This window comes from Rhopalosiphum maidis, chromosome 3, assembly GCF_003676215.2.
Source record: "Rhopalosiphum maidis isolate BTI-1 chromosome 3, ASM367621v3, whole genome shotgun sequence".
Lineage (NCBI taxonomy): Eukaryota > Metazoa > Arthropoda > Insecta > Hemiptera > Aphididae > Rhopalosiphum > Rhopalosiphum maidis.
This window is the reverse complement of record NC_040879.1, coordinates 65,139,289-65,211,377: the sequence shown is the minus strand read 5'-3', so window position 1 is coordinate 65,211,377 and position 72,089 is coordinate 65,139,289. Positions and strand designations below refer to the sequence as shown.

The 72,089-nt window shown below is 32.7% G+C and overlaps 1 protein-coding gene across 2 annotated transcripts; it reads right to left on the bottom strand.

Moving 5' to 3' along the window:
• Positions 1–22,470: 22,470 nt before the first annotated feature.
• On the bottom strand, positions 22,471–56,649 carry LOC113555851 (SLIT and NTRK-like protein 5). Of its 2 annotated transcripts, XM_026960415.1 has the most exons (3): positions 56,214–56,649; positions 46,354–46,429; positions 22,471–25,481 (listed from the first exon to the last, which is right to left on the bottom strand). In XM_026960415.1, the coding sequence occupies exon 3, from the start codon at positions 25,439–25,441 to the stop codon at positions 23,555–23,557; it is 1,887 nt and encodes a 628-aa protein (XP_026816216.1). In that variant the 5' UTR covers positions 25,442–25,481; positions 46,354–46,429; positions 56,214–56,649; the 3' UTR covers positions 22,471–23,554. The 2 variants fall into 2 exon arrangements, with proteins under 2 accessions (XP_026816216.1, XP_026816215.1); XM_026960414.1 differs by lacking the exon at positions 46,354–46,429 and having other exon boundaries at positions 22,472–25,481.
• Positions 56,650–72,089: the final 15,440 nt, after the last annotated feature.

Here is a 72,089-nt window from a genome sequence, read left to right as displayed (position 1 = left end):
TTAAATTTTATAGTGAATTGCTGTGTGAAAAAAAAAAACGGGAAGCAGATGTGAATATTGTTTTGCAAGACCGTAAATGAAACACCTAAAAACTTCATAATAAATACTGAGGTTAATGTCAGATAATATATTTATATTGCACGGGCGGAGGAAAAAATTGATTTTACAATTACATACATACATGTATATTATAAACATCGTTGGTAGACCGAGAACGAAATGATAATATTTATTTGTTCAAATATGTAAATTTTAGATGTTTTTTTTTATTTTATTTCGTTTAGGTCCATGTATATATATATATATATGTGTGTATGTATTTTACCTCGGGGCTAGCATAGATAAACAAATACGTTATTTTCTCAACGTGGAACAGCAACACCATTTTTATCTGTCAGAATTTATCTCGCGAACATCGTTTGTGTTCTGAATGTATAAAATTCTGGTTAAAGTCCAAACCACCGTCGCCGGTTCTTGCTAATAATATAATATAATATAATATACGTATATATTCACTAGAGCATCGCAAAGTTTTCTCTTCTCGGTATCGTCTTCAGCCATAACTTGCGTATACATACATACATACATACATATATATATATATATATATAAACTACTGACGTCCTAACTTTTGCCAATTACACACACACATACACCCATCCGTAAGTACATAGTTATGTCGTTATGTGTGTGTATGACCATAATATTGTATATTATACGCACCTACATCGACACCACGTGCATGCGACGCGTACGCGCATACGTTTATGTGCGTTTTATTATTAATTATTATTAAGCTCTGATTAAGCTCGCGCGTCGTGTTAATAGTAAACAAAAAAATACATTCAGAGTTTAATTGCTATCTCGACGGCCGGTTTTGGAGGTTTTAAAAATGTTTTTTTTTAAATTTAAATTTTTAGATTTTTAATGTTTTTTTTTTTTTTTTTATGTTGTACACAACGCGTATATAGGTACACAATATGTACTGGGTTTTGATTTATTTTTACCCAGTCAAGCTTCCTTGGATTTTGGCGTTGACACCGATATTTATGATATTTATATGCATTATGATTTTTTTTTTTTATTTTGCTGCGAATTGTTTTCCCAGCTTGGAAACGTTGAACTGCAGTGAGCTTAGCTCAGTACGCGCATTGTATATAATATAAAATATACGTGTATAGGAATAGGATGTGAGCAATGTTGAGGTTTTGCTTTAGATTTTGCAAAAAGGTCTAATACGAGCACAATGGTCATTAATGTGACCGACGAGTGTGTGCGTAGACGGTAGATATACCTACCTCTTTACACATATATATACGTACTGCAGCAATGCGCGTACTTTTTTATGGCACCGCCTATATTATGTTGACAATGTTTTTCATGTATTTTCTCTGCGGTGAGCGCTGAATGGCCTGCACGACAATATAAATATCATTATTGTAATCAAGACTTGACATTTTCATCAGGTATAATTCAAATTGTATTTTATTTCTAAAAAAAAAAAAAAAAAAAAAAAAAAAAATTGAAAACATTAATGCTTTTATTTATCCTTATAGCATATAGTTACCTACATAACTGCCTTTAAAAATGTATATTCCACATTTATTTTTATTGAAACAACTCGAATGACTTATAAAAGTTGATTAATTTTTAAAGCTCCAATTTAAATGTTGAAAACGTATTTTCAACAAATATTTGTATACATATATGCATGCCGTGTAATATGTATCGATTACTGTAAGATATTATGTTTATATCGGGTGCGAGTTAATCAAAATTCGGTTTCAAGAATAATTATTTGAATATTCGTTTACTAGAGAAATTTTATTGTAAAAGACGTCGGTAATAATTTGAAAATGGAATTCTCGCAGCTACTTATATAGAAAGTAATTTAATTGGGGATGTATTTTTTTAAGAAAATTTTGGTACTAGAAAACTTTTTAATAAGTATAAGTACAAATCAAACGATTTTTACATGTACAATTCGTATTATGTGTTCTTAATAATAATGTAAATGGTGAAATATTGTATTCAATAAATAAATTATTTAACATTTTTTCCAGACCTAGACATTATATTACTGTGGAAACACTTTGAACACGTTTCTGTAGATTTAATGAGCTATGAGTGGGCGTTTGTACAGTGTACTCTGGTCTCAATGTTGTTTTTTATCCTCAGACCGTCTCGTCTGTACATTAAGCGATGAAATTAGATTGGCTATTAAAAGTATTCAAATGTTACTAAAATACATTTTTAATATCTTCGAGGTTGATCATTTCACAATAGTATAAACTTTAAATATACTGCAGCTTTGAAGTTATAATAACGTTTGACTTAGTATAATATTATGCAAAGGTAGGTACAATAGTTAATAAGAAGTAAACAAATTGTAAAAAACGAAATTAAACTTGATGTGATTACTTCAATACATCCGATCTTAATAAATAATTTTGATATAAAAACGAAAATAAAACTAATAGACGTAAATTAAGAATAATTGTGTATTTGTAAATGTTTGAATGGCGGTTGAACAGTTTTTTTTCTCAGTTATTCGTTTTGCAGTTTTTGGTTATCTTTAATTACGGTGCAAACGGTACGCAGCATAAAAAGTTAATTTTTAGCGATGGTTGAATAATTGTATGGTTACGTAATATATGGTTTGGAAAAAATAACGTTTAAATTTCAAAATTACAGCTAGTGATTCAGAACGAAAATGTTTTTTTAAAAATATATACGTCTAATATATTAAATATTATGGTATCAATAATAATTAAATAATTAAATATATATATATATATTTATACGAAAACGTTAAAAACTGACAGGGATAATACGTTTTTGAGCTATAAATATCATATACTCTGTTTAATATTATATTCCGTGTATATATGATATATACTCTATATATTATTACACACACACACACGCACGCACACACGCACACACACACAATACATATATTATGTGCATATAAAGCGTGTCGTGTCTTATATTATGTTTTTAGCTGCAGTCGTTGCATGCTTTACAATGTTGTGTGTACCGCTGAAATTTATCGGATCCATACATTTTATAGTGGAAACACGGGACTGTTTGAAAAATAACTGTGTGAAAAAATAGCGTTTTGAGAAATGGCTTTTAAGAACAAGTACGACCTAAAGTAATCGGTTTCACATTTTATATAATAATAATATGGCGCATGTGGTGCAATACTTACCTATATAACTGTACAAATATACGGCAAGGGGGGAAAATAGAATAGAACAACTCGTGAACGACGGCTGTTTTTTCCCCATTAGTTTTTAAAACAAAGTACTCGTAGGACCATTTATCGAACGATTTTACCCCAGACAAAACTACGAAACCTTGAAAAATATAGCAATATTTAAAGTCCGTTTGATATACAGCGCAAAACAAGTATTTGGACACTGAATACTAGTACACTGAGTTCTACTTATAGAACTCGTATATAATACTATACATTATTAGTTGTTTGATAAAAGAATATTATTATTATTTTTTATTAGATGTAAAGTCTCGGCAACTAAGGTCATTGGCAGAATTAAATCACATATTATTGTGTTTACACGTCTTAAATTACATCGTGTACGTATCAATTTATTACGATTGATTAATTAGCTTACACACAATACTCGCGATAAAGATTATCGTGTATTTTGAGTTGTCCGGGTGTTGAGCTTCAGAAAGAATGTTACCGCTCGTTTCCCTGTTTCAAATACATGACATTCGGTTATGTTGAGCTTAATTGTACACCACAATTTTGGCGTAAATAGGGGAGTGGGCGAGGGTCTTCCCTTTTCAATGGGTACCGGTGAGTTATCGAAGTGCTTCCTATCCGTAATCTATTGACGGATGTTTCTATTTTTCTTGATATATCCGAAGTATATTATTAGATTGCCAATGACTTTGTAAAATCCTATTTTATAGTATCCTTTATGAAATATAGTTGTAGCATTGTTAAGAGAAGATAGTATAGATACCATCATATTGTTTTGACCTTGTCAAAACTAAAATGTATAATTGAATAGCAACGTCGATAGAAATATGTTACTGTAAAAATCCGCTGAACAGTTTGCTCAAAAATAACCTGAAATATTATCTAGGAACCTATATAGTTAAACGATTTTTAGGGGCATGGAGCCTCAAACCTCTCGAAGTAGGTTTTGAGATTAAAGTCATCGCAAGCCTGTATAGTCGTTAGTTGGCAGTTTGTAACGTTCGCCTGATATAGTATAGGTGGTGTACGGCGAGACGTATTATATTTTAAAGAGGATTTTTAAAATACAAAAGACTACAGTTCGTGTTTGCACATTATTGTCGATATTACGTTTATTGTAGAAAATAAGTATTATGTATTATGTAATGATAGGCCGCTAACTTGTTAGTTTATGTTATTAGGTATTATACGGGTCTGACATTAAATTAAATCAATAATAAATTAATGTATTGTGTTGCATAATAAAATATATACTATATATTTGCATGTAACACGGGTATAATGTAATAAAATGTAATAAACATACGTCGATTATATCTGATAATTAATGGGTACTTTATTGGATGAAACGAAATAGCAGTTGATAGATAAAATGTTAAAATATATCAAAAAAAAATAGTCTAACTTGGTAAGGTATATTAGTGGTTTGGGATTCATGCAAATAACATACCTACATGCATATTATGTTACAAAAAATAAACCCTTTGTTCTGTCAACAAAACCCGATAAAATAGAAGGCAGTTAATTTTTTTTTTTTTTTTGTTTAATAATATGTGCTTAGTTTTATTTAATTTTTTTTTATTCTTCTGACGTCGAAATGGCATTTTAAAATATGACAACTGCATCCGTTACAGGATTCATTATAAAAACTAAGTTTAGAATTATGACAGTCGACATTTCTTAGTAAGTGTCAACACAAAGTGTGAAGTCCGCAATTGAAATCGTAATACCATGGAACTGAGAAGTATTAATTATTGTTTACTAGTAAGTAATATTAAGTTTATTTTGGTAATTGAGTAGGTGTATATATATATATATATATATAAATTAGATATTATTTCACTATTATTTTGTCTTAAAACAATAAACTTGTGATAGCGTTTTTCTGAATAAAGACAAAATAAGTAGGATAATAAAATTATGAGTGAGTTATTGAATCGATTAATTTTTTTAACAAATATCAAACGTACAATCATGTATCTGTTTTAATAGTTTTAAGTTAATAAGATAAAATTTAATTAATTTCATCAAAATCCTCGTAATAAAATATTGTGAATATTTTATGTTTTCAATATCTTATAATTCGTACATGGACAACTTAGGAGAAATCTTATGTTAAATATTCCGACTTTCTTGTTCTAAAAATATTCATTACATATACATTGAAAAAATGTATATTAAAGTCAACAGTTAAAATGCTTATAGTAGTTATCATAGAAAGAATCACCATAATTTGAATATGATTTAATGTCTTGTAATGACTAATGAGTAATATGAATATTCTGTCAACATTTTAAATCTTCAGTCATTTATTTTTATTCGGTTTCATCACTAAGAAAAAAAAAAAAGAAGTTTTGTCAAAAACTTATTTTGCGTAAATATTACGTGTTTACCTTTATTTATTTGTTTGAAAAGTTCTAGTATTAGTATTTTTTTATTTGTGAACCCTCGAAGCATCAACTACATCCAATTTGCTACCAGACACCATATTCAAAGTAACGTATTTACATTTATCCAAAAGGTAGCAACAGACACATACAAAAAAAAAAAAAAAGAAAGCGTATATAAAATATAAAATTGTAAAATCAATAGGTTCATCACTCAAAATTTAAAATAAATGTCTTATTGCTTAAAAAATGTAAGCAGTTTTTTCTCCATTATAATGATATAGGAGTGGCATAAATACGAGTCTTGAGTGTGTAAAGCAATCCTTCTCTCCACGTATCTATATAATCTTAGTAAAATATAAACATATTTAATATATATTTTAAAAAGAGCGTGAGTTGTGATATCCTTAAAATGAATACAATATTATTCAGATCGGATGATAGTTAGATTAGTATAGGTAGTTTTAAGATAATTTTATTGGCAACAATTTGAACGAGATAAAAAAATGTAAAAGGCAAATGTTTATAACTCGAGTTGATTACACTACTTTACTGTACCATGATTGATGTTGCAATAATTATAAGAAAATGATTATTTTGTTTATTTGATTCGTTTTTTACTCGCAATTATTTTCTGCATTATAGAGATGATGAGCAATTTTTAATTTCTTTTAGTATTAAAAAAAAAAAAAAATGTTCAACAAAGAGTAACCGGACGCGCGCTCTATATATCAACAATATGGTACGATAATTAAGTTTTTTAATTTTTGTAATGGCAGTTAAAATTTTTATATCTTTCGGAATAGTTTTCCAATAAAGAACGCATTAGATCTATCATCAAACGCAGTTTTCATAAAAACCGAAAAAGTGTGTACATGCTGCCAATATAGGTAAAATGTTATATTTATAGGTATATATTGTGATAATATAATACAGTCTATTTTCAGTATCAAAAACAAGCTATATTAGATTGACCATAAAATATAAAACGGATTTAGAGCCAAAACATTTTACTATCAAAATAAAATCCCCCTCATTATTATCAATGTGGATTTTCATTTAAAAGAAATAATTTATAAGTATAGGTTCTAGACTAAAGTCGTTTAAAATAACTTAAAAAAATAATATAAATCTATATTTATTATTTATAAAGGTTATTAATGTATTGATCGTTTAATGAAATGGTAATTAATTACAAATTATATTTTAAATCATGAAGTGTGTAAAATAAATGTCGTTAAATAAAATTGTCATTAAAGTCTATGGGAAATAGTAAGCTAGTTCAATAAAAGGTAATGATCACATTATGCTATGATTTTTAGTCCATGTTCTTTACGCGTATACGTTAATTGCGTCCGACAGAAAATCCATCAGAAAAAAAATTAAAAACAATTAGTTATGATCTACCTAATATAAATTGATAAACAAGTCTTAGTAACATTATTAAGTTATATTATGGTTTTTTGTCAATTACTGTTCCATTGAATGAACGAAAATGTCAGTGAATTGGTATTTATATTATATCATATAAAAATGACGTGTAATAATAAATAAAAAAAAAATATATATATAAAAATTAAAATTAAAATAAAATTGAAAAATTACAACTGGTTAGCGATAAAAATATCGCTTTCGTACATTACAAAAAAATAGATACTGCACGTTGATGTTGATACTGTAAAATATCGCAATTGAACAAATAATTTTCCATAAGGTGGCGGGTTTTATGACAACTATATTTTAATCCAATTAAAAATTAAGTGTACACTATCTGTACAAATACAAAATAGTTTTAAATAAAAAACAAATTTTCGACTTACGATTTGGATAGAACTAACTTTTGCTATTGATGCTTATTCATAATATTTTTAGGTATGACATATAAATTACCTACTTAAATTCGGAATGTAATGCATAATAGTATTTGCACTTTCATATATTTTTTATATTTATAAAAACGTATACGTTTCTCGATGAAAAACTACAAAAATGCTTGATCAGGCCTGCACTGCAGACGCAACTGCATTTTTAGAATCAACTAATAAGTAATAATAATAAATCAGATTCTTTATTAAAATAAAAAAATAGATTACTTACCAGGAAAGTCGAAATCAACGATAATCATAATGACAAAACAATATTTACAAAAGATTAAATGTAAAGTATCTCTTTTTTCCGGACATTGGTCACCAGATATGACTATAATTGGGGCTTTACTATTTGTATTTAAACTGTTATTGTGTGCCAAAGCGATTGGTAACTATTATAATGTAATATTTACTGTGTTCCGAAGTAAAACAATAACTTAACATACTATCGAGTTCTGTTTATATTAATTATTTATAAATAATAGTCTAGGGCATATAACCGTGCCATTAGTATATAATATTATGATAACTTTTTTTTGCGAAGAGGTACTTATTATTAAAACATTGATATAATATTTTTTAACAGAATTCAAGGGAATATACCGGATATAATACACAATAATAATTATATTTTAAGATAGGTATTAAAAAATTAACCTACGCGGTGGTGTAGCTAAATTGCCTATACTAAAAGCCGTATTAACTATAATAATTGTATTACTAAAACCCATATACATTATTTGAGAAACGTTTTATCATATTTATAAGATACGAAACACTAAGATAACGGGCAACACGTGCACATACTTACTTAATGCCGTATAATCATATTAGATTCTGAGCAGAGCAATGTATGTACTGAGTTATAACAGTGATGTGTTTATTTTTTGTGACGAGACGCTTTTTTTAGTCGAAAAATTATTTGAACATTAACCTGCTAGAATGTTGTTTTTGGTAGAAAATTGGACCTCATTGCTATTTTTAAGGGGATGTGGTTTGGTAAGTAAAATAAGCTTTGCTTTTTTTTCGTTGCTGTTGTGATAAAACGGGACTATATAAGCGTTAACACCTTTTTTTGTTGATAAAACCTGTTTTATTAATTTATTGTAGTTCAAAAACGAATAACTGCAGAAACTTTAAATAATTGTTATACAATATTTGTGTAAACATTTTCTAGTTATATTGCGATTTTCATTATATACAGTTGAGACTGTTCATTATTTTTTGTAAATGTTTATAACAATTTTTATACTTGCCAATAAACCTTTAAAAAGTACTATAAAATAATTAATATTATTGGATGCTTTAAAAATTATATAAAAAAATAAACTTAAATTAATTTACATAATTTATTATAAGTATTTGAAGTTAAAATTTTGATGAAATCAATAAAATCGTGAACATTTACCAAATATTGTAGTTAAAATTTATTTTTATAAATTAAAAATGTATAAAATTTTAATTTTAATTCCTAAGATTAAAAAATAAAATACAAGATTCAATTTAAATTATCCTGACTAAAATAGAATAAGCATTCAGTTACATTTATTTTTTTATGAGCGTTTTTAAGTTTAAAGTTCAAATTATAAAAATTTATAAATTATTGTATAGTTAAAAACGCACAGTTTTCAATTTTTACACAATCTCTTCAAAATATAAAACATAGTTCCTTAAAAGTTGTTTATATAGCAAAATTCAATTATCGAAAATTCATACACACACTTTATAAATATTTCAATGTTAAAATTTGTAATTTAATTGAAAAATAATGATTTTAGTTATTTTGTTTTAATTACAAAAGTATTATTCGTTGGAATTTGTAACTTTTTGCTGCTACGTATTTTATAATTTACTTTAAACAATGAAATTCTTTGAACTCATTTTAAGCTACTTATACCACAAACCCATTCACCACACAGTGTTACGGATCTCGCTATTGACTCGTAAGTTATTAGTAGCTAATATAAAATATTATTTTAATATAAGGTTGTAATTTGTTTTTAATTAATAACGATTAAACTTCTGGCATCGCTTATTTAAATATCAATATAAAATACAATATCCATAGACACGTAGGCAGACAGTAATTTTACGTTCAGAGTTCGTATGCAACGATTCATCATTGAATTCAAATTAAATACATCCATCACATTGACCTACTCAATGACGAGAACTTTTCGATACTGCTCATACAACATAGAGACTTCCACAGTTGTTTGTTGTTTTATTAAAAAATGTAACAAAAATCATTTTTTTTATAGGTAAGTTAATAATTTTATTATTAGCGTTAGCCTTTCATTGTTTTTATGTGTATTTTGCGTTACCGTTAAATTTCAAAACGTGGCGTATATGCATATTGACTGGATTACGTGTATATTAGCCATATTACTTGGATAAGGCACATAATCAATAACTAAAATATTAGTTGTTTACATTAACTGGCTATTAAAATTATTGGCTATTAGTAGTTTAATAAAATAACTATCAAGAGGAAAATAAAATATAAAATCACTTTAGACCCTGCAGGGGCGTGTAAAACCCATGAAGATAAGATGGGCTTTTTAAGTTTTAAAATACAGTTTTAATAAATAATAAATAATAACCCATAACTCAAAAATATTTATTTAACGTAACCAACTACCTGAACTACCACATTCCCATATTAATATTAATTTACTTAACAAAACAAGTAATATTATAATAACATCGCCTAATAATAAAATACAATTCGTATAATTTGATGCAAATTTTATTTATTTATATTATTTGTTTCAAATAAACAAACAAATATTTTATCACGAGATATCATAAAATGGCGCCTGAAGTTATATACATTATCTACCTATTTTATTATAATTTTTTTCATCATTAAATTCTGAAATTGGCTAATGTTCACGGTATCTGATCTCGAACTTTGTCATACCATATTATACAGTAGTATAGTTATTGTATAATTATTTAAAACGTTAAGTCTGAGAAAAAATTAAAAAGAATAGCCGTGAGTATAACTGTAAGCACTTTGTCTATAAACATATTAAATGGTGACTTAGAGAGATAGAACAGATCTTCAGACAACAGATATTGTATAATATGATATCATTGTTAAGAGTGTATGTTAATATTATCAATTTATTATTAAAACACTCGTAATATAATAGAACATAAAATATTATAATTAAATGGGTATTACGTAAAAAGAGATGTGTAATATTTTAAACATTACCTATCTTCGTTTATAGTGATATATTATGTATATTATTATCATAGCGACATGTAAGTACCTTTTTTGAAGTGCTTTTTTGAAACATTTTTTTAAAGGAAGAAAAAGGTTCGAAAATGCTTCCGACGTGGATTGCAAAATTGTATTAAAGTAATATTTTTTTTTTTTTGCAAATTAATAATGATAATTGCTTTTATAAATGTCGATAAAAACTTTTTAGGCAGCCAATGTATATTAATATAATCAAACGAAATACTCCGGGCGGTGGTATAGGGGAGAATAAGGGGCCGACTCTCGTAGCAACTATAATAATAATAATAATAATAATAATAATAATATTCTGTTAAGTGTACCGTCCATAAAAACTTGAGCCACTGTAATAAGTTCATGGGCTTTGGTTGTGTAATGCAATTGATTAAAAACGCGTTATTCCAAAGGATTGAAACTCAAAAGCGTATAATGTATTCGTATACTCGTTACGTTTTATGCACGATTCTGCGTAAATCTACGGCGAAGCCCCGGAGGCGTCTCTGTATAGCGTTGGAACTGAAAGGTCTTTGCAACCGAACCCGCGCGAGCACTCTGAATTTCCATTAGGCATATTACTCAACGGAAAATTGCTTTGTGCTATACAGGTTAGATCACATCATTAGAAACCGGCGCGGGACGTTCCACATTTTTTCGTATCGTTTTCGGAATAATACGGTCCTATTGTCTTCGGGTTTTTTCTTGGTACATGTCTACCGCAGTGGAGGCGGAACGTCGTCGCAGCGGTAGGTTCATTGGCAACACGCGTTTCGGCGTAATATTATTATTTACTGCAGCATCGCCGCCGTCGGCCTCTCGCAAATCGGTCAATCGGCGATAAGCAGGATATCGGTAGTTTTAATAATAAAAATATATTATGCAATAGGAAATTTAGAGTTCGCATTGTAGTATCACTGAGCACCGAGCATCACGGTTCGTCGTAATTAGTTTCATCCGGTAATAAATGGAAATCCTATGGAAATTTCAGTCGTACAAGTTTTGATAAATACACCTTGTATATTACATACATACATTTATCTTAGATGTCTAACTCGGCGCGTTTCTCAAATTATTTTATCCGTGGAAGTCTTTTTGATATCCATTTTTATTACCATTTCTGTGTAATCACTAAAAATGTTGAAAAAAAATTACTTCGCGGGATCCCGAAGTGATCTTCGCGGTACCCTAAACACGGTTTGAGAAACGCTAACTGTTTGGCTTGTCCGTATAGCAATGATTTTTTATGTAAAACTTTCGTTCTATGATACAGTAATAATTTAATATCATCTTTAACTGTGTTACCTAGTTCTTTAATATTTTAAACATTAAAAAGAGTTAATAAAATAAAAATGAAGAGGTAAAAGCATTTCAAACTCTTTCATGCATTTTGTATAATATCTTTTTTTCGATTAAAAAAATAATATTTTAATGGAATCGTTTTATGTTTGATTACTATATTACAACGTTTATTTCAAATATTTTTTACATACAACTATTATATATTTATTTAGAAAAGTTAAAAATGTTCTTATAAATTATTTATTTTTCTAAATGTTTAAATAATGCATGAGTAACCTATGTAATTATGTAATTATCTATAAATATTAAATAACGAATTAATTGTTATAATTATTTATAAAATATAATTAATAGTTAAACACTCAAATTTTATAGTCTCGAACAATAGACTATAATTGTTTTGTTCTCATAATTATACAATATTAGGATAGTAATAACAGTTACATAAGAATATACCAAAATATAATAGACATCACGAATCTATATGTTACCGTCACCTATCATTATAAATCAATAAGACACTCAAATACATTTTTTATATGATAATAATTATACTCTTATCTATATTATATCAATACATTTAAAAGACATTAAGTAGAGAAAACTTCTTTTTTTTTTTTTTAAAGATTCAATATAAGTAGGTATATCAACTGATATAACAAAAAGTGTGTTTAAATTAATATATTACTTAACATTTTTATTTTACTGTAATAAATATTTAATTATATAAACATACAATTCATAAATTATATCATTTGCATCAATGTTATGCATCTCATATAGGTAAAAAATATAATTATAATACTTACTAAATTGGTTCAAAAAAATGCATTTCGGTGGTTTGTTTTATTTGAACTTACATTTTATTATTAATCAATTAATGACAATAGTTTTTCGTCACAATATATTTCACGTTAAGTATAAGATGTTGATAAAACGTTATAAATGTTTTTAAAATTAGAGAGGCTCTATGATAAAAAATGTTAAGTTAAATTTTTAATTTTCGTGTATCATGTTGCATTAAGCCACAAGATTATAAATACATAGAGTTATGAATTTTTAACTAAGCTTCTACGTTATTCAGTGTTTGAATAGATACTCTCTCGACTATTATAGTTATGAGAATTATAAATTTATAAGTTTATCTTAAATTAAAACAAAAAAATATAAAGTAAAATATAACTATTATACAACAGTTTTTTCTCATGCTAAAATGAAATGAAAATTATTTCGTAATTAATAAAATATTCTATTTAATGGGCATTGATAAATACCATCGCGGTGGAAATTATTGTTATTTACTATCTCGAAAATATGAACCGCAGGCTATATCTAATAACACAATGGTTAATCATAAACAAATAACAACTATTATATGAATTAATAATGATGTACTATAATTATTAACTTAAATGAATAATTTTATATCTGAATAATTATTTAAAAGGTCAGCTATAGTTAACAGACGTAGTAAAATATGTCATGTTTCACAATCAAAAAATATTTATTATACACAATTACACATACCTACAATAGTTTAAGAACAGAGCCCATCAGACAAAATAAATACGCTCAAATTTCAGTTATCTTATATAAACGGTGTAGACGTGTAGTAGGTATTTTATACATCATTCCAAAATAGCTCTAACTTGTAATGGGTTCTCAGTGATCACGTATCACTACCATTCTTCAATTAATTGACGTTCCAATAAAGTAGTTTCCCCTTTTACTTTGATGTTGTACTTGTGTTTTAATAAGCCCTTCCTTCAATCATTAGGGCGCGTACTTTGGCTTTAAGGCCGACAGTCGACTATTGATTATTCGATAATGAATTGAATCTAAATATTCATAGCATTTCACTTGCTAGAATGTCATCAATATTAATCTTTTATCCTATTCATATATTTTTTAATCGCGGACACTGACGAGTATATGATTACAGTCCGTTTCGTTTTTATTAATATCATCATACCATGATATCATTGTACGCGGTTTGAACGCAGTCCTGTAATGCAGTGCTTCTCAAATTTTTTTGTCTTGGCCCCCCTCCCCTTAAATTTGATGTAAAACTGTCAGGGCTCCCTAAATCAAAATCATTAACTATTTTTTCTTAACTATATGTATACTAAAATTACATGCATCATTCCACACAAATAAATTATTAAAATGTATAGTAAATAAATGTTTTTAATATATTTTTGAAACCATTTTACAATAGTATTAGACTTTAAACATAAAATTATACTAACAAAAAGTGAATAAAAAAAAATTTTAAATATGAATTGGTAAAAACCATTAAACAATACATAAATATTCAGTAATAATGACAATGGTCGTATGGTCGGTTATTTAATAACTAAATAACCGAAGATATTTTAAACAAAATAAATATTTCACGGCCCACCAGTCGTGTACGTAGTACCGGCCCCCTAGGAGGCCCCAGCCCACAGTTTGTGAAGCACTGCTGTAATGTGTAGATTGCTGAAAAGTACGAGGCCGAAGTGAAATGAGCCCGTACCGCATAAAAAATAAGTCGAAGCTCAATATGATAACGATGAACGACTGACGGTAAATTTACCATTGTCTTTATACTCTGGTTTTCGTGCACGTGGTAAACTTTAATGCAAAGTGACGTGTGAAGAAATCGAATTTAGCTTCCACAATACATTTTATGAATGCGTTCTCAAATAATGATTTGCTCGATAAAAATATTTTAGGTACTAAAAAAGCAAAAATCTCAGGTCGTCGGCCGACGGCATTTGTGGCCGAGTGGCGGAACGACAGCAGTGGGCGTTCGCGCGAAATGCATTGGTATGTACTAAAACGTTGAAAATGTTTAAACACATTTAACGCGTTAAAATCTCGTGTTATAAATCATATTCGCGTGTCGTGAAATATTATTATTATTATTCAAAGGTCTTCAAATGCGCGATAGTGCTAATCTAAATGGAAAAACGTCGACGTCGAGTTTTCCCGACGTCATACTTCTTTTATGATAGCGAAATAAAATATTAGGTCGTTTTACTTAATTTTAATGTTCTCGGCGGACGTCACACAAAGCGAGGACAACGAAAATCTATTGTTATAAATCCAGAACGATTATCCTCTTGGCGTTTACACTTTTAGAGTAATGTTCATCCCGTTTAACGCGAAACGTGTGACTTTTGAACACTTATTGTATTAGGTACGTCGGGCTTATAACTCGCGGCGCGTCGGATACATTGCGACGTCTGGTACACTCGCACAATGGAATACGATAAAAAGAAAAGGTGTACAATCGCGTGTTAGATGGAATAGAAAAAAAAAAAATTAAATAAATAAATAAATAAAAAATAAAGCACCGCGCGCGCCCAGTATCGTTACCGAACGTTTAAAACATCCATTTTCGTTAGTCGTCGCGCGCACACCATATACCGCGTGCGCCGGTAAGACGACACGCGACAATAAAACCTCCTCCGCCGTTAAATTCGACGACACGAGTGTGTCGACAGAGCAGCTGATTATTTTTCCGACGGAACGCCAACAGACGGGGGGGGGGGGGGTTTCGCGTACCTTTATCGTACACCGCGTGCGCGATGCGCCGTGTATACTTATTTATGTACGCGCGACCCAATAATACGTCCTGCTGCTGCAATAACACTAATGCATAATTCAATAAAATGTTCACGAATCCCGGAATTCGTATTATTTCGCACTTCCTGCGATTCATAATGTCGCGCAGACGTCATCATAAATGGTAAAACGCCATTATATATACGCGTGCGAGTCGTCTCTTATTCACGCCCAGTTGATTTTCTAACTTCAAAACGACTACGTGTATATATTTATATTATAATATCGTATATGTGTGTGTGTGTGTGTGTGTGTGTGTGTGTATTGCGCTCGAAGTGTGTATAAAACCTTTTTGCAAACAAAAACGTCGCCGGTAGGTATATAGTCGATAATAATATTTGAATTTTCATCCGTTTATGTGTTTGTTTCTTTCGGTTGTTTGTTCGCGGTAAGTGTTGTATAACTTACGGTTTACACTGTTTCGCCGATTTGAGGCCCTCTCCACGGCGGTGCGCCCGATTTTCTCTTATATCTGCAGTTAGCTCGGAGACGACGTCACGAGAACGCCCGACAAGAGTTGTCCACCGCCTCGCGATCGCCGCGATCATAATGTTTTTGAGTAGAATTTAGAAATCACGGAATTCAACCGCCGTGCGGTACGCCGTCGTCTGACTTGCGATACGTTAATAAGTAGACATCGCACACGCGCAGAATATAGATATACGCACAGCACTCGTCGACCTGACCACAGAATAGTAGTGTCTATATGCCCGAGCGCTTGACGAACAACTTTATATGGTGTGTAGACTGCACTCTAATGTACACTTGTATAATGGTTTTCTGCTCCGTCTGTTTCCATTGTTTCCGTTCTATACACATGGCGAGAAGTACATAGGAAAACTTAGCTAGCTTGCCGCCGCCGCCGCCGCCGTGTGGCTGATAAACCCTACGAAAATCGATTAATTACACGCGAAATAATAACAATGTTTGTATTGCATTTATTCGTTTTAAAGTAAAAATACACAGGAAAACAGCTGGTACACGAACGAGCGTCGTTAATTTCTCTCTTTACGATCATACAGTATGTACGTCGAGTGAATCTATTCTAATATTAGATTACACCGACTGCGATGGAGATACGAAGCAGTATTTTATTTGTTTTTCTATTCCGCCCCGTTAACGAGACGGTGACAGTTAATGTCGGGGCAGCCGCGCACCGTTGGTTTAATGAAATGTATAAATACTCGCGTAAGAGTATTGTATATCTGTGATTGCGAATGAAAATCTGGAAGTACTATACTGTTATTATAGTAACCGTTCGTGGACGCGCGTGTGTGTTTAATTTGTTGTTGTTTTATGGTCTTTACTCGACTCCAAAGCGACACGTCGTGATAATGTCACAGTGAAAACGGATTTGGGTGAGGTAATTTGTGGTGTATACTTATTAGTTCTTATTAGTAATTACTCATATAGTGAAGTACGGTTATAATTATCTATTGGGTAGGTATATTGAAATGATATTGACGCATGAATCATATTCACAGATAGGAAGCTCAAAGTAAAAGTATGTCATGAAGAAAAAACTTATTTTGTTTTAAAATATTGTTTGGACGATTTCTTTGGAAAACGTTTTGGATGTAATTCAAATCATATCACAAACTTCGCAGAAACAGGCACGTAATTAGGGAAGGGGGCGATATGAGCGATCGCCCACTCCCAAACGTCGTATTTCAGTAACTATAATAATTAATAAAAAAAACATTTTTTAAGCCTCGACCATTCTGAAAAAGGTTAATCCCTCCCCCCCCAATAAGCACTTATTTACGTGTCTGCGCAGAAAGGCCATATAGTTCAATACCTATCACTATTCAATCACTATCACTCATTTATCTTAGACTTAATTAATGAAATATATTACTGTACATACATCGACACGAATATGCTATTTACGTATCGAAGTACTACGTTAATTTGTCATCACACGTGTTGTATTCGGCGCTCAATCCGTCTGGGTTTTTAAGACTTAATTGGGACACACTACTCGCGTATAAGTGCTACTGATTTATGGTAAGAAAATTAATATATTATAAACGAGAAATTTATAATAAAAATTATACAAGCAGTTATAAAATAAATAGGTACATAATATATATCGGTAAAGTACCTACTGAAGTCTATATTCATTAATTTGAATACCAAATACGTATATTTTTAGTTGCTTTAGCAACGTTCACTGTAGGTCTTAATACGAAAAGGTCGGTCAACTTTTACTACTTCAAAAAATATATTCAAATCCATATACACCTAACGATTTAAAAATTCAAATCGCCGTAAGATCAATACCTCTACTTAAACATTTCCGTTCTTTTCGGAATTTAAAATATACGATTATTCAGTTTTCGTTAGCTTTTGGTGATTTTTAATTGTTTTTGAAACTATAATAATTATTATCAATAACCATTTTTGCTTATCGAAATTGAAACATTACGTAATGTTGTCTACTTAATACTTAGTATTGAATAGTTTTTACGAATGACCGATGGGTAATTATTATGTTGTTCAATACCGTTTGATATTCATTAAAGTTCAATAACTGCTTTGATGCGTAGATAATGTGTTGCGTCTATACGTGTTTCCGAAAAATAAAGCTCTGTTGATTCGGTTATTCAATAATAATAAAAAAAAATGATATTTTTATCGAGTCTAAATCGTCGGGAATACCTTCATCGGTTGGCTCGATTACGTCAACAACATAATAATGTGATTCCGTAGTTCGTTTTTTAATTGTTTTTTTTTTTTTTAATCTTTATCTCACCTGGTCCTCATTTTTTCCCGACGGAATAGCACAGCGTTTATCATATTATCTTGTTTACAATCTAATTTTTTTTCTTTTTCTAATCGATGATAAGCTACTTAACTGACTTAACCGACGACGCGCGCTTAATATGCTTGTTGTATACATTAATTTACTGTGGTAACAATGTAATTCTATTATTTTCTATTTGTTTTCATGCTTTTTTGTTTTATTCACATAATTTCAGACACACGGAAAATGTGTATATTATACTGTTGTTACAGTACAGAAAGTTATAACTTATCGTGTTGCAATATTTGTAATAAGTAGTTACTAACCCGGTAGGATTATACGCGTATCTGGTTGTTGTTATTGTAAACTATTTTACTTAATGCGGGCAATACCGTCTTTAGGGTTATTACTTAATAGACTGCTATCTATTACAATAATCCTTTATGGTTTGTGTTGTTGTTTTTGTCGGTAATTTTAATTATTGTACTATGTTATCGTGAATAATTTACTACAGTACCCAAATCGTTATCTAAAAAAGGTTGGACGGAAATCATAAAATTTAAATTAAAAAAAAAAAAAAAAATTAAAACAATAATAATAATAACAACAAAGGGGTAGTCTAATTTAAAGAAAAAAAAAACGATCGTTATCAATCATTTTTTTAATATTTTACTTTATATAATATCATAATATATAAGTGGTGATAAATGATACGAAAAAAAAAAAAAAAAACCATTTATACTTTTATTTACGATTGTTATTGTTTATTATATTCTCCTGCCGTTTTTTCGTTATCGATTCATTCTTTTATAACAATAACTCAACGTAAAAAACGAACCGGAACCTTTGGTCTGCATGGGATATATTATTGTACACTACGTACATGTATGATCGCAGTCCCGAGTATCTGTTATTATATAGTGCGCGTATAGTCACCCGTATACGATCAAATAAAATGTACGTTTTCGTACGATATTCTTTGAGAATCGTCTGTTGATCTGTTTAGGTGTGGTTGTCCGGCCCGCACTGACCGAGCGAGGGGCTCTCTGCCGGTATTTAAATGGTTGTTGCACCAATGTGTGCACAACACTATATTGTAATATTACAGGGACTATGATGTGGGCGTCATATATATATATATAAAAAAAAAAATGATGAACATTTGTATTTTTATGAGCATCAAATATAATTAACATTCTGTACAGTACACAATTATACATTTTTATACACTATAATATTATATATAAGTACAAAATAATACAACGTTATAACTCGAATAATAATTCGAGCAATCGCGCTCGCAACTATAGCCTAATCAAATACAAATGATATGCATTTTACATAATATATATTATACACATAATAATTAATAATAATAATAATAATAATAATAATAATATAGGTAATAATGTTATGTATATATATATATATATATAATACGAAACAAACACGGAAATCAAGATTTTCACTTATAATGTAAAAATAATACATTATTATAATATATTATAAGAATATTGTATTATATTATACAGTATTAAAAGAAGATAGGTTTGAAAAAAAATACTAATTTTTTACACGACCGTCCGTTCGCCTGTCGGTACGTGTTGTACGATTGCTTGAATGATAATATCATATAATATTATTATTACCGTCATACAATAAACAAATATATTATCGTAGTAATGCACAGTGGCCTGATACGGTATAGGTATAAACCAATAAATCAGTAAATAAAGATAACTGACACAATCAAGCAATGTGGTCGTTCTTATTTTCACACTTACAATAATAAATATATATATATATATCAATGTAGTACATAGTTTACACGTGCCGGTATATATGTATGTATATTTGACCTATTTATTTATGGCCGATAGATAAAAGATAAGGCGCTATTATTCTCCGTAATAATGATTATGTTAATTTTAAATTAAGAAAAATAATTACACCAACGAATGATTATTTAGTTACTGTTATAGGTAAAAAAAAAAAAATACATATATATATTTATTTTAGTAATACTTTTTAAAATATCTCAAGCTGTTCGTTTATTTTCACTTTCCAACAGTGTGTTACGTATATATTAACATCCCAATTGACTAGTTAAAAATTAAAATACATAATTAAGCTTTGTCGTGTGGCCATATTGTATTTGAATACCGGACAAACGGATTGTTCATAACCGTTACTTTTGTAAACCTTTTGCTCGAAAAATGCTATTGTCATTTATGTGTTGTGTTAACCGAATATGAGCGTCAACTTTTAATTGTGTTTGTAAACTTCAAAATAGACAGGGCAATGCGTTGAAACGACGTAAATTCCTTATAAATTAATTGTACCTAATCCAAATAATACGATGTTTCGACGAATAAAAGAGGTTTTTGTAGAGCTTTACGAAAAAAAAATAAAAAAAAAAAAATGATAACGACAAATAATGAAGTTCATACGGCCATGAATAATAGAGCGCCTTTGTGGTTAAATATTTCGCCGAAGGCTGTGAGTAGTTGAAAAAAAAATTGCGTGAAGAGAAACGCGTCAGAAGGAGGGTCGTTGTTAATTATTTTTGCGAGTAAAAAAAAAAAAAAAAAAAAAATAATAATCAAAATTAATTCAAATTTACGTGTAATTAATTCAAGTTAAAAGTAAGTGACAATTCTGCAGAGGTCAGATGTACGCGCGCGCCAACACAATATTACGTACTGGGTAGGAATTGAATGCGTTTTCGCCGGGAGTGGGGGCACGTAGAGATGATTAATCAAAACGATCGTCGTTATTATATACTGTTGAAATGACAAGCACACGCAAAAATATCGTTATCACAGAGGCTTTGCAGTCGATTACGACGTTTTCATTTTTATTTTTATTTTTTGTTTTTAACTGCACCAAGCCGCGGTTAAACCGTAACGCTACGCGACCCATTCGTTTACATAACATTATTTTGTTTTATCGTGTGTTGCATCGGCTGTTTTGAATCGTTAAACGCGCTTTAATAAATACCGACCGAAAAATCGATGCAAGACGGCATCTAATAACCGTCACAACCACTATTACAGTACTACAACACAATATACCTGTGCGGTTGTCGTGTTTCGTTTAAAACCGTTGTACGAAGCAGCCGTCGATGAATGTTGATCGACAAATAACTACGGTCGAGTGGGGGCCATTTAAACATTTTCAAACGCGCCGGCGGAGGGTACACGATTTTTGAACACCGTCCTCAGAGTGTTGCTCGACGTCGCCGCGCGTGTGTGTAAAAGCACTCAAGTGAGGACAGATCTAAGTACTCGACAGATTGTCGCTCGGAAAAGGTCAGGCGTATATAATAATTAAATAGGAGGTTGTTATAAGCGTGGAGCGATGGGCGGCAAATGGGTGGAAAAATAACACTGATATCGTTGTGTATAAATATCGATTGCTATCGAGTTATAATAAGTAAAAAAAAAAAAAAAAAAAATTAAAAATTAATAGAAAGCGAGACCGTGGAAATGGGATCGCTTTGACATCGAATGGCCGTTGAGCCTCTATTGGAAAGCGATTGATAAAAAAATAATAATTTAATTTACCAATAAACAGTGAAAGATCGTTTTAAACAGTTATTTTTTCATTTATTCAACGGCGACAATAGACAGCAGTGAGAATAATATTATATATCCGGCGGATAGTGTGGTGTGTGTCACTACTCCACGGGAATCTGGCCGTGTGATATGTGGGGAAATACATAATGTATATCGACACAGTGCATGCGACACCGATGTTTAGTGGTCGGCCATGCATTTCGTTACGGGTAAATGCAACAGATTTTCATTAGATAACATTGTTATGTGCATTTATTTTTCTAAGGCTACTTAATTGAAAACATTCTGTATAAGCACAAAGACGAATTATAATAGTTGCATAATAATATTTTTTTTCAACCCTAACAACACTACTAATGATCAAAATGAATTTTCTTTATTTCATTTTTTTTAACTTTTTTTTTTTTTAGAAAAATACCATTATAACATTATGACGTATAATACACTATGAAACCGTATTGAATAGTATAATATTATATAAAAAAAGAGAATAATTATTATGTTAAGTAAGTTATTTTAAATATTAATGTATAACATACATATTATGATAGTAATAATAATTTTATAAAAAGTAGAGAGCTACACATAATATAATGACGATTTCTAAAATTGATCATTATTAGCACAAAAAAATCGTCGGGTTTGGATTACAACAGCAATACTTTTATTAATTTATAGAAGAACGCCTGACTCGTACAATGGATCACATAAATATTCGAACAGAATACAACAAGGAAAATGATTAATTTATCTTTTTTTACAAAATTAAAATTTTTTTTTTGCAAATTAATCTTCTATACTAATATTCTACGACTAGATCTAGATCTGTGTGTGAGTGTGTGTGTGTGTGAGTGTCCAACGTTCTCCAAACACACGTACATTGTTGATGTGTTGGTAGCGGCGGCCGCGACGGCATTGGTTTTCCTATATTGAATATTTTTTCGGACTCGATCGTGAACGTATCCCATAAAACACAACGACTGCAGTCTTTACTCTTTCGAATTTCTTATCAAACGGTATATATTATTATATATATATATATTACTATATATATACCGACACGTGCCTACAACGAGGCGTAGCGCGTGCTTTGCGTGTTACGCGATCGTTGAGACGCATAACTGGTTTACAAAGGCCACTTGGCCTCTCCTCCTCTCCACAGCCACCGGCACGGTCGAGACGACAACACGACGTCCGAGTAGCACTCGAGCCGGAGATCGGGTTATCAGTGGATGACGTGACGGGTGGTGGAAGGTGGCGAGGGGATCGTGCGCAAGTAGGATTTTTTGTCGGTGCGATTGGGGTCGTCAGGGGCAGAGGGACAAGTATAACGGGGTTGTCGGCAAGTGTGTATTGTTTGTGGCTGGGTTTAAGAGTCGCAGAAACGGCGGAGAGAGTGCGGGTGGTAGACGCGGTAACCGGGCGGTGGCAGAGATCGGTTGTTCAGCGTTTGGCCGCCGCCTCCGTATTTGCTTATTTCGCCGGAAATGTACGAAAAACCAGTGACATTAGTTGTACCGTCGGACGTGCCGGCGGTCTGGTATCGCCTCTCGCCCGTCGGCGTCGAGGCGAAAAGCTCTAGCTACAGCTCCGTGACCGGTATCGGCTTGTCGTTGCGGTGCGGCATCGTGTTCTGGTGTCGCGGCTGTTGCGGCTGGTACAGGTGTTGGTTGTGATGGCTGTACGTGCCGTGGTGCGGCGGCGGCGGTGGTGGGGGCGGCGGTGCCGGCGACATCATCATCATCATGTGATGGTCGTTGCCGTGATGCTGGTGTTGTTGCTGCTGGATGTGCTGCTGAAAGTTTTGGAGGTGGTGGTGCTGCTGTTTGTGCTGCTGCTGCTGGCCGTGATGCTGTACGCCACTGTGGTACTGGTTGTGCTGCTGCGGGGTGTGGTGTTGGGGCTGGTGGTGGTGGTGGTATTGCTGCTGCTGCTGCTGTTGCTGTTGCGTTTGGTTGCCGTGAGGACCGGTGTGGTGTTGCGTGTTAGAGTTCCGGACGATGAACTCGTCGTCCGAGAACGTCTTCTGGTACTCGAGGTCCTTGCGGTTCACCGTCTCCTTGTTCCAGAACGTCTTCTTCAGTGAATGGTGCAGACGCTTCCGGAACCGGTACGCCAACAGCAACATGAGCGCTATGAACGCTACCGTGCACCCGAACACCGCGCCCACGATGGCCTGTTGTCTGGTGTAGTATTTGGCACATGACAGGTCGTCGGAACCGAGAGAGTTGAGCGGTTTATCCTTGAGCGGTGCCGGGCTGGCGCAGTTTACGTGGCTGGTGTTGCGGCGGGCCAGCAGCTCTTTGAGCCACAGTACCGAACACTCGCACACCAGCGGGTTTTCGGTCAGGTCGATCTGCTGCAATTCTTGCCATGTGACCATCCCCTCGGCGAACGACGTGAACGCGTTGTTGCGCATGATCAGATTCCGGAGGTTGGGCAGCCCCATGAAAGCACCGTTTTCGATGGTCGCCAGCTGTTTGTTGCTACTGAAGTTGATCGTTTCCAGGTTGAGGTTGTCGTTGAACACGCCCTTTTTGATGACGGACAGCTGAGACGCGCCGGACACGTCGATCGATCGTAAGTTTGCCAGTCCTTTGAACGCGTTCGGTTCGATCGTCACAAAGTCGTTCTGTCCCACGCACAGGTCTTCCAACCTGTTCAGATCGGACAGCTGTTTGGTGGGTATGGCTGACAGTCGGTTGTCCGTCAGCACCAGCCGCCTGAGCACGGTCAGTCCCTTGAACGCGTTGCTGCTGATGTTGATCAACGCCGCTCCGGTAAGCTCAAGCACGGACAGACGGCCGAGCCCCGCAAAACAATCGTCGTCCAGTGTAGTGAACGCGTTCAGGCCAATGCGCATCTCGGCCAAGTTTCCTAGGAACTTGAATGCGGGCGTGGGTACAGCCCGGAGCTGGTTGTCGTCCAAGTACAGCACCCGGAGTCGAGTCAGGCCCTGAAACGAAGCCGGATCGATGCGGGTGATGCGATTGGCGCCCAAGTCGAGTTCCTCGAGCTTGGGCATCGCGGCGAACAGCCGGTCGGGCAAGTCTTCCAGATAGTTGCCGCGCAGGTTTAGTATGGTGAGCGACGTTAGCCCGATGAACGTCTTGTTGTTCATCGACGAGATCTTGTTGTGGTTCAGGTGGAGCTCGACGAGCTTATCCTGGGCCTCGAAGCCCTTGTTGGGTATGTTCACCAGGTGGTTGTGTGATATGTCCACGTACTGCAGGGCGCCGTAAAACTGGAACGACGCGTCCACGATCTTGATGCGGTTGTACATGAGCATCAGTCTTTGAATGGACGGGTTCAGCGTGATCGGGATCACGTCTAGGTTGCCTTCTTTGCACAGCACCACTAGCGTGTCATCGTCACACGAGCAGTTGGACGGGCAGTGGGCCCGTATCATCGCGGTCACGGCCAATATGGTGAAGGCCCACGTGACCGAGACGCGGTTGGTCGCAAACATTTTGATTTGGCGTGGCTTACACGGTCCGCGCGCGAAACATCTGCAACACAACAAAAAAAAAAAAACCGTTACACGTGATCGACAACAGATTATATAGAGTAAGATTAAAATTATAATACAATGTTTATTTTAGTTTTCATGATAGTGTTCAATTATCTCGACACGGACCTTTTACAATACAACTGTTTATACTTATATTAAAATATATCGTTGTATTATGAATTCGCGGCCAATTTTAAATGAATAGAATTAATGTTATAATATGTATCTATTATCAACTAATGGTACATATAGTTTTTAATATGATTTTATGACCGTTGCGTTCTATAAAAGTGTATATTAATATGTATTTGTTCGTATAGCCATATAGGCGACGTTAATTTACATAAAATGTGTACATTATCTGAAGCGCAATCACAGCCGTTGTATCCGCAAGTATTAACGATTTTACCAAATACATTATGTTTTAAAATGCATTAAGGTCAGAGTATAGCGCCGTGATTTCTCTGTTGCGATGACGTTTTATAAAAGGTTTTCCTTTGTTACTGGTAATGTCAGCAATTGCATGTCATATAAAACGAAAAAGAAATCTAATGAGTAGAAAAATATTCCAAGGCGTATACGCCACAAATCAATAATGTACGCATTTCTACCTATTTTTTTTCGTACCAAGAATCGTTCTATATATAATGCATAATATTGAAAGAACGCGTTGATAAATAATTATTATGAACCGTCGGACTTTAGCACGGTGTCTTTAACCTTTCGTGGTTGAACTAAATCACTTATCGAACAGCCAAAGTCAAATTCACGAGTGTTTCGGCGAAATGCTAGTTAAATAATTATTGTTTACACGTGTGTTTTTCCTTTTTTTTTTTTCCTATATCGATTCGTTTGCATGTTAAACTGCAAAATATTGAAAATGATAGACACTATACGGATGATTTATTACGAGACCCCTAAACGTTTATGATTGATATATTATTAAATTATGTATTGACGCACACAATCTGCAGTGTGCGCGAGATGAAGTGAGCCATGAGTAAATTGGTACAGTAAAAAGCTATTTACATTTTTGTATTTCAAATTTTATGGAATTTCATACACGAATGCGTCGCTTAAGAAGCAACAAAGGCGATTAGTATATTATTATTATTATACATGACTCACGTAGGGGAAAGAACCCGAGATATAGTAATATTTTTTTTATCGATCATCTGCAGAGTGTGTAGAGAGTATACAATATAAATTGTTATTAAAACACGTATACGATGCACTTAATAATAATAATAATAATAATAGTAATAATAACTACAATAAAAAAAAAAAAAAAAAAATACGTTATATTATTATGTGTTGACAAAACAGGGATTTGGTTAAGTCAGGCTATAGGCGGTGGATGCGAAACGATCGGGTTAAACCATCATAATATTTTGCACACGCGTAAAATATAAACGTGTCTGGCCTAGGCGCAAAGCAGGCGTTATATTATACTGGCTATTGGAACCGAAACTATTCAGACGCGCGTGAAACTGTCCGCCGCGCCGTTGTTGATTTATTACTATTATGGTTTAATTATTTTTTAAACACGTTTTTATTATTCTTTGTGTTTTTTTTTTTCAACTCGTAAGCGAAACGATTGTATTTGAAATGTTTTGGTTAAAACACACATCGCAATATGTGTGAGGACAGTGCTGTTTAGTTTTTTTTTTTTAAGGATTTTTTTTTTTTTATATATATATATTTCACACGTTCGCACGTTATAAATTGACCCAGACACGACAATATAATATTATTAAAATGCTTAACCGTGGTTTTTACTCTTCGTTGATGAGGCGTAACCGCACGATAGGTACGCATTGCACCGGGGAAACGGGTTTCTATCCGTATAGAAAGAACCTCGTGTGGACGACGACCGACCAACAAAGAGAGGAATACGAATGGAACAAAACATTATAGTCCGATGATCAGTGATATTATTTTGTTAATGCCCGTCGCCGAGATATTAATTACGATAGCGTCCGTCGATAGATGTTTTTTTAGATTTATACTGTCCATTACATCACTATAATAGGACATATGTATATTTTTTTTGCTCGGCCGTGTCGCAAGGTATATTATAATATGATGCACGCTCGAGCACTAAACATAATTTATTTTCTAACATCGTAAACACGAATATTTGCATAATATTCTTGGGGTAGGTACGTTTCCCTGAAAGTAGAAATTATTTTGTTTCTATTAAGTGCGTATTTCGAAGCGTTGCTCGTTATACATTTTTATTCACAAAGGGATATGCCATTTGCCGACTTATTTTTTACGGCCGACAGAAGCTTTTATTTGTTAATATTTTAAAGTACATAGTATAATAATTGTTTTATTTAAATGTGTAAAAGTTATTTTAATTTTGTTGAACAATAAAGTAGTTGCGTATACGGAATTTTATCAGCCACTTCTCTCTCTACAAAAAATAAAATGAGGACGTTTTTCAAAGGTATTTGAATTTCGTTTCAACAATATATATTAATATATTAAAAAAAAATTATAACATGCGTAGTTACCACGTTAATAGTTATAGACTGCACGTAAATCGTGTTGTACTATAAAGTGGGTTAATAAAGGATCAGGTAAACTGCTTGAACTATTTTTTTTAGTGTTTTGTGGAGTTCTTTTTGAGAAAATAAATTGAGTAGCTGCATACAACCGTCAGTTTTTTTTATACGGATTTTAATTGATATAAAAAAAATGTCGTTTCCATCGCCGTCGGGCAATGATAAAAATATAAAATTATTCCACTTGCCGGCGGTGTACGTGTCGCGCAAAAAACCATAATCATATCGAATATTCAGTTCGGTCTGCGCGCAGCCGTCGCCTTAGAGTATAATATACGAAATGGGTCGAGTGGTAATACAATATATTATCAATAAAAACTTGCACAAAACCGACGGTTGAACCGACTATTTTTACTTTTTTTTTTTTTTTTTAATTATGCCGCTGCATCGAGACGTGTTTTAGGTTTTCGGTAATTGTTTTTCTCCGTACGAACGTGAACGGCGAGCACATTACACTGTTTAATCGAATTCGAAATTATTCAAAAGTACCTCTAACAGTCTTATATCGCCTCTCGAGCGTATAACGGGAGGGGTAATCGCCCACCCATCAGCGGTTCGCCTCATCCGGCGCCGGTGTACGCGTTATATAATATACATGAACGTAATAGTTTTTAACTACGAAACGTAAGGTATAAGTACCCATACATTATGTGAATGTCGAGCGCGTGGATCTCGCAAATGATTTCTATTCAATTTTGATACAAAGCCGACCCCGGCTCGTGCGTTCATCAAAACTTTTCTCCCGTATAGTATTCGGGAAATTCTGCGCTTAATCCATTTTTTTTTTTTTTTTTTTTTTGACTCGTGACGTTCCCGGGAATCTAACGTTTATAAAGTTTAAACTTTAAAGTTTCTCCGTCTGTCTTCGTCTATCTCTCTCTCTATCTCTCTCGTCGTGCATTGTAGTGTGCCACTTCAACGAAGTACGCGCGTACACACTGCACGTACCTACAACTGCGGAATCGTACGCCCGGATCAGCTGTAGCAATAGTCTACACACACACACACACACACACCGGCAAGACATAATAATTAACAAGTTTACCGCGTCTCGTTGCGTCTCGCGCATATACATATACGATTTGCATACCTACGGTGTATTCGCGTGAACGAGTCGGCCCTCGGCAGAGTATTCAAAAAATGCACACTGCAGCAGTACCTATACGTAAACGTATAACGGACACCACGTTCGCGAATTTATATTATTTAAACGGTTCACCTGTACACAATAATGGGTGCGGTCTTTTTTTTCCGTCTCGTCGGTGTACTGCACAGATCGTATTTTATGTGCACACCGCGTTATATCGTTATAATATCTGCACTTTTTATAATAGAAAACCGATCGTTCCGCGAACACGGTGAGTGTACGACCTGAACACAGTCGTGGTCGCTTATACTATCAAAGCGCTTACTTTCGTGGCATTTATAAGTATTACATTATTACAATCTACGGCGACACACCGTCTTAATTGGTTTTTTATTTTACATGTTTTTTTACGACGTCGATTCAAAACAATGTATAGCAATAGTTGAACTGTCCTCTAAAAATTGTCTCAGTCGCTATATAATGGAGAAAAGCGATCGTGCGCACCTATATAAGTAAGTCGTTATCGTTCCGCGTGACCGAGAAAACGAGGCAGGTCGTACCGGGCGGCGGTGTCGTTGTATTATAATAGAGAGATGACGGTAGACGGATTTAGACAGAATCCCGTGAGACGAACACCTTTAAGACTCTGTTTTTAGGGAGCCGGAATTAAAAGCTATAGTGTGAAACGTACGAAAATAAAATATATTATATACTATTTCCTTCCACCAGCGCCGCCGCCCGCAAGTATAAACATTGACCCGTTCTGTGTTCGCTCTGCACCGCCTCGCTAACGCCACCGCAGCAACCGCGCGTGACGTGTAGCGGTCGTATAAGTTTATTCAAGTCGTCTACTATTATATTATTTATATTATAATACTTTCGCGTTCGAGATTTTTACGTGCTCGTTGTGCGTTACAAGTTTCCTCGTCGGCGGCTAAGTTATTCATCACGGCCCAGACGAATATACAACATACTTAATTATATTATGTAAGCACCAAATAATAAAACTACGTTAAATATATAAACGCATATTTCGTTATGTTTAATCACAGAGCGTAAAATGCAAACGATACACCGTCGTGTGGGTGGAAAACGGACAAACAAATACTCTCTGTAGATCATATTATATTGTAAATCCTACGCGGCGCATCGGAGTATATTAATTAAAAAAAAAAAAAATAAAAAAACCCGCGTGCAATAAATTTCAATATAATATTCTACCGTTTTTATTTTTCGGCCATCGTCGCTTCTGTTGTCGTTGATCAAACTGCCAGTGATTCGTTCGTTTAGTTTAATAATAATTATTATGCGTATAACCGCCATTGCCACTCGCCACACGGCCGGCCGGCACGTATTATAATATTTAAGCATGCGGTTGCGGCGAAAGTTCTGTGCATTGGTAGAGAGGTCGGGAATGTGTACCCGACAACGGATCTCAGTTTAATATATTACAGATAAATAAATAATAATAGCTCATAAGGTATACGCGTGAAATTAATGTACATTAATATTATTACTGTTATTGTTGTGTTTATAATACGCGGGCGGTTCGTTCACCTTTTCCCCCTAATGACCCGGCAGTGATCGAGATGGTAATATTACTAATTGCGCGTATCATAATATTATATAATGTACATTTACTAGACGTTCGTATAACTGCAAATGATAACGTCGTAATAGTGTTATTTATAAATATATACATTTTTTTTTAAAACGTTACGTGTTTGTCATCGAATATATATATATATATATATTACATCGTAATATTTTGGAGTTTTCATTTAGATAACACAAAATAATACGTTTCGTTTATTTTTATTGTTATTTATATTTTTCCTTTTTATCAACATTTTTTTTTAGTAACTTATTGTTTTATCTTGAAAATATTTTCTGGTTTATTTTTTAAATGTATAAAAATCGTTTAGCTTATTCGGGTGATCTGTAAAAATACATTAGAAAGTTAGAAAACTCAGTCGAGTAGATAACGTTTTTATATTAATTCTATACGATAGTATTTTTGTAAGGGATTTTTCGAGTTGATTACACAATACAAATCGGTATTAGTCAGCTTCATCAATATTTATTTATTTATTTATCTTTAATTCTTCGTATAATCTCTCTTTTTTTCTCTTTCATCCATTTAATCCTAACCGAGGGGAGGAGTTGTTCATCAGATGATGCTATTATTATATTATTTTAAGGGTAGCAATTCCATTGTCGTAGAGAATTTGTGTCAAATAGGATTTGAATAAGGATCATACAAACGGAGGGATTTCGCAATACAAAATACAACCTCTCTGTGTTTATTTGTTTAATATAATGTCATTATTTATTCTAGGGAGTATTTTTTTTTATCACTGCTCTAACAGTCTTCGTCTTTGTCATATTTTATTCTAATTTATGTTACAAAATATATTTTTACAGTAGGTAAATTTCTGAAGAGAATTTGGACAAGCACGCATTTTTCGCATAATACAGGCAAATTAATATTGCCTGTACATATAACAATACACATTTCTGCGGTATATTCAGAAACTCGGGCCTTGGTAGTATGTCATAGTTAATAAAATATATTAGTTATAGTATAATTGCTTGTAAGCGCGTGTTTAATTTTATGCGAAAAACTGAATAGACCTTAATGATTGCGTTTTAATTAAGTGTTGACACATATTATATTATCTGCGACGACTACGAAGTGTTTGGTTACGACGAGACACAGTTTTACGATAATATTATTGTTGTTTTCATTACTTGAACGTAATATTTGGGATACCTATATATATCTAATTGGAAACATTTCCGCAATAACGTCGGAATTGAACGCATGAATACACACAGCCCAGAGCACGATGTTATAATATTAGTATATTACACATGTACATATATTGTTATACAATGATAGTACGCAATCAATAATCAGCAATGGAAATGTTGTATGCACAATAGTAAACGGTTGTCTATCGTGTTGACGATGCGGCGCAGCCTACAGCATTAATGACGAATAAAAGAGGAAGGACCGAAGAGGAATGAAAAGAAAAAAGACGTAGGTAAATAAATAAACAAAAATCCGTCAAAATCCATTCGTCAGTCGATTTATTATTCAACAGACGTTCGATTTATATATACGACATACACACATAACATACACAAACAAACATACATCCGCACAGTAACACACTGACGCACGCTGTGTTTCACTGTTGGTCCGATGATTTTGTTTTGTTTGGTCTCGACGGAGGCCCAACCGGCAGGTGGAGATCGCACTCCTTGTTGGATAAGTGAATTGTCCTGTTTCTTTGAACCGTTATCTCGAGCATGTTCAAGTATACCTACAGAATCCGATGCGGTCATAGCCGTTGTGTATATACAAAGTATTATGCATATATTAGATCGTATATATATATATATATATATATATATACAACTAGAAACTTAAAAAAAAAGTAAAAGAACCTTTTTCCGCGAGTTTTGCAAGTTTAATCATTATTTGCCTACCGGTCAAGAAGCCCGTGAAACGTACGTCAAATACACGCATTAGTCTTTATCTCTTTCTTTCTCGCCCTCTCTTTCTTTATATATACGTCTATTATATATATATATTATGTATATCATATTCTTATGTACAGGTACTCGCTATTAACTACTCCGCAAAAACGTATATTCGACGCGTATGGATGATAAACCGCCTCGGAATATAAATTTCTCCAGTAAAATAGTCGCAGAAATATTTTATTTATTTTTTTCAACAATTCTGTGCGCGACCGGATAAAAACGTGAAACGAGTACGTGTACTTACTACGTTTTAGTAAACCGGCATATAATATACAGCTACGTACTATATTACAGGGTGTAAATGTTATTCACACATACACACATAGGTGTATATATGTTTGGTAAGTATGTGTGTATATAGATATATAAGAGACCACCATAACCACGGTTGTCGGTTCTCCTTAACGTGGTTAATAGGTATCAAAAGAGGAACGCGATTCGACTAATCTCCGGATACGATAAAGTTGACCTACTTTTTTCAAAGATCGTGAAGCACACAGAATAACGCTCAAACGAACGAATTTTATACGGTTATATAGATTTATTTATGATCTCAGACGGGTAATTGCTCGGCGACATTTTGTTTTCGCCAATTACATATTGTTCTTAGGACAAATTGCTTTTGCTAGACATATTTTTGCAGCGAACGATTCACAAAGCAATTCATATATAAATATATAGGTATATTGAATAGGTACTTTAATACAATATATATTTTTATTTTATATATATATACATACGCGTTCGGTGCTAAAACAACAAATCTTTTTCGGCTTTTGTCGTTTGGGGAGTTTTCGAATTACACGCCCAGCCGTCAGACGAATTCCTTCGAATAGTAATTTTTCTGAAAACCCTCCGCTTAAACAGGAATACAAACAATAAAACTTATAACGACAAACAAAAAACCTTTGCTTCCACTGATTTTTGAATTCGCATGCAGGGTGCGACTTTATTTTATAAGTAATGCAAAACTTTATGTCTTTAAGTTTGTCATTTAATTATCATAATTGTATAATAATAATTATTACAATAACAATATACTCGGAGACTAATCTTCTAGTCAGCTGCAGCTAAGACTACTTTTTATCCTATATTCCGAGATGTACCTACTTTTATTATATATTATTAAATAAATGTTACATGTTTTCAGTTTCTTTAATTATTATTCTAATTCAGAAATGTTTATGAATGCCGGATTACGGCTACGCTATGTATAGTTTATTCAATTCACCCGAAAAGGGTTTTAAATTAGTACCTAGCAAAAACATCGCACAAACTGCGAGAGAAAATAATATAAACACATCTCGTCTCTGTTAATGGTATAGGTTATATATAGAAAAAGGCATCGTATACCGCGGGATGCCTGATGCTATTATACATGACCGTTGGTCGAAAAATGCATATATATATATATATGTTACTCATACGCATGGGCCAACCACACAGGACTATATGGTCCGTGAATAAATCGATTGTCGTCCGCATACGAGTGGAATGCTGCACGTCGTTTAAAGAGGAAAAAAAATTAAACGAAAAAGAAAAATCTATATTATATATATATATATATATACACATTATACATGTAATAATAATAATAATAATAATAATAATAAAAATAATATATACGCCGGGGCAACGGTTGCCCCCGTATTATACATATAATCTATAGACTACGTGTATAAAATGAGCGTTCGAAACCGAGGTAAAATTCAATTCGGTTTTGCGGACCTCAAACGCAAGACGGCTGAAGGGGAACCCCGTATCGGGGCTGTATACCCATTACAAATACACCTATATAAATACACACACACACACACACACACACACATTGCCGACGACAATACACACGGTTTGGCGTGGTCCCAAGTCTGCGCCATACAGCTATATTATTATATAGTGCATAAGACACGCGCTGCGTTTCGGTCCTCGACGACGGGGTCGTAATACGTATATATATTATAATTGCGTTATATCCGCACCGGAGGCGCCGTCCAAGTCTGTTTGTCATAATATAATATGTATATACATATAGCCATATAGGTATATATATTATATACCTTTTTTAATTTATTCCATTTTCGTTTATATAATATAATATACACGTGTTATGTGTGTGCGTATTTTACGGGTCGGGCAAAAAAAGCTCTCGGTCGGTCGTCGTAACCCAAAGTTTTTATTAATTTTACTCGCGCCAGCGGCGATTCGCAGTTTGATTTCGTATACACACTATAATATAGGTACCTAATAAACTGGTACACTGGTATATTGCGCCTGTGCTATATGGGTATTATATAATATAATATATAAGACACAGACGGAAAATGCATACACGCGTAACATTCGTCGAGGGACAATAGAGTATATTTTTGGCCGTACTGTAGGTCGTTGACACATTTACAATTTAATTTTTCTAAAAGATTTCGTGGTTCAATAATGATTCAACCATTCGATTTGAAATTAATAGATCTGTATGAAGCCACTGTGTATCAATCGTTTGAAAGCGCGCAGAGTCAAGAACCGGAACACCGACATAATAATAATATAGGTGCATTACATTGTAGCTGTGTGTCGCGAAAAAGACGAGTAAATTATAAAATATAATATTATGATTACCAGTCGACCGGAAGAGTCTGTCTCGGTGTGGGACAATATCGTCGAAACGATCGAACAACGTAACAAATAACATTATACTTGTGGCATATTATACGGACGATACACGACAAACGGCTGGCCGCGGTTGCATATTATTACACTCGCCAATACATATACATGCGTATAACAATGCGTATACTTTGTATACATACATTATACACGTGTAAGAATAAGAAGGATTTTATTGCGCTCGCAACCCGACCATATATATTATCGAGTGCATATACGTGTTGCAGTGGCTGCAATTTCTCGCGTACATATAATATGCGTAAAAACGTCATGAAAATATGATTAGTGGCGATGAAGGGGGTGGGGTGGCCCATAAAAACCATGTTTGTATGCACGTTTTAATAAGCGTACCGTATTTCGTTTATAATATGTACATAGATATTGTTGTGCATGCGGTGTGTGTATTATAAATAATATCACGCGCTTTATCGGAGAAAAACAAGAAACCGAAACACGGTTTTCGTGTGCACGAGAGTCGATACTAAAATATAATATATATTATATTTATGAATAAATAATATGTATAATGTATACTGTACGGCGATATTGCGAAATATTATGTGGAGCGTACATTATACCGGGTCACGGGACGATTACCGCCTTTACAATTTTACATTCCCCCGACGAGTATATACGCGAGATACCCGTGATTATGTGCACCAATATGTAGGTATAATATACATTATTAAAAATATTGTGCTCCGCAATAGACTCGAGAGGTCAATGTCGCTCGCGTCTCGATGAATGTCGGTGGTGTACGATAGCGTTTTTTACAAAAAAACATAAAAAAAAAACTTGGTCTATATATATAGTTGGGACGACAACGCGACGTCACGTGCAAAAAGCGCATGTGCAACTGCATGCATATATTGTACTTATATATTATAATATACCCGTTTTGTCGCTGTATTGCATTATACATTAGATAATATCGATGCTGACTGACCGGTGGCGGGGTTGCCGCGTCATGAGGAGGGGTGTCAGAGAATATAATATCGAGAAAGTATAATAATATATTATATAAATACTATACAATTCGGGTCTCGCCGCCGTATATATTATGTTCGTATACACACACACACACACACACACACACACACACACATAGACTATTTTATACGATCATAGTATGGGCGATATCATGGGTTATGGCGTGGCAGGGCCGGAAGGAGGGAGAGGCGTGACCAGATCCGCGCAAACGGCCGCGGCGGAATCGCGGTTAATGCCGAGCATCGTTTGTGCGCGAGTTTCGCCGCAGAGTCGCAAACCCGCCCGCTCGCCCATCGTCGTGGCCGCCGAGTTTTATTTTTCTCCGACTCCTTTTCTTTCTCTCTCTCTCTCTCTCTCTTTCTCTCTCTCTCTCGCTCCATAGGAAGTGCGTTCGAGCGCCGACGCGACCGGCCGGCGGACGGCAGCTGCATTATTATTAAATTCAGGGTAATACGTTCGCGTCCGAGAGCTCCAAACGACGACGAAAGAACACAGAAATATATATTTATTGTATTCGAGTATATTGCTACTGGAATAATAGTATTCACAATACACAATATGATTATTATTATTATTATTGTTATTGTGATGTGTGTGCACACGGACACAGTGTAGTTCGGAGTGTTTAGCCATATCGCGTCGACCGAAGCATGTTTAAAATGCAGTTTATACACGACGGATGTATTACAATATATGGGTACTGTGTACAATAATAATAATAATATGTAGGTGTCACGTGTTTTGATCGGTTTTTATTGTGGACAAAAAATAAATAAATCCGTCTCACGCGGTTATTGGAATTCTTTTGCGATTATAATATCACATCCAGTCGTCGTGGATCGTTTCCCGTTCATAATATTATAATATTTTCGAAATATTATACAATGCGCAATAGGTCTGACAATGGAAATATATATATATAACAACAATAATACCAACACACATACACATAATATACACAGTATAGTCACTACTGGGATAATAATAATATGTCATTGGCATTAAAATATACAATGCGTTATCGTGCATTATTTATATTTTGGTTGTTAAACGACGCCAGAAATCGGAATAATCAGGAAATTCGCGCAGAGTTTTACGACCACACGGACCACGTCAGCCACACCGAGTAGGATGACGGCAAAGTGGGAGTGGGCATTATGTGCCTTTTTTTTCAAATGCCACTGCAGCAGTAAATTTGTCGACAATGAAATATGCTCTTCGAGCTTTTTGAAATCCCTCCGGTACAACAAACCAAAATGGATGTAACCACGGGGGATTTGGGTTGGGGGGTAGGTGGTCGGGCGTAGCTTTGGATAAACGCACAACTAATAAACGACGATTGAACTATCGATGTATACAATAACAATATAATGTGTACACATAACATATTACGTGCTTATGTAATTTTACGATTATCGTTATGTGTTGCGTAAAATGGAAAAAAGCGCTAAGGTGACTTATAAATTATTGTTGTTTTACAAGTGATCCTAAATTTATTTTACTGTCTTGCAGATAGTTCTATGTGATTTTAAGTTGACGAAATAGCTTATAATATGCTTTCTTGTTGATTTATGATAGCTATATCGTGTATTAATATGAACACATACACACACCATCGCGCGCGCGAGCGCGAGATAACGTAACGAGCTTAAAGAGAAAAATGATAGGGCCAAAGTGAATCGACCTTGACGGTGCGTTGAAGTCGGTCAACCTCGAAATCGGTTATCGTAGGTGAGAGGAAAAAGTGAACATTGAAGACTATACATAAAAATAATAATAATAATCGTCCCGTCGTGTAATATGATATTACAATAATAGTGTTTGACGAATAAACGATGACATTATATCGGACATATATATATATATATATATATATATATATAACTAATTTTTGTTTACTAAATAACTCTATCCGATAATAATAAAAATATTTAAATAATATGTTAATGTCGGTTAACAATTTATCGAGACGATTCAACAACTGACTACTTATTATACAAATACGCGTTGTAAAATGTATGCATAACGCGGAGTCATATAATATTGTAATATCATTGAGTATATTATATTTTATCTGTATAATATATGCTCAATGGTATTATCCATTTATGAGTTTATGGAAAAATTGTTATATTTTTTTTTATTATTTTTAATGACTGGTTCCACAACGCATAATTTTCATGAAAACATCATGCTTACTGGGAAAGTTTTCTTTTCGGTTCACGGCGGTGGCAGGAAGCGTCGACGACAACTACGGCGAGAGCAAGAAAAAAACAATCGAGATTACTACGGTTTTATAACAGGATGAATAATGGTTTTTAATTGTTATTTAATAGTTTGAGCGGCGTAAATGTTTTGTTAAGCCGTTTGTTATTTATTTTTCGTCCCACTCGAGAATAATAATAATAATAATATGATGATGATGATGATGATGATAATATATCAATGTAATAAAAGAATATTATATCCATCATCGTACCACAACGCCATTATTATATTAATGTATTTAACGTCATTTTTTTTAGAGTCGTCTACGTCAAGTAGATTTTGCATAGGCGTTTTTCAGAAAGGACATTAGGTAGGTTTCGCCCTTCAAAAGATGTCGATGTTAGTTATGTTTGAAAAAAAAAAATATTTATATTTCGTTCCACGACGTTTTAATTAAATACTTTTTAATCATCTAGTTGTTGTGATTACGGAACGGTGTATTACACTGTGTTACGTTTATACATTTTGAATAATAACAATATTTCCTAAGAATTTTGATTGGTTTTAATTTAAACACATCGAATAAATTCTAATAAATATGTAAATATTAAAATGTTTTATTAATTTTTTTTTTTACTCAATAGCTATATACGCCCATGTTAATGACGTATTTAAACGTATAAAAATTCCACAACACAACCGTGCGCATTGCAGTGTATTCAGTTATTGGTACAATAATTAAATTATTTTAATTAACTACCTACACGACGTAAATAAAATAGCGAGCTGAATGATGCATACAGATTTTCAAGGGAAAAACAAATGCTAAATCACTACAAAGAACACGCCTGCGGGAATACAATACAATTTCACGCGCAATTTGAAGTAAAATATTGACAAAATTAGTTTAATTTTTATTTCTTGTCGACAGCGCAAAAAACGAGTAGACAATCGAAAAGAATGTACCGAAGAATGCGGTTATTAAAACCTAATGGAATTTTACGGTTCACGACTTTTGCGGCGTTTATAAGCGTTTGTCCAAATTGATCTATAGAACTGCTAGCTCGCAAAAACTTTGGCAAGTTTGCTTCTTTTGACTGGTATTAGTTTTAAAACTTTCCGCCCAGAAATTCGAGAGGAGATTACCACTTTTAGAAAACTGTCGTTTATCCAATAATTGTGTTATATTGACGGAGCTTTAGCCGCCGATCGAGCTATATATTTTTAAATAACGCGAATATATAAATACACAGGGTGGGCTCTACCCGGGCACTGTGTTTGCACGTTTTCTTGCGTTAGGTTCATGAAAAAAAAAATAAATAAAATAAAATAGAAAAAACACAATGGCCATTCTGTATACACGCATGTCTTATATTATGTTGGGCGAACGACGTCGTTATCGCTCTTTGCGGAATACGTGTCAAACGACCAAAAGTAGTAGGTAGTTGCTGCGAGTCGAAGTAATTTTTCGGTTTATTTTTTTCTTTAGTCTCAATGATTTTTTTTCTCTCAAGCTCTCGGAACAGTTGAAACGTTTCGACACGAAACAAAATCCATCCAAGGCGCACTGCTGTTGGACGTTTACCAAATGTTCGATCCCCTCGTGGTTTTTTTTTCACCGGTCCGAATTAACGCCCAAACAAAAAGACTCTTCCTTTTGTGTGTACGACACCTTTACTAGTGAAATTAAATTTAGACCTGTCAATTATATTTATATATATATATATATTTATAACATGTGTACACATATATACATACTCGCACACATATTATTACACATTTCGAGCATTGTTGCCCAATGCCAAGTAGGCGTTTGTATGGGAATATAAAAACCTATAGAAAAAACCAGCCAAACACCAGCTGCAGGATTTTGCAGACATAATTTTTTTTCTTCACAATCGCGTATTGTTGTTATTATTTTTATTATTGTGCTATATACTCATATTATATATATATATGTATATACGTATATACGTATACGACGCGTTTGGGATAAATGCATAATTTTATCGACATACCGCTGCGTTGATCCATATTATACTCGTATATATTTATAATATGATATGATTATTACTGTTATTACTATCGTTATTATTTTTTTATCGTAATGTATACAAATATGCATGATAGGTGCATAAAACAATGGTGTTACAGCGCGTTAGTGGTAAAAACTCAAGTGCGCTCTTCAAATTTAGATACGAAATATGGAAATATGTGTATACGATAAAAAATATTATCTAATTTAAATAGAGAGTGTTTAAATGGGTAGCATCAAACGTTTAGAAACAGCTAACTTTATTCTCCTATACCCAATTAACATAGGTGAAGTACACATATAGTGACTAGTAAGTAAAATTATAACAGCTACATTTATAACACCTACATTTTATAATATCGGTGCATAGAATATTTTTTTTTTATAGAAAACGGTTTTATTAAATTGATTATATAGGTTATAGATAGATATTATAACATAATATTATGTCGTGTACACCGCCCATATAAATCAATGATACAATACTATAATATGTAATATTATACGTGTTTAGTGTATTTTAAAACGTCGTACCTAAACGTAATTTATTTATAAAAATAGTGGTGCATATAGGTATATTCTCGTCGTACGTCGTCGTCGCGCGAAGCCTACCGGCGACGCATAATAAATCCCAGACATTGTAATTCAACGTGACACGAGCGTGATGATACGATCGTCTCGCGCCGCAATGTCAATATTTCCCTAGATCGCATAAAAACTTCCGCCGATTAAAATGCCGCCGCTAGTACCCATTACACCACGGCCACGAGTATTATTATTATTATAGTCGTCGAAGTGTCGCCGACACATAATAAAATACAAGTTCAAAATCCTTGTAAAAATATAATATACCTAATATAACATATAAGAGTAATAATATGCGCGATTAATGTTTATAAAACCAGGGTATGTATATTTTATGTTTATTATAATACGTAGGTACGCGAGCGTACACACACGCATCGTGATTGATGTATTATTATCTCTAATTAATATGTTAATTTTATTGAAATATACCACTTTCCCAATTAATTGAATACAAACAAATTCCAGAGCAGTGTAGAAAAACAACTAAAAAGTATATATATATAGTAATATATATATATCTGTATTTATAGGTACTATTCCATAAAATTAAAAAATAGCAAAATCGCATTCAAACTCAAAGCTCAAAACTGCAAAAAATGCATTTATTCGCTGTATAAAGAAGAATTATATTTTGATTTCTAGTTTAATGAAATACATCTGTACCGAAATAGTTGGGTTAACAGACAGTAATTAATCACCACAATATATTTTAATAATACAATTGTTTTTTGAGTATATAATATATATTAATATATTTAATATAAACACTCATAAGTACCTTCTTTATCACTATTTTACCAGTGAACGAATATTTTAAATTCGAATAATGTTCGCGGAACACCCTGTTTGGAAAAATATTGGCTTTATACAAACAAATATTATATTTTATTATACACACTCCATATTTATACATGGTTATGTTATTTTGTAGACATTACAACGCTATTATTGCTTTTTACATAATATAGGTACTTAGTAGTAATATTATACGATGATAATAATATTCCAGATAATAATACCTAGGTACGTACCTACTTTAATATAGTGATGTACTGCGAGAAAATATGCTCGCAATGTAGACGTATTATAATAATCGTCCGATGATCCGAATCAAACTCAACGATCGTGATCAGTTTTACAGAACACGATTTTTCTACGCTTTCAGTCAACGGTGTTCACTATAACGTATTCAATTACTACGGAATGCATATACCGAATGCGGATATATATAATATAATATCTATACTTGGACCGTTTTCAATCATTGCGGATCGGTATCGCCGTACATAAGGTACCTTATTCACTGAATATATTATAGGTAGGTATACAAGAATAAATAATTATAATACCTGACTGCGCACGAGGAATTCGAAGAAATCGCGCTTAAACCATATAATACCTAGCAGCAGTTAACCGTTTACGCGGTGCCACAACATAAACGATGATTAATAATAAATGGGCACGAAAAGATGTAATAATTTAACTATTAAAAAGCTCATTAAAAAAAAAAAAAAAAAATACTAATAATAATAAATTGTCGTTATGCCCACTCCACGGCTACATATATACTGCGTACGGATTAAAATCCAATTGAGTGTGCACTTTATGATATTATTCTATGCATTATGTAAATAATAATTATGGCGGAACAGTTTTTAAAACTAGTGCGTATTGTTATATTACAAATACGTGCTATATACAATAACAATATATATATATATATTATTATTATTATTAACGTGGTCGCAAATGTCGCAGCAAAACCGATAAATCGTCCGAAACGGGTCTTGGTGATACATATAATATGCGCGGCCGTATATCATTACGTATAGAAAAAAAATGATATCGAAAATAATATAATAGATATCTGTATTAAATATATATATATATATATATATATTATATTCTGTACCTCCGCCGTCGCGTTGTGGTTGTAAGTCGTGACGTAGTTTCAATTGTACTAAGCACTCGTACAACATATTGTAATACTGCACTGCAACTCATAACATCGCTCAACTCTGTCTAGAGTCGAAAACGGGTTGTGCGCACTCATGGATCGGTGTACACGAAGTGATATTACACGTCTCGTATTATAATATATCGTAAAATTATTACTTTGACCGTGCAGTTGTTGTACCACGAGGAAAAAAAATCACGTATATTATATAATATACAGTGTAATGATATTCGATCGTAATAAAAAATAACAATAATAATAATAATAATAGTAGTAGAAGGACGAGAACACAAAATATATAATATAACGCCACGTTGACGATCTGTGGCGAATTATATTATTATGATTTCGGTGCAAGGACCGAACTCGGCTCGAGCGGCATGCGAACGCCGTCGCAGTTACCACGCACACCCGCCCGTGTGGTGGTTTCGTGCGCGCCCTGCAGATCGATATTGTACGGTGTTATTATTATTATATACATATATGTGGCACAGAGAAGACGTCCTCGTATATTTTATATTTACATGACATACACACGCGTACATAATATATTATTATATTACACATACACACACACACACGACACACACGCAAACAAATGCACACACACTACACACGCATATCCCACGTCGGCCGTGTACCGTGGTCTGGGTTATAAGCTCGGAAAATATACCTATAACCTGGTGATTACCCGGCGAATTTGTGCGGTACGGTTACAGAAATCCGGCGAACGGTTATACACGGAGCCTGTGTAATAATAATCATAACGCGTATCATATTATACCGGTGTACGTGTATATGTAGAGAACATTGCCGATACCTGCAGCAGCCATTGGCCCGAAACGAAGACGACGAAGATTTGACAAAATCGAATAATTCGATTTTTCACCGGCGCGACGCATCGTAATAATAATAATAATAACAACAATACGATGCGTTGGAATATTAATATTGTACAAATATTCGTGATAAAACCCAAGTTTATGACGGCGGACAGGCAGTGTTCTGTGCCGCATTGAAAATCGCGCACGAAAAGCGAAATTTTTATTATACTTCGGCCGACACTTTTCACGGCCAACCGCCGTGCGAAAGCCAACAATGCCGGACAGAAAGTATTATTTTCACTCTCGTCCGAAATGGCGACGCGGTGGTAGGTTTCCCGAGACGGGGAACGCTCGGTTGGTGGTATAGGTCTTAAACATATGACAGATATAAAGTGACATCCGTACATGGTATATAGTATAGTATTGTATTCTCGTTTACCCGCATACAATACGCACACGGACACTACAGAAAAGCTCGTACTTAGATTGAATATAATATATGTATTATAATACGTGTTTACCCGCCGCAGAAGCGAAGGGTTTAGCGTTAACCCTTTGTGAGCGATATTTCTGGCTATATTATTATTAGGGGGTGTAGGGTTTAATTTTTATCCGTTCCGAATTCTCGTCCTCTGCTACCTCTATAGCTGTGCTTTTCCATGTCAAAACGAGCGCCATACAGGCCCTATACTATGCCGCTATATATGTATATAACAATATTATGTACACAACATGATGCGCACACTACGATGCACGCCATAACTATATATACATATAGGTGTGACGGGCGAGCCGAGCACGCGATTTTATTTATAATATTAACCCTACGTGGAGGGGTGTCTCGAAAATCCTTCATGTCAAAATATAAAAGCCACTTTTTATCTGTAAATACGCATCACACGACGTGTAATAGGCATATTATATAGTATAATATTATAATATAGCGAAATTCGTGACGCCGGCGATCGGCACAGTATATAATATATATAGTATTACATATAACATACTATGTAATAATATATTATTTATACGACGTACACCACACTATGTACACACACGCGAGAGAATATAATATCGCCGTACTTGTATCGTAAGCACTGTTCGCGTGTATCTTCTACCAATATTACCGGTGTCATATCTAATGGACCATACAAAACGACTGGGTACTAAGGTTGCGTGGGCGTATGCGGAAATCGTGAGAGCGCGGGCCGCACGTATTCATCGAGACGTTTAAGCGATGATTTTCACGCGTAATACCTAATTATTAACATTATAGAGATAATCATACGACACGGCGTAGGTACCTACATACATTAGCGGCGTATTGATGCAAATATACATAGGTATAATGCACGAACAATATGCGCCGGGAATTCGATTATTTGTATTATACATACGTATTACATGTCGATAATGACGGGTTTACGTCGAATATCATAACTGCTGCGGTGTATTGTCGCCGTCTCCGTGATGTGCAGGGAGTGGCGATTTTCGATAAACGCTGTTCATTCTATGCAATGATTGACATCACAATATTATCATAATAATATACGCGTATAATTGTATTATATAATACACACATTATAATATTATGTGCACATGAGCCACGATGTATACTTAAATCGATAGCGTTTACGACAAACGTAGTTACTGTACTATAATACACGTGGGTCCATATTTTAGTGGATAGGTAGCGGGGTTGGGGATAACAAGTCAAATTGATAATTCCTATCAGCGGCGCCTCTTGGGGAGCGGCAATTTTTTTTTACAATTTGATAAAATATTATAAATCTATACATCTATAATAATAGTATATCAAATAATAATTAATCGATATACTTAATACGGATTATTATAGAAAATAATTACTGTGAAGAGAAACAAATTAAGAAAACAAAAAAATCCTAAATAAGTATAGTCACTAATAAAATTTAAAACCACTTTTATTGGCAATCTGTTTATTGCTCCGACGTCAATTTTTTAAATCTGGCCTAATTACACTGAGCGCGGTAAATCCACGTGCCACTCCGACCGCTTTTATTACCAACACAGCTATAGTGATGGTAATATAATATCTGGTGTGTGTGTTTTTGTCATATCATCCACTAGCGAATTATGAATGAAAAGACTTACTGACAATGGTGGTGATTTTAAAAACTCCGGCGTGGACGCATTGATGATTTACGGTAAAAATAATATTGTAACAGGCCTGTATAGTCCGTGAATTAGGAGTGTAAAACGAAAAAATCTTATCCGCTGATAAGATTTAATTGTATCGGAGTTTTGTAGGTCAATACACTTAAAATTGCCCTATACTAGAATTACGTTACGGGTTACGTAGGTTTATATTATATATATACTTGGTTTTTAGTGTACTAAAATAATATTATAAACTTACATTGTTATACATTTTCGATGTTGTTAGGTAATCACTTTGTATTATTCACTTTTTCGAAGGAAAAAAGTTTATCGACCTGTTGCAAAAGATAAAACAATGATATTACGTCTATGTATAATATGAGTTAATTAATTTATTATATTTAACTGTAAAAATTACAATTTTAGAAAAATCGTTGAATTCGTTTTAAACTTTACTCAAATCCTATGTAGAGTTTTAAAATGTTAAAGTACAAACAATTTAGAATTATATTGAATATTATTCGATGTTAAGTAGATTAAAGTTAGTAGGGGATATAATTGAAAACCATTAAAATCAGGATAACTCGCGAGGGTAGTCGACGACTCATTTTAAATGCAATTGGTAAGTTCAATATTTTTTTTTCTCAGCAAAGAGAGTATTGGCACAAGAAAAGGTTAATTAGAGAAGCAGCTGGACTACACCCGATTTATCTGGAGGTGGTCTTAAGAGACTAAACAAAGATGACAATAACAATAAATAATGGTTAATAACCGGGCGACTAGGTATGAAAAAGTACAACGTTTTAATAATAAAATATATGAAATATATAAAATATATATACATAGTATATACACTGGCCGTCGAGTGTCGACACGACCACATCAACAATAAGCAATATAAACCCGATTATAACTTCATGGTTGGTGTGAACGGGGGAGTGGAACGGTTGGTCTTTAATTATATTTATATCCCGCAAAGCAGGTTATTATTAATTATTATACGGTATTATATTAACTGCGGAAAAAAATTAAACGCTAATTCGGAACGATGTTTCATCGTGAAAAGCGACTAAGTGTACACAATTAATTATCTCGGCGAAACCGTTAACCGAAATAATAATAATTTAACGTCACATCGGTAAAATATCATAGAAAATTACAATAAATGAATAAGCAATATACAAACGTATTACAGAATATCAATATCATGTACAATTTTTAGATATTATTATATAAATTTATATATATTTTTTTTTCACTGTGGGCGGAGTGACTGGGATGGTAGCGTTTTCGCTGGTGGTGGCGTCGACGGCGTACCTTTTGGTATTTAATCAACAATCAATTTAGACAGCGCGGGGCGGATACACTCGTGAAAACAGACGACGTTGTCCCAACAAATTTGATTTACTTGAAACGCGCCCGCGTTCGTCGTCGCTGATTAAAAGCGATATTTATTTTAGCCTGCAGAGTGCAATGGGTGGGTGGGCAATCGGGTGAGCGGTGGCGAATTAATTCAATTATAGTTACACCTACCCGACCATACGTGCGGTTAAAAGTTTTATTTTTTTTTTGATATATTTTTGTTGAAACATTTATTTTGTGAAATAAAGAAATGTCGCCCTTATAGAGCCAGGGTCTTGTACAGTCCAATTATTATTACATCCAAGGCTCCTCGGTACACACTCAGTGGCCGATCGTGTATACACTTCATAATCTCGTGTATACATGCACACACGCGCACAATTATCAAGTTGTTGATTACTATATATATATATGTGTGTGTGTGTGTGTGTGTGTGTTTATGTGCAGTGTACGAGGGGGATTTAAGCAGCTGCAGCAGGGAATGACAAAGAGGCGGTGTAGGAGTAGACGTTGTGTATATAATTATTTGTTCCTTGTGCGCACACATTTTTGTGGAACATTAGACGCGACGTCATAAAGGCTTCCCGTATAGAACCGAGTTTATTTCATCCGCCGTTTTTAAGTCGTTCACCTCTCTATCACCGTTCCTTTCATTCCGTGTCCTAACATCAGCAGCACGTGACATTTTTCACTATTTTAATATGATATATATATATGTATGTATGTATGTAGTATGTATATCATGATATTATTTTATTCTATACTCGCTGTATGCGTATCTATGTGTTTATACCGAACAATGGTATGCAAAATAATTATAAAACAAATATGTGTAGTACATAAAATAATATAATAATATAATAACATAAAATGTGTAGTTGTGTCGCGTAATCCGAACAGAATTGTTCGCATAGATTCCATGGTTCTTGCGGCATGTCGTACGTATTGTGCGATAGCGAAATAAAAGTGAAGGTGCACTACGGTGACTATATACTTCCACGAAACGCTTTTAATATTCGTCAAATTCGTATTTATACGCACAGGGTCAACTGCGTGGAGTAAACGACCCGAAATGTGATTAAAAAAATTTAAGTTAAATGAGGTGCAACGGCGACGACAACGCAGTAGTCTAAAAGTTTTAGTGAAAAGAAAAATCAAAAAAAAAACAACTACCCAAAGCCATAAAGCGGTGGTCTAACTTTTTAAGCGCCAACTCAAAGGTTTTGCATTACTTATGTACATTATAATGCACCCTATCCAGCGGATTACGACAGTATTTCGTTTAAAACAAAGAGCGTATCATATTATTGTCGTTGACGACGTCATTCGCGGCTTTTCGTATAAACCTACGCAAGAAAATGTCGATAGTAAACGAACTAACGATTGGTGACAAGGATTAGCATCAATGGTGGTAAGTTTATTACGTATACACCTACGATCTGCATCTACTCGGACCATGCGGGTATTGTGTGGGATGATTGCCGCACCCAAGTCAATAACTTTCCTGCAGGATTTTCTAAAGGATTAGACGAGGGGTTGGTGGGGTCTGCCCCGGAGCCGTAACTACATATAATATCGTTTACCGAAATGTGAAAATAATTTTTTACCAAACTCCATGTTCACCGAATGGGATTCACGGACATGGTTATAAGAACACGGCAGAGAGTGATAGAGAGCCGGTCCGGCGGCGGCGTTATGGTTGGTCCCTCGGGTGTCGTTCAGCACTAGCCCAGAGTCACTAAAGCGGCCATCTTTTTATTTTTTAATGGACTTTATACATTTTTCATCGGTATATACGTACTTACGCAATTACATATGTTTTTTTTATACCGGACGACGGTTGCATACTTGCGTGTGATGCCGAAATATTTTCGATTGGTCTATGCAATTTATGCAGGTAAGACACAATACGTGATTATATTCGTCTTACATATTATTATCACTAGTTAGAATATTATTTTAAATATTTAGTTTAAAAATGAAAATTATTAGATTATTTGATTTAATAAGATTAACCAGTATTTTTTGTACATACATGAATAATTATTTAAATTAATTATTAAAATATATATATAGGTACTTATATATATATTTATTATTCTGTCAAAAAAAAATAACAATTAAATGAATACTTTTTTAAAAATAGCACTCTGAATGGATAATTTTAACATTATTTTGTAGTCAGAACGTCGACAAAATGAGTTATAGATTAATTGAATTCATATTTTAAAACAAAATTTTCTATTTTGTCAATTCATTTTCTAGTATTATATTATGTTAAACACATACCACACTCTAATTTATTTAAACAATTTTGGGTGTTATTATGAATCATTCATATAATTTCTCAAAATTATGTACATGAGTTAACGTTTTATTGTGGTTGATATAATAAAGCACGCAGCTGAATTAACTAATACATATTTAACATCGTAAATTTCGAGTTAAATGGACTAGGTCCTTAATTTTTGTGTGTGATAACAGAACGAACATCGTTACAAAATAACGCAAAATAATCACATCCGAAATATAATAATCATTATCAATATGAGTGTTGATATTTCACTAATTTTAACTATTCACATTACTTATAGTTTTATGTGGTTTTGAAATACAAAAATGTATTCGAGTGTATATTATACACGTCAATACTGTTTAATAATGTGTATTATGAAATGGAAAACACCCGTATGAATTGTATTTTTCTTAGCATAATATTTTGAAGATTTTTGTTTTAATACTCAAAAGTTATCTCTGTTCAGCTTAAATTTTTTCTACATTCCTGGTAAAATGTTTATTCGGTCAAATACTTTTAAAACTCAATAACGTCTAAGCTGGGTTCGAAAGTTTAGAGCTAACCGCTGTCACACACATCCTTTGCAGTAAGCTCGTGCTGCACAACCTTTTCTCTGATATATACGGGCGTTAAACTTCAAAACATATTCTATTTCAGACATGCACATTTGTATTATATATAAATTAAATGTATTTATGTGAAATTAAATTAAAAGCATTTTTTTTTCACTAAAAGTTATATATGATATTATTTTAACTTATGTGACCAAACATATAAAATATATTAGATATCATAAAATCGACGTTACGATTTTTGACAGTGCATATTATGAACAGTGTAAAATATGAAAATAAATCCATCGATAACGTCAAATCATGCAAAATCCAAGAGCATATTAATAATAAACAGAAGGTTTTGTTAAACGGACCATTAACCAATGACCGAAAAATGGCATTGTCCAATTTAAATTCACAATATATTTAAAATATAATAATCGAGAGGGATTAGTCGACCCTAAATCACATTAATTATTATATTTACGCCCTCATAACTAAAAAAAACCACACTACTCACACACATACATATATATAAATGCACAATTCACATATTTATAATTATTATAATGATATATATTTTATCATGGTATCGAATTCACGTTTATTATACACAGCATATATATTTATATTTATATATTATACATTACAAGTAGTCTTTCTAAAAATATCTATTGTGAAAAAGTAGCAGTAAAATATAAGTTTTCATAGCTTTTTCCGGAAATTTTTTTCACATTTTTTTGTTATATTAATTACCTTTCGCGCGCAGCGTTCAAAGCGAGACCTTCTTTTGTATATATTATAATTTCTAAGTAAAGGAAAGCAAGTGTAATTTTTTAGTTTTTTTTTTCGTTGTGCACTTAACGCATTCTCTGTAGAATGACGGTAAACGATGGTGTGCGTAGTTGTCATTGTATATAGTCATCGTTAAATTTTACGGTAATTATAAAATATTTACATAATTCAAGAGTGCTGCTCAGCTATACACACACCCACATACACACAAAATTTAACATGTGATGTTCCTTTTTAAAATGTTTAATAATACATCACATTTTTTTGTTATTATATAATTAATGAGTTTTAATTATTCTTTCTATATTTCCGCACCGAGGGGGGCGAATGGTAGATTTTCGACATCCTCGGAAATTTTCTAGAACACCCGCGTTTCACTGCACGCAACAGACATAATTTATATTTCAGGTTGCCATTGGATACTATACATGGATACGTTACACAGCAGTTTAAGATTTTCAGCAAACCCCTATTTCGGACACTGAATTCAACGAGTCTATTGGATTCTATATTGCGGGTGAGTTGTATATGCTCTTTGCTATCCGATCAGCCAAGCTCCATTAATACCAACGCGCAAAACGTCACCCAAAGGCTACGAGGCTACTTTCAATGGCCATTTTTCAAAATAAAGAAAGAAATAGTGAAAAAAAATCAATGAGGATAATATAAAGTACGCTATACCTAAAAATACAAAAAGATACCAAGTTTTGCACTATATTTTGTAAATATCACGTTTTCGTTTACAAATATTAGCATATACCGGGGCATATACAAGTAAGTTAAATCATAACTTTAATCAAAACTTAGAACTTTTATCATGTATTTCTTTTTTTTTATATTATAGAATACACAGCCGTTATATAATATGTAAGACTTTCATTAATGCTCATTGTAGCGATTAAATTTATGAAAATAAATAAAAATCGTGACTATCGTTATATTATGGCTAATAATAAAATATAATAAAATAATACCATTTAAAAGTACTCAGGTTTTAACACGTAATACTACATTTTGTATGCTTATTTTAAACTCCAATCACACTGGCATTGAGTATACCTATACGAGTATATCGTCTGTCAAATACAGAGTCAAACATATAGTTCGAGAGTAGGAAGTATTGTTTTTATACGTCAAGAATAATTTAATTTTGAACGCGTGAAAGGGGAAGTTTAAAGTTTCGATATAAACAAGTTTAAGTGACGAGTAATTTAGTAAGCACGTAAACATATTGTTGGTAAACTTGTAATCCCTATAGTAGGTATAGTAAAAACCATACGTCCTGTCTTTTAGATAAAAGAGAGGAAATGTACATTTTGAATCAAATTTGTTATTAAAGAATCTTAAGAATGATTAACAATTTTTAAAGAAGATACAATAATAATCATAAAAATGACTTTTTTTTTTAATGAAACTATATATATTTTGTATACAGCTATTAATATTCAACAGTTAATAGCCTACGATTGACGATACTAGTATAATGTTACTTGAACCAATTTGATTTATTATGTTAAAACATCGAATTACTGAATAATAGGAAACTTGCGTATGTGTACGATAATTGTATCTGTCAGATGGAAATGGCTCGATAACCAAAATGTTATTAAATTACGAGTTTATGATGTTGGGAATGACAGTATTAATGGATTATGTACTGGCTATGACCATAAACCGAATATCGATGTAATTAATTTCTCAGATTATGTTTAATATTGAACTTGCCGTTGCTGCATATGCAAATTGAATAATTGCATTGTGCCCTAATAAAAGAAAATACATTTACTTTGTTTTGGTATTTTACAACGTCCATCTTTGGTACAGCAGTCAGTAACAATGTTTCCAAATATAAAAAAATGTCCTTTATTTACAAAAATCGAATTCCTGGTTGACATATTATCGAATAATGATTTAATTTTAAAACATAAATATTGTAAATATTATATTATACTAATATAACAATATATTATTATAACTCATGTTATATGTATATTAACATGACAAAAAGACTATATAATATGTACCCGATGGAATAATAAACATTTATAAATACAAACTGTGAATTATTTTAATGGAAATTAGATACCCTCAAATTATTAGCGCAACAATGTCATCAGTAACAATATATAATAATATATATACTTATCTTACATAAGAATACACTTGAGATCACTGCGCCGGGCCGCAGTTGTATATATATCGAGATGACACTATATTAGTTTTACGCAAAAATGGACCATACACATTTCGCAACAAAGTATATCTAACAAAAAGGTATTTAAAGTCCAACGAATCCTTTATATATACCATCAGTACTGCAGGTTCCTCGTGGGATCTGGGTCACTATATTATGAGCTACATTCTAAAGTCCACTATGGTATATACGCACAACAAAACCTAATATGTTCGACCGTTGTACAAAATATATATACCTAACCTATACTGCATTAATGACTCTGCCTCTAGTGTATTCCCAGCTGATAGCTGTATACGTGCTTTTTATTTTGTTTGTTAATACCGTTTTAGCTTTATATACGTATACAGTCCCAGGGAACACACTACGCCATAGTCGGATAGTCGGTGCTAAAGGGAGTTTTTCTCAACATAGATATCAACATCGACTTGTTATAGAATACAATATATTTAATATTGCACGATCAAAATTCAAAACAGTAATAATAATTATAATAATAAAAATAATAAAATATTATCGATTTTTTGTTGTTTAATGTGTATATGTTTTTAATTTTGTTTTTAATTGGATATGAATATTTTTTTTTAGTTACAGTTTGTGGTCAATCGCTTGGATTATAACCGGATTTCCAAGATATCGGACGTGACGAACCAAAGTGAACTCTCCTCTCAACTACTATAATATCATCTAATAATTTCACACACTGGACCAAACCTTAAGCAATAATACTTAATAACTTTGAATAGAACGAAAAAAAAACTTTGTGCCTACTACAGGTTTTTTATAATATATTATAGTATACATATGTATAAGTATAAGTATATACACGATAATATTATTATACGTAGAGTCAATTTCGGAAAACCACAAAACTATATTACCTATCGATTTCCTGAACACAAAGCATCATCTTCTGGCTGTTATGTGGAACGACATGAAGTTTATAGATTAAAAAAAAATAATAGTATTATTGTACTTACACTTAGCTAGGGAGTGGAGAAATTTTTTGAAAGGAATCGGTTTCGTAAAACTATTTTAGAACGTTTTCAATAAATAAAAATAATAATAATAAATAAGTAGAAAAAAATATACGGGTAGGTAAACCACTATATTCTCGTAGTTTATATGCATTTTACGCACCCCCGGGACATAGGGATACCCAATTTTCTGTTCGTTCTCGCAGATATTTTAGTAAAATATAAAAATCGGTTTAGCCAAACAAAATGTATGTGATGGTTTTATACAAAGTACATATTATATAATAAACAAATATAATTTTCTTTTCCTCATAAAATAAAATAAATACATTTTGTGTTAGTTGGTGATAATAAAACAAATATACAAAACACCGTTGACGCAATAAATCGTGGTAATCAGGAAATACAATATGTACGAGAACAATACAAAAAAGATACTCCTACTAGACATGACATTGAACTGAAAACAATCGAATTTTAATTGATTACAAAATATATGATCCAATGTGGAAAGTACGAAACAATTAATTAATCTTGCAAAATGTTCATATATTTATTGTTAAAGGTATTAGCAAAACGAGTTTTGATGAAAGCCGATGAAGTTCGTAACACATTTTGTAAATTATTAATCAAGTATTTGGTAACTGAAAACTGTTTAAATTCGACTAATTCAATTTATATCCCTAGTGTTGAACCTTACTTGCAATAATAAAATTAGGAATAAAAGTTTGTGTAACTATAAATACGAAGAACAACTTATTTGTATTGCGCTTCTATGTTATTTAATTTTGTAACAAACGCGGAAACATTTTTTTAGTTGAAAATTATAGAATACATAATTTTTCTAACAACTTATTAATAAAAATTTAATTTTATGAAAGTAAAGTCGTTTTTATCGAAACAAATAAAACTTTTCATGACTTGGTTCTTAACAAATTGTTTAATATACTGATGAAGTTAAACAATGTTTACATTTTTCTTTATAACTGTTTTGAGTATGTTATACAATATATATTACAATTTATTATTTTTTTTTATTTTATATACATTAAATAAAAGTTTTACCTTATAATAAAATGTTTTATGTACAAAAACATATTTTTATATAAGTTTTTAAATATTAATTAGATTGAATTTGTTATTAAAATTGATCTTTTAGAAAAGTAAATTTATTTTTATTTTTTATCACATTTTGGATCCAACATTTTAAAAGTTATTCATTTTTCAAAAAATATTATCCGTTTATTTTACTTGGCATTTTCTTATTAAATTTTACCTACTTCTAATTGATTGGTTCATGGTTGATTACAAATTACTTAAGTGCCAAACTATAAACTTACATTCTCAGAAAAAAATACTTTTTTGAGAATAAAATGTATTTTTTACACCATTGATTTTTAGATTTTTATTTTATTAAAGTTTATTTTTTCGAAATATCAACATATTCATTCATCAAATCACATAAAATTAAAAATCAATGATAATTGATATCGTTACAATTTCTTTGTGTATGTACTTTAAAAGCTCGTAAAAAACGGTTTAAGCAAAAAATATCATATTTAAAAAAAAATCATGATATTATGTTTTGAATGGTTTATGTGGAGACTATTCATTGTTTTTCAAAATATTTTTAAACTTTTAATATTAATTAATTTTTTCAAAATGTATTCAACATTTTCATAAAAAAAATAATATTTTTATACCAAGAAAAATATCCAGAAGGCTTATTAATATAATATTATTACGGATTAATTATTTTCTAAATTATATTATTAAGTAAAAATAAATGTTGTATACTGAATTATAATCGTATCAACACAATATAGGATTATAATATTTATTAACTAGATATATTATATTATTATATACAATAAATTTAAAAATATTCCTAGTTTTCTCATAACGATAACAAATAATAGCAATAATCGTAGTCGTCCTTACCGTGGTCACAGTGAAGATGCCAACCAAGAGGCCAATATGTCTCTGGTCCCGCGATCCTTGTGATATGTTTTCGCAGCTTCTCCCGTGACAAATATTTTCTGATAACGGTATCGACGACGGTAACAATTAAGGTAAGTAAATATTAATATATACCGTGCGGATAGTGTTATGGAATAATGTGGAGACAAACGTCGGAAAACGCATGTGAAGCGAATCTCACGTGCTGGTCTGTCGCGAACGAGAAGAAAAAAATCACATCGAATTCGCGGTTGAATCGATGTTTTTCGTCGAGTGGAGGCGAAAAATAAATCAAAACACCGGTCGACGAAAAAGACTACGACGACGACTGCGCCGACAGACGCGGAAGTGACGACGTGTTTGTGCGGCCGAGCTGACTGAACTGATCGTCGAGCGTACCGTAGCGGTAATGCGCGAGGCGCTCGCGAGAGAGTACGACGGCGGCGGCTACCGACAACAACGACGCGCACACTATCGCGGCGGCGGTGGCGGTGTAGGGCAGATGGACGGTCGGGCGGGCGGTGCAGCGGCAGCAGCTGCCTCGCAACGACGACGACGACGACGACGACGACGGTGGTGGCGGCGGTAACGACGGCGGTTGAAGACGACGGCCGCCGCCGCCTCCTTTCTCCTGGGCTCGTGTCGTCGTCGTCGTCGTCGTCGTCGTTACCAGTACACCGTCGAAGCTGTACGGAAAAAAACGCGCGTTCTCCGGGGGGGCATCGTACACCCGCCGCCCGTCAGTGTTGCCACGACGGGAGCGCGTTGTCGTCGGCGGTCGTCGGCCCCCGTCGACCGTGATATAATACATTATTACGACTCTCCGGCGGCGCAGCATCCGGACCCCGCGAGATCGGCGGTTGAGGTTGGACGGGGCCACGGGGGGGGGAAAGACCTTAAAGCGGCTAAGCCATCAAAACTCGCGAACCCCTCGAGAGCACCAACGCCACCCCTCATCATCACTTTGCCAACCGTGTATATAGAGCTCTGCGCGCGACTCGCAGTCCTTATCATTATCATGTTATTCTATATACACATACATACGTATGATTGTACGCGGTGGCGTAACTTTGGCATTTTGGCCCGCGAGCGACAATTTCAAAGGCTCGAGCGTTGGGCGACCGCTGCACAACCGACGAAATCGGAGTGAACTGCAATTCTTGTTCCCTTTGATTCTAACTAAGACGTATAGTGTCAGTATACTGAACATTTTTTAACTTCGGAACACATATATACGAGTAGAATGGTTTAATAGAAATGTCGTAGAGTGGGCGACGGTTTAAGACACATTTTTTTGTTCAATTAAAAATATTGTATTCGTCCAGAATACAAAACAACAACAAAGAAAAATCAATAACTAGCCATAATATAAATATTTCAATACACAATATCAATAATGGTGTCCCTAATCTAATATAAGTGTTGGAAACCGGGTGCCGCTGAACTCCCCTTTGATCCGTCTCCCGTACTTCCTATTATAGTTACGCCACTGCACAGATCATCATAATGTATTATGTATGGCGGCCGAATGCTGGCTGATGGTAGTCGATATTATTGCGTTATTATTGTTCCCATTATCCGGCGGAATATCGCAGCAGCGAATAACAATTTATTACGCACGTGCATGTATACGATGTATACGATAATATTATCCGAACGTCGTCGTGACATCGTATAACAATATTCCCAGCCCGTTCCGTGTAATGCGTCTGCAGGGTATATATTCCTCTGTATATATTATATAGGTGTACAACACTGCGCATAGGTGTACTCCTCTACTTACGAGACAGTCGGACGGCTATTTCGCCCTTGAATATTCGTATGTCGTAGCCGGTAAAATCGGTGTGAAAATATCGTGTAGAACACTCGGTCCCGCGCCGCAATGTAAATTGCTCGTTTACGAATCAACTCGTCGTCGTCACACGCATCTGTGAAATATACAATATTAATACAAACGTATGTACTGTGATGTATTAGAGTATTATAATAATATAGATGTATGTATTTAAATAATTATAATGAATAATAATAATAATCAATTATTTTATAATGTCGTGATAGTTGGTCGACGGAAGACTTCTCGGCGACGATACGTTTAAGAGCCTACGAGTTAGGTACGGCACGCGTTACGCTACGCGCTTTGGTTTAATCGCGTTCGTCCGCCATCTGTGCCATCACACCGCGCCGTTCAAAAGCAAAAAAAAAATTACCAATCAAACTTCCGCACGACGCGGATTCCGTACGACCGCAATCAATCGATTCCCTGCCCACGACCACCGGTCGCCGGTAACGTCCCGGCAAAAAAATTTCCCATAAAACATGTACGAATGGGATTAGGTTAAGTCAAGTATATGTATACTTATATATTATAGGTACCCACCGGTAAATATACTTGTAGCGATTTGAGGGGATTTTAATTTTCGATCAGAAACATCTGATCGGATTATTTATAAGTTTAGTTAAGTTTGGATTCAGATTATTTTTTAGCATGGTTCGATGAAGTTCGTAGCGGAATTTGGTTTAACCCCTATTGACAAGTTGATTTGACAGGTGAGTTGTTGGAAAACACCGAGGGAATTTCTTTAAGACAATATTGCTTTATAAATCTAATCATTTATACATATATATATATTATATATTAATGCTAAAAGGCTTGTAGGGTATAGTCTATTGATTATCTACATTAGCGTCTCCGCTATAGTTGTATTCATTTAAAAGTTGTCAAATGGTATTTTCCGGAAATTCCGATTCGGTTGACATATTTTAGTTTCCGGCATTTAATTGTAGAAATATATTTAATTTTTCTCTCTGCAGCATACACAATAATAATATAATACATAAATGTTTTGACAATTTATCAAATTATGTACCAACAATGTCGATGGAGTTCCGTTTTGATTGTTTAAAATTTTATTGCAGTTCAATTGGCAATTAATAAGATAAAAATATGTCAATACAAATCAATCAATTCAATTATTCAAATGTATTAAAATTATATTATTTTGGACTTCGACTTCAAAATATTAATACGAACAAAAATATATACATATCAATTTAATATGTTTACATATTCCTTTGAAATATTTTATTATTTAATATAATAATGTACTCGCATATAATGTATTTATATGAATTATGGATTTATCATTGGCTACTGAGGAATCAGATGAACGCATTATATAATAACATACAGTTATTATAACATATATCTCATTATTAGTAGAAAATCGTACTGAAAATTTTGTAAAAAATTTAAAATTTTAAGAGGAAATAGTTTATTTACATTGATCAGATCTAATTTGATGAAAAGGTTGACACTTGGAATACTTACCTATTTATCTTAATTATGTGCGGCGTTCGCAATTAAATATAATGGAAATGATAATTATTAATTATATATTTATATGATAAACTATAAACCACAATAATTTAAAAAAAAATTAACTAGCTAGATAATTATGGTAATTATTATTATTAGTTGTCCGTAATATTTTGTGTTCATCATTTTAGTACTTTTTTTTAAACTGATGATTGTCGTAACGTTGTTTGTTTATTAGAACAATTGAAATGATATATTATTATTATTCGGTTGTGCATTAGAATTAACGATGAATGCAATGAGTGTGAAAAATATATTCATCATATTATACGCCAATCGTACCGGATTTCGACGAACGCGGTATTTATCCTTTGTCTTAAAAATATATATGTATACATTTAACGCAAAGACGTTTTTTTCTTAGGACCGGTGAAGGGGTGAAGTGTTCGAGCTGGATCGATCATAAGACTTCCGGAAGCCACGACCAGCCAACCAAAGTTAGCGTACAGCAAATACAATGGGGTCTTTCGTTTTCAAATCGTTGGCAGATTATCTTGCGAATTTAAATCGAATTGTGGTTTTTTGTTCGACTCCGTGATTGTCTTCGGCGTGGTGTTTGTTTTTGTCGACGGTATAATGTATTGTAATGTATGGAATTACGGCATGTGTTATGATAAATTATGTATAAAACTTAATCATCCAACTACCCTTCGAATTACTACGGTCTAGACCACGATACGGACGAAAAATTATAATATAATACGTACAAAAAAAAAAACCGTATCTATGCACACACACACACACACACACACACATATATATATACATACATGGCAATAGGTCATATTGTTATTATTATTATTATTTTACCTTACGCCGTCGTAATATGCTTCCTTATAAGGGCGGCTTAAAGTGGCTTTGGCCCCTGGGATTCGTTTCTCAGTGCAATAATGAGTAATAATGATGACGTTAACGCGCAACGAGAACAATATAAAACAGCGTGTGACAAAAATCGGTCATTTCCCTCGCACCCGCTCTCATTGTATATTGTATTTATACACCTACCTATACACATATACACAGGTAATAGAATACGTGTAAAAATACTGTGAAAAAATAATAATATGAGTAGGACAATATACGGCGTACACCAATAAGCAGCTACTCAATAAGATCGCGTATCGTTTTACAAGAACCCCATATTTTATAAAAGCTACTATAGGAACCAATATTATAATATCGTCAACACGTATTTTGTAATTTTACCTTACCCATTATATATATTAATGAGAAAATTGTTCTCATTTAAAACGGGACTATTAAGTCCAAAATTGATTTTGTATAGGAATTTATTTTTTTTCGTCTTGTCGGCATCGCAGTATATAATATATGGTATCGCACCGAAGGAAAAAAAGCAATAATATCATATATAATACGAGGTTGTTGGTTTACAACCTATTGCTACTGACGAATCATGGAATATAGGGACGGACCTTAATTAACTGAAAACCCGTACCTACATGCGACACACACACACACACACACACATATATATATTATATAACCTATAGACGCGCAAAAGGACACCGCACAAATACTTAACTGCACAACGTATTTGTCGGCAAATGGCATTTTGTCGGCGACCATAACACGAGAAACAATAATTATTATTATTATGAAGGAATCGCATCGAGAAAATAATGTGTATAATATAAAATCGTTGTATTACGCCGTATACATATATATATATATATATTCATTGTGCCGGGTGTCGGCGTACGTATCTCTCCACAAAGAAATCGTATTAAATCGCGATTTATTATTATTATTATTATTATTATTATTAGTTTTTTCTTCTAAACATTGACGTTTTATAGAATATACAGGTTTCGGATCACCGCGCTTAGTAATACACGCCTCGTGCGACTTATATTATATTATATATTATATTATATATTATACAGATATATATATATATAATATATAATATATATTTTATTATTATAGGTATACGCGCGTGTATGTGTTATTATAATGTACACATACCTGCAGCAGATTATTGTTTGCCTATGTAAATCGCACATACCTGTCCCGGCCTGTTATCAATTTATTTTGAAATTTAATTCTGTGCCGCGTATTGCTTTTTTTTTTTTTTAACGGTCATACTTTTAAATACCACTATTACTTTGATTACTATACAAACGCGTTGTTCGGGCAACCGTTATATAATATACACCGCCGCGTTTTAGCGTGTATATGAAAACGACGATAATAAAATGTAATATTATGGCCATTGGCTACTTAAGGGAAGCATTAAAAACGTTTATATTTTTATTACGTTCTCGGTTCGACAAATGCAAAACAGCCAAAACACCAAATTAACTTTAAAGTATTCTGGTTTATAGGAAATCTCACGTAAAATCGTTGAAAATATAATTAACTGTTTTTTTTTTCTTTGCGGGGAAACCATATGCCGAAACTCTGTAATAATTGTAGGTGGCAAGTCGTTTTTAATGATATTTTTTTTCGTTTGCTAGTGATACAATTATATACGTAACGTATAGTTATTGAATTTAATATATAGTTGACTTTTGTTAGTAATAATCGTCGCGAAGTAAAGTACGATTTCAGTTCAGTTGTGTACTTACACTTTAAAATATATCTATAATTCATTTTTAGTTGTAACTTTGTAAGTTCTTCGAATTGTTTCAAATGTTTTTAAGAGGAATTTGATGAAAACATCGTATAAAACATATTAATAATTTATTATAAAATGTCATCAGCTGGTACGATGATCGAGCTATTTTACGACGATTGTTATTGTTCTTAACTTTTCTCATATTAACCTTTGTGTCATTGCCGGGATAAAATACCTTGACCCTATAAGGGTTTACCTATTGTATTAGTTAAAGGGGGTTAAAAGGGGTCGAGTTTTTGGTCGAGAAGATACATATTTACCGAAAATTAGATTATACGCCAAACAATAATTTCTCCGTATAAAAAACTTGGTTAATGTGCCAATGTTTTAGATTTAATTATGCGTTGCACGTTACACGTTTTAATTTTAAATATTATTTAGATTTTTCTAAATTTATTTATAGCACATAAACATAATATATTAAAATATATAAAACTATAATATTCTTCTAACTACCTGTATAATATTAATTGTTGTTTTAAAATTTGTGAATATTTATCTAAAATTGGTGAATTATTATATAGATGCAATCACACTGGCAAATTTATAATATTTTTAAAATTTTAAATAAATCGAATCATTTTGCTTATAATACATCTAGTTTAATTTTAATATTATTTTACATTGATACTGTATAAAACAATTGTTGCGTTATAATTAGTGATATTTTTCTTGGAAATTAATTTCTTAAAAAAGAAACTTTTTATAAATACAAAAACGCGTTTTAATGACGAGTTTTTTTGTAAAGGGTATTTTCTTTAGATCTATGCGTACAATGGCCATCTATTGTATTGTTAATTATTGTTTGTTTGACGGTGCCACACACAAACGCTCGTATCAGTGTATACTTAATCTTAATGGTACGAGTTTTTTTTTATGTTGTTGTTTTTATCCATTCATTAAATATAAAAATATTCATTGAATACGTAATGTATTTGATATTGAATGTGTATTCATTAATAATGAGTTGCGTTTGAAACGGAAAAAATCTCTAAAACATAAATCGGTTAAAAATTAAACCTATATAGGAGTCGTGCGTGCATACACATTTTACGTGTTATTTTAATGGTTATTTATAGCGACATTCGTTAGTGTGGTACGGCGCAGAGAGATAGGTATAGGTACACGTTTCGATTTATTTTTCATTTGCTCAAGTTTGAAAATTATGAATTTTCAAATGACAGCCATTATTAATTCCGGTCCGTCTCTGCCGAAAAGTACTAAACCATTACCATTAAATATAGTTAACGATTTTTCAAAGCCGAAAATAACCTATACAAATAAGCGTATTGCGTACAAGCTTCGACAATCGATAATTTAAAGTTTATTTAGCTACCATCATTATATTATAAATACAAATGTAGTAGTTATATATACAGCTGTCAATTGTATAGACAAAAGGCGTGAATAATATTGTTGCAGGACAAACAAATCGTTGCAATATCGTAAGATTTGTACAATTTTTTAATTATACGTGCGTACAACACTATACCTATACAGATACCTATTATAGTATCATGGCCGAGTAAAATATCGTTCCCATATCGTCTTTCTATTTTTTTTCTTCACAGCTACTTTAACCGATGACTTGGCGTTATTCGACCGCTGTTGTACCTGCCCGTATACCGCACATATATCGTTATTTATTTTTAATGCAACAACGACCTCTCTGTATGTCTTAAAAGCAGCTGACCAGATAAATTGTAATTTTTCTTATTCACTGTTTAGATATTAATATCATCGGTACTTATAGTTTGATATGATTTATTTATCCATACCTATATATACTATCGTATATGATATTATATATAATATACATGCTTTTCTCACGCGGTTCTGCATTGTGTAAAGGTCACCCGGATACGGGATAATAGAAATACCACCAATTATACGTTCGTTTATATTATTTTCAAAACGACCATAATAAAAATGTGTAATTTGAAATTCGAATAGCCACGTAAGTACCTAATGGTCGTTTGTTCCGAGAACGTAAAACGAACCTCGCACACAACTCTTTACACAAAAATTGGTTGTTGAGGTTATTGCTTTGTTTTATTATTAAAATAAAGCGTGTACGCGTTTTATATCGAATGCGTAAAAAAAAAATTAAAAAAAAATAATAATAATAATAATAAATAAATAAATAAAAAGAAAATACTATAGTTTGATAAAAATCACTTTAAAATTAAGACAGCGCACGAATAAGTATTTGCCCAAAAAATATCATGATGTGAAAAATATTTACGCAACGCTATACTTTATATTTTATACGTCAACGAGCTAATGTAGCTCACATTAAATTTAAAAATAATCACTGTGTACACATTATATGCATGTTTTAAACACACAGAATATGACTATAAACTTTTAGAAACTCTAACTTGTAACGGTGATCACAGAATATGATAACGTGTAAATTAATCTTAAATCGTTGTATGTTATCATAAAATGTGATCCCTTCTATACACATTTAGGGTTTTGGAACTTTCTAGACATGTCCTCCGTACTTATATACATATATATATATATATATATATATTACAATATGTACAATATATATCGTTATACGTTATGTATATATATTGAGGATTCCAAATATATACATAATGTATAACGATATGCAGAGATCGGAATTAATTTACTTGTTTATATAATATTTTATACATAGTGTATAATGTATCTATCGTCAAATTGTTAGTACGTATTTTTCGGCTAATCGTTATCACCGCAGTATACCGAGAATTTATCGAAAATAATTGATCACTATAATAATTGTAGTCTATCTTAAATCAATCGATTTTATAAAAATGCTAGAAAAAGTAAAACAAAATTTTTACAAATTATATACACTTATAATTCGTGTTATGCTAAATATCTAATAATTTTAAATAACTATATAATATAGAGAAAATAACATTTGATAAAAAAAAAAGCCGAAAAGTATGTAACCGTTCTGCTGAAGAAAAGGTGTCAAGTGTATTAAGTATAGTATACTGTAATGGATGATGTGTTAATCGTTTTACTGCACGATTTAAAACGATTCTGATCGGAGACGGTCTTACTTTTTTATAACCAAGGTTAAATATTTGTATTTTTTCCCGCAATTATTCAAAAGTTATTGAGAAATTTTTATTTTTAATTCTTCAAAGTACATACTAAATCTAATTTGCCATCAGAAATCTATATTAAAATTGATGAATTAATCAATTTTTTCTATTTGAAAAAGTGGTTTCAGAAACAAAAAAAAAACGTAAATATCATAATACGAGTATTGTAGAAATCTAAAATTAAAGTATTGATTTGAATGTTAAAAAATACGTATTAAGGTAAGTAGGTATAATAAAATATTATAATATAAAATAAGCTACGAGTATTAAGCTAAAACTGTTGTTGAGAATTGGTAGCTATTCTCTGATGACAAGCTGGTGCAGGGTAGAGAGGGGTTAGGGGTTCAAATCTCCCCAGAATTTTTTAGAGTAAAAACAAACTAACTATAAACTTTTAAATGTATTTTTTAATTCAGGTATCATAAATATTATAGCCCCCCTCCTGAAAATTGATTCTGAATATGTGCTGTTTTAAGTATTGTTATAGGTATACAAAATTGTTTTAATTTTGCTGTGTACCTATAATAATAATATGAAAAATTTAGTTAATACGTCGAAGTTTATTAAAATGTTTGATTATTATAAAACAATAAAATTCCATTGTGCCGGAAGCAGCAAAATATATATTTCTACATAATCAGCATTATACTATTTAATCAAAATGAGAATGTTTAATTGGAAATGAGAGAAGTAAAAATTATATTATACTGTTCATAATAAATTTTAAAAAATATCTAGACTTAGATAAATCCATTGTTTTTTAGCGAATGTTAAAAAAATATAGAAATTTCGTATTTGTAAACATATACACAATTAACAGAACTATACAATAATAATCTATTTTATAGAAATGTGAGTTTGATATATTCTATCTTTTAATAAAAGTTTTACTTATTTACTATTGTAAATATGTAGTAAAAAATACCACAAACATTGTATGAACACACAAACTTGATAAGTCTAAACGAATAAATCCTATAAAATATTTACTTATAGGTAATTTCTTTACTTCAGGCGGTTGGAAGCAGCGTATATAAAATCTTCGTATCTTTTATATATATTGTTTTCTTTATCTAATGCATTTTAAATTTCTAGCAAGAATCAGTTATATTGCTTTTCAATGATTTTGTTTATTCTTGAAAAACACTTTTTAGGGACAAATAATAGTGTTTTAAACTCTTAACATTTTAAAAGGCACATCTCTATATATTGACGAAACATTAGACACAGATGACATTTAGAAATGTCTATTTTATAAATTGTGGAATCGTTGATTGATAAAATATGTTCATTTCTTTAACCTTGTCAATTTCAACCTATTTGTATTATAGTATTTTTTCCACAAGACTATATAAGTATTATATTTACGCTATGGTATTATTTTAAATAAATATATTGCAATATATATTTATATTAGCGTTTATCGCTCACCTTTGAGTTTTTTAACAAAGTAATAATTTTAGAAAAGTTTTGCCAATAATATAAACGTAAGCATTCTAAAGAAAACTTGAAGCTCTGATTAGTTGAGTATAACTTTTACTTTAATATTAAGTTGAAATTAAACGCTGAAACAATCAACTGCAAATCCGTGAATATTTTTATTCTATTATTTTATAACAACACAACTCGTATGGGATGCATTAATAACACCGTGTTAATCATTTAAATATGATATATATCGGGACATGTATACATTATGTAATAATACATGATAACATTTTTAAAATATTTAGATTCAGTTTTAGATTTATTTATAAAGATTTTAAAATTTTTAGATTTTTATTTTATACACCGTCCATAATTTTTTTTTATATCGATAGAAGTATATTATGTACCTATTCACTTCAATACAAAAATATAATGATTTCAAATAATTTAGGTATTATAATTCGAATTTTCACGCAATTACGTAGGGTATATTAATACATATATTATTAATTTCTTTGATAAAATTTTAAACAGAAGCACTTGGCATTGATTCGCATGCATATATATCTTAAATAAAATGTATAAATATAAAAAATAATTTAAAAAAATAAAAATATATTTAACGTAACGAAATTTATTTTTGCATAAAATAATACAACACCAAGTATAGATATATATATTATAATATATGATTTTAAAATGACAACGATTACAGCACGACTGACATTATGGATCTTTCACGTAGAATTCACGGGGGAGAATGGGAAATATGGCAAGAGCAAAAATGTGGACGGTTTAAATATTTATGAAGCGTTTGAAAAAACAAAATGAAAGTCGCGACGATGCGTTTATAGATTGAATTCTATTCTTCTATACATTTTATAACAGGCCTGTGCAGTACGCAGTTTGTGTAAGTAGTGGGTACGCTCACGTTTCTATGTCAACTCTGGCGGGACTTGAGATTTTCGATATGTACGGAATCCAATTTTGCAGCGTACAATATTTTATACACACACGAGAACGCGGTGAGACAGGTATACGCGGAGACAATTGCGCCGTGTCATGTGTTAAATACGTAATACGAGTACCGATTGGACGGCTGTGGAATGTTTTCGCGAACAAACGGGAAATTCGGCCGGTAATGTGCGTCTTGTAGAATTACGATTTTCTTCTCCCGACAGTGCTCCCCGCAACCCTCCCGGGGTAACTCTGGCGATAACAAGGCCTACCCTTGTTCCAAATTCGCACACGTGTAATATATATATATACTTTTTAGCTTGATATGGTAATGAGTGTGGTAAGATAACTTTTTAGTTTTTACAATCATGTGATCTCTTTCTCTCTCTTTTTATATATTATATGTATATAAGTATTCACGAAACACGTCTAAACTTATAACACAACAATTTATATTGTGTATATACCAGTATAGAAATAAGTAATAACCGCTGCTGTCAAGTACAGTCCGCGAGACCAATCTGAATAATAATAATAATAATAATAATCGTATCGAGAATAATTATATTTTATAATATATATTATTTTTGGGGTAGATGAACGGGTAAGGTAGGGCGGCCTCGAAAAATATTTTATTACCAACGAAAATCCTCGAACATTCAACACTCGGGCAGCAGCAGCAGCAGCAGTGGCGGTTGTGGTATAAAAGATCGCGTGCGGTAAAAGCAGCTGCGACTGTTCCAGTTCATTATAATACACACAATCGTATATAGGTATACCCTAATTATAAATATATCGTTGACGACAACCAGTGTGCGTGTCCTCTTACGATTTTTGGCCGGTCGCGTCCGATTACAATTAATTATTACATTACATTATTATAGTATATACCTAATGCTTGTCGGGGCCATGATTATATACTATTTGGTAACCATATGTGATGTCGTGATATTATTATAATCCTATTACATACATGTAACCATATGCAGGTAAAACAATAATTATACGATATTGCCGCCAAAGCGACTGGCCGCCGTCGCCGCCTCCGTCTCGTCCTTCCGCAAAACGATTGTAATAGGTAAGTACTTCGGAAGCGGAAATTCTAATATCATCGTCTGCGCAATATTATTGTACAATACAATAAAAGTAATTATACGTGGAAGTGTCTGTCCCTCACTATCTCTTTTTTTTCTTTCTCACACCTACACAAACAATATTATAATATACACTGCGCACGCGAATCGTTTATACTCGACCGCCACCGCTGTCGTTTTAATGTCGCTTCTGTTCTCTCGCTCTCGTTCAATGCGTATTACGCAATATATTATATTATAATTAATATTGTTTTACGTCGGCGGTAATCGCATTTGAAGCTTATGATCTCCAACAGTATACGATTACACGATGTATGTCATATTATTGTTTTGTAGTGTTATGATACCTACGGGTAACCGCAGCAGCAGCAGTTGCGCCGCCATATTATTATGTGACGCACTCCGTCGATATCGAGTGATAGAGAGGTGCTTGCTTTTTAGTCTTCCTTTAAGGTGTATAGTGATCCAGATTCCAGACATATATTACGAACGCATGAATCTCGTCGGGTTACCTCGAAACAATAAGATTACCTATATTGAAACTATTTTGCACTGCATTAACAATACGCCAGTTGTATTATTATTATTATAATGATTATACTAATCGAAAACAAGTATATTAATAGGGGCGGTGGTAAACTCTCCCGGGTCAACATTTTCAAACTGAAATATACATTAAAATTCAAAATTGCAATAAATTAAACAAAACAAGTAAAAACCGTATCACAAAAAATAAGGAAAAAAGTGTATCTCAAAAAATATTAGATTAAAAATAGATACCATATAAGTTTTTTTTAAATCTGTGTATTTCTATTATCAAAAAAAATTAAATTTAAACATTATTATTATTATTATATGGTTGACTATTTGTAAATGAAACTTAAATTTATATTAGATTTATTGTATGATTCTTATTAAAATAAATAACCAGTACTGAAAACCCGGAAGAGTTACAACTGCCCATTGATAGGTATTTAAATACTTAATAAGTAATAATAATCCAATAGATTATTAAATATATACATATTTATTATAGCTGCATATTATGTATTAATATTCTATATATTATACGATTAAACAATATATTATGTATCATACACAATATACATATACAATACATTCAATATTGTTTAATTATATTGAATAAAAAAATAATTACAAAATTAAAAATCAATTTACACTGCAATTGATTTTTCCTACAGTTGGCACACTCATTCATTCATATTTCTATTAAAACAAAACTACCTATTGTTTAGCTTAGTATTTATATTATTTATAATAATACAAATAAAAACCAATCATTAATGTTTATGCAAATATTTATATTACTTGACTCATATTATGATGAAATACTTATGATAGCTAGACAGAAATCATAAAACAACAGTGATAGTGATTAGTGATATATGATGACTTTGCGTTGAATCATTACAATTTCAAATAAATTTTTAATTCATTAACATATATATCTATATAATATATAAAAACTAAACTTGTATCGTATTTATTATTCTAAGTGTACCTAAAGACATTTTAAAAAGGTATATTAAATTTAAAAAAAATATCCTTTTTAATAAACGAAACATAAAAATCCCTAGTTCCAAGTATAGGAATACTCGTATAATAGAAAGTGTGATAATAGAAAAACGTGAATATAGTATAATATACCTACCGATAATAGATTAAACGTCGACAAAACACCCATAGTTGTATGACTTTGGGCCGGAAAGCTTCTTAAAAGCCACGATACCATATATGCGGTGTTCTGGACGTTTTGATATACCTTTTTGCTAGATTTTACCCTTCTACACGTGCGCACATACGTGACGTTTTCTCACTGACTCAATAATATCGATTATTATATAAGTCATCATAATAATGTCATACACAATAACTGATATAAAAGCTCGTAGATAAATGAAATATTGCAGTACATTTCCAATCACATAATATATTCTAGGCCGAGGATCGCAGCTTTCAAATAATAATATAATAAAAGGTATAAAATTTTCTCATTTTGGTATCGTTACATACCCGCAGTAGACTAGCTACAACGTACGATAATATATTACACGCGTTTAAGCGTACACACGTCATTTTAAATGACTATACACACGTATACCTACATAGGTAAAAATATCTCTAGCGATTTTTGGCCCGCTCGTATTCTCGATTCTGGCACGTCCTCCGGTTTGTCCGACTGATGATATTATGCGCGCACACACACACGTCACAGTGTGTTTTTCGTCACCGTAACGTGATACCGCCACTGCCGCCCGTACAACAAACATAAAAAAATAGTGGTGTTATCCGCGCCACAGCCTATATCATATGGCTACAGACGTGTTGCGGTACGAAACCATCACGCGCGCGGATACACTCTTTATAATATTGTGTTAAAGGTAAGAATTTGTGTACGACGCGAGACGCCTTTTGCGCGTTTCATCAGCCGGCGGACGGTAATAATATTGTTATGGCGCCCGGAAAACGCAAAGTCGTATTTAAACGGGCAAAACATATTATCTAAATAATGAAAAAGCTAGAAACCGTTTAGTTTTTCCACCGCGAGCGTGGAGGGTATATATGTATATTATAATGATATGGAAAATCGGCGAGCAAATCGTGTCGTAGGCGGCTTCCGAATAAATGATGATATCGAGGCATCCGAAACAGATTCGAGTGCGCGCGCACACGGCGTTCGTTCCGATTTTGTGATTTTTTTCCCCCAAAACCACTACCTATATATATATATCATAGTCGTACGTGCACACGAATCAAAGAGTATTAAAAACGCGAATATAGATATTATGCACCTCCGATTAACCGTCTTTCTCGGTTAACCGTCAGGCTACACTTGCACAGACTATACTTGCACGTTACAGTAAAATATTATCGCCTTGTGTATGAGTATAGGTTATAATTAATAACAATATATAATCCGAAACTTTCCGGCAATATCTACCAGATAAGAGATAGGTACATATGTATATATATATATATATATATATATTTTATGGGTGAGATAAAAATAGTTAACTGCGATAGCGATAGCATTTTGTTTTTGAAAAGCCAGTTGGTTATATACTACACGTGTGTTCGTTCGCTTGACCGTTCGCGGTTTTAGTCTCTTCGTGTGTATCGATATGTATGTCGTAATTATTACTAAAAAATAATTATGAATAATATGTTTAAAAAAATTGTCGTTGCTCGCTTAACCGTCTTTTCGATTATACGCCAAAGCTCTGGTCCCGCGAG

Excerpts from the sequence above, each read along its gene's own strand:
- LOC113555851 (XM_026960415.1), bottom strand. The coding sequence starts at position 25,441 with ATGTTTGCGACCAACCGCGTCTCGGTCACGTGGGCCTTCACCATATTG.